Source organism: Schistocerca nitens, chromosome 1, assembly GCF_023898315.1.
Source record: "Schistocerca nitens isolate TAMUIC-IGC-003100 chromosome 1, iqSchNite1.1, whole genome shotgun sequence".
NCBI lineage: Eukaryota > Metazoa > Arthropoda > Insecta > Orthoptera > Acrididae > Schistocerca > Schistocerca nitens.
Window position 1 is genome coordinate 1,098,561,391 of NC_064614.1, and position 72,089 is coordinate 1,098,633,479.

At 40.7% G+C, this 72,089-nt stretch overlaps 1 protein-coding gene across 2 annotated transcripts; it reads left to right on the forward strand.

Moving 5' to 3' along the window:
- Positions 1–10,325: 10,325 nt before the first annotated feature.
- Positions 10,326–14,779, forward strand: LOC126198734 (calmodulin). Of its 2 annotated transcripts, none has more exons than XM_049935264.1 (3): positions 10,326–11,429; positions 11,847–11,932; positions 14,554–14,779. In XM_049935264.1, the coding sequence occupies exon 1, from the start codon at positions 10,401–10,403 to the stop codon at positions 10,848–10,850; it is 450 nt and encodes a 149-aa protein (XP_049791221.1). In that variant the 5' UTR covers positions 10,326–10,400; the 3' UTR covers positions 10,851–11,429; positions 11,847–11,932; positions 14,554–14,779. The 2 variants fall into 2 exon arrangements, with proteins under 2 accessions (XP_049791221.1, XP_049791230.1); XM_049935273.1 differs by having other exon boundaries at positions 14,559–14,779.
- The last annotated feature ends 57,310 nt before the right edge of the window (positions 14,780–72,089 follow it).

Here is a 72,089-nt window from a genome sequence, read left to right on the forward strand (position 1 = left end):
AAATGTTTTAATAGTTCTTCAGTTCTTCTTCATTAGATGAAATTAAACTACGTTATTCAGATTTGTTAACAAATGAAGACAATTTTTCATATCCTCTTAATACACCTAAAGTGGCTGAATTACAGTATCCTAAAATATTATCATCTTATATATTTTTTTATCGACTGCTGAACTAGTGATCAGATGTTCTAAAAACTAAAAAGTGTAAAATATGTGAAACTGAGTATTCAATTGATAATTTTAATTAAAAAAATATACAACAATGATTATAGGACAATATGTAGACAATATTTTAATGAGTCTATTAAAAAACTGCATAATAGAAAACCAATTTATCTGTATGTGGTATGTATACTTGCAAATATTATTACTAAGTACATTTAAAAATGATTTCCAGTATTGAACATTGAAAGGTATTATTATCGATGGGAAATTATTATCAAACTGACTGTGATAAAGAAACAAAAAAAATGTTTAATTCCTGAGAAATTGAAAATATTAATTCTTTTTTGTTAAATCGATTATCTAAAGACAAATATTCATTGAATGAAAATGAGTTATCTAGAATACATCAAATATAAGGAATCTGCCGATAAAAACCAGTTTGGTGCCGATTAAACCTAATATAAATCACTATTTAAAAATCTGATATCAATACATAGTATTTTATATTACCAGAATTTAATTCTTAATAATTCTTTAAAAAATCCTAAATCTCATTTTTTATTTATCTAAAAAACTTTTTCTCTTATAAATACTAAAGAAATCAGGTGATAAATGAAGTGAGCTTCAACTAAAAGTAATTTTAAAATATTATCGCTACATTTATCTTCATCTCGATTGCAATTATTTTTTATTTATTAAATATTTAATTACTTATTATAATTTTTCATTCTTTTATGATTATTGTTGTTTTTGATTGATTTTAGCAATTATAATATCTGTTCCTTATTTTTATGATAAAATTGTTTCTGTTATAAATTGTGAGAAAACTGAGAGAGCTCTCGATTCCAGAACATTTTGATTATTTTAAAAGAAATAAATTAACTTGAGACAGCGATTTAAGAATACATATTTTAATGGATTTGATAATTAAACATCAAAATGTGAAGATAAATATTTGGAAAAGGGACTCTCTATTCAAAATGAAATTGACAACATTTTTGAAAATGATGAATTTAAACAACTGAAAGAAATATTTCCATTTGCTAGTAATATATTTGAAAAACAATTAATCACTATCTGGTTAACAAAGCATTTCAAATTCTATTACCAACCGTAAGTTCAGAGTACAATCAAACTTTTTGAATGTATCAACTTAAAAAATTATGGAAATAGTGAAAGGAAATTTAAAATTACATAATACATTTCTATGATTGTAAGATGAAAACATATGGTCCCACAAAAACAATGAAATTTAAATTTCAAACCTATAATTATTCAGTCATGAATGAAAGAGATCAAAATAAATCTTATAAAAAACAGAATAAATGTAAAAATTACTATCTCAAGGAACTGGTAGGAGTTCAGATCGAGTTAGTGTATTACTGTTAGCAATTATTAAAGAGATTCCATTAACAAGATAACCTTACATCAAACCTTACAGATAAAATAAATGACAAAAAGCTTGTATTATAATAAAAACAATCATTAAAAATATTTTTTTAGTCAATATGTCCTCTAAAAAAGTTTTTATGTCCTCTAAAAAAATCAAAAAGGGAGTACTAAGCATACATATATTGGCGTGGTTAGTGATCCAGAATTTGAAATTGATAATATTTCAAGAACAAAGGCTAAAATTAAGGTATCCCTTAATATTTATACATTTGATGAAATTTATCTGGTACATCCATTAAAAGTATGAAGTGCAAGAATGAAAATCAAGTAATCGTATTATATTTTTGATTAGGAAAAGTCACACTATTTTTGGATAAAAGATTTACCTGGACTTGTTTCAAGTCACTTTACAGAAAATGAGCATTCAGAATTTATGTCTGTAATGTGTTTACCACATTTTAATAACAAGAAGAAATTATGCTGTCACATTCCGAATTGCTTAGTAAATAAGCCGCCAAAAGCAGAATTATCAGACAAATATTCATATAAAAGTTTTAAAAATTATCAACAAACAATGAAAGTTCCATTTGAGTTGTTCTAATTTTAAAAGTTCACTATTAATAATGGATACCTGTCATTGTAATCCAGAAAAATCAATAATGAAATATCAGAAATATAAACAAAGCGAATACTGTTATTGCATTCTATATATGAATGGAAATTAATAAAATACAGTTTTATTCAGAGCAAATAATTGTCATAAAAAATTTACCGAATGTATGAAATAGGTTTTTATGAAGTTATGAAGAAAATACTTGTTAAATTTGATACAAACGACAATCCAAAAGTTAATAATTACAGCATTCTTCAAATAAAGAAAAAGTGTTAGGTACAATAAAAGATGAATGAAATGGAAAGATAATGGAAGCGTTTTGTTACTTCAGATCAAAAATATATGCTTGGTGATGTTGTTGAGAACAAATCAAAAGGTGTTAAGAGATATATGATGTAAAAAATAAAGTAAGCTCAAAAGACTGTAAAGATTGTTTGTTTAGTAATACTGAAAAATACAGTACTATGAATTTCATTTGAAATAATAAATATGTACTGCATTCTGTTGAGGTTAATAAGAAAATTGTTGGTCTTCATTATGATAAAAGATGTGTTTTGGAAAGAAAATAATTATGTTAGCAAATGGTCGTTACCTAATTAAATAGTTCATATATAATTTTAAGATTAAATCTATTTGTATTTTTTATAAAAGTCAGTTTTATAAAATATTGTTCTCCATTAAAATTGATCAATTAAATGTTGTTTGATTCCTAAACTATATTCCCAACCATCATAATGATGTTTTCAACTCATGACAACAATAAATTTTGAAACAATTCCATAATACAATTATCAATATAGAAAGTGTGTGTGATAATTGATATTTCTACAGATTTATCAAATATCGTTTTTGATGTTTTTATAAAATACAGTTCATGTTAAAATTTGGTAATCTTCCAAAACTTTGAAAAGACGCACTTATATTGAAAAATATTTTTAATGCATAAATTTTAAGGAATGAGAGAGAGCAAAGAAAAAATTATTTCTTATTTTACTGAGTATTTCCATCTTCTTACTTTCAACTTCTTTATTCTTGAATATGTGGGTATTTCGTTGAAATTTTGAAATATATTTGAAAAGTGTTTGGACAAATTTTTCAAATTAATAGTTAAAATGTTCGAAAACTAGTGTAAATACTGAAAAATGATGAAAATATTATTAAAATGAGTGCAAATATTCGAAAAAGGGTTAAATTGATTTAAAAAGTTACAACAGTTTTTGTTCTTACCGATTTGACCTTTTTTGTTATTAATACATGAACTTCAGAATAAACCATGTCTTTCGATACCTTTAGCTCGAAAGTTTTCGTTTTTTGTGGTTTTTCTTGATTTTCAAAAAAATTTCTAAATTGCTCTAGAAATGGTAATAAATATCTATTTCTCCCTATTTTCAACGTCAATGTGTAACAATCACTGACTGGCAGCAGGTGGCAGAACTAGTAGCAGAGGGTATGTAAACCACTTCAGGAGAAAGCAAAAACACTGCATTCACCGTTGTTATGTAAAAACACTATGAGACCTGGACACCCCCCAAAAACATACATTTTTCATATTAGGTGCGTTGTGCTGCCACCTACTGCCAGGTAGTCCATATCAGCAACCTCAGGATCCATAAATCATGAGAGAGCAGAATGTGGCACTCTGCAGAACTCACAGACTTCGAATATAGTCAGGTGATTGGGTGTCATTTGTGTCATATGTCTGTATGTGAGATTTCCACACTCCTAAACACCCACAGGTCCACTGTTTACGATGTGATAGTGAAGTGGAAATGTGAAAGGAGATGTACAGCACAAAAACGTACGGGCTGACTTCATTTCTTGACTGACAGAGACCACCGACAGTTGTGAGGGTTGTAATGTGTAATAGGCAAACATCTATCCAGACCATCACACAGGAATTCCAGACTGTTTCAGGATCCACTGCAGGTACTATGATAGTTAGATGGGAGGTAAGAAAATTTGGATTTCATCGTCAAGCGGCTGCTCATAAGCCACACATCATGCCGGTAAATGACAAATGTCGTCTCACTTGGTGTAAGGAGCGCAAACATTGGACGACTGAACAGTGGAAAAACGTAGTGTGGAGCGACGAATCGTGGTACAAAATTTGACTATCCGATGGTAGGGTGTGGGTTTGGTGAATTCCCAGTGAATGTCATCTGCCAATGTGTGTAGTACCAACAGTAAAATTCGGAGGTGGTGTTGTTGTGGTGTAGTAATGTTTTTCATGGAGGGGGCTTGCACCCCTTGTTGTTCTGCGTGGAACTACACAGCACAGTCCTACATTGATGTTTTAAGCACCTTCTTGCTTCCCATTGTTGGAAAGCAATTCGAGGATGGCGACTGCACCTTTCAACACAATTGAGCACCTGTTCACAATGCACGACCTGTGTAGGGGTGTTTCAGAATGGTTCAAATGGCTCTGAGCACTATGGGACTTGACTTCTGAGGTCATCAGTCCCCTAGAACTTAGAACTACTTAAACCTAACTAACCTAAGGACAGCACACACATCCATGCCCGAGGGAGGATTCGAACCTGCCACTGTAGCGGTCGTGCAGTTCCAGACAGTAGCGCATAGAACTGCTCGGCCACTCTGGCCGGCGAAGGGGTGGTTACATGACAATAACATCCCTGTATTGGACTGGTCTGCACAGAGTCCTGATCTGAATCCTATAAACACTTTTGGGATGTTTTGGAACGCCGACTTCATGCCAGGCCTCAGCCACCAACACCGATCCCTCTCCTCAGTGCAGCACTCCATGAAGAATGGACTGCCAGTCCCCAAGAAACCTTCCAGCACGTGATTGAATGTATGCCAGTGACAATGGAGGTTGTCATCAAGGCTAAGGGTGGGCCATCGCCATACTGAATTCCAGCATTACTGATGGAGGGCGCCACGAACTTGTAAGTAATTTTCAGCCGGGTGTCCGGATACTTTTGATAACATAGTGTATATCTGACATCCAGTAGGGGTCGCAGATGGAAGCATTTCTGAAAAATCTAAGTTTGCAGACTTTTGCACTTTGCTGTGGTTAAAATATACAATGCACGGCAAAATGCGATTAACCAAAATTAGGGCCAAAGCAACTGTGGTGCAGCTTGAGTCATAGATGACTGGGGTGAAGAACTGCTGCAGATATGTGTACGGGTGCATAGGCTTGCAACTGATTGTCCAAATGAACCAAAGGGCCCCAAACACTTTCTGCTCAATGAGCATTCTGTGAATGTTGTTATGTATTCACAGCAGATGCCTGCTTCATGCTCCCATGCTGAATACTATTCATTGGCAGCAAAGGCTGGAATTTGCATGCCAATAACGTAACTGGATGTACACTGAATGGCGACAGATGAGCTTTTCAGACGAATCACATTGCACACTTCATCAGACAGGCGGCCATTGGCATTCATGGCATGAAAAGTCTGAAATCAAACATTTTGCGACAGTATCAGGAGGGTTCAGGCCAGAGGAGGGAGAGCTACGTTTTTGTGGCATTCCCTGGGTGATCTCGTCATTCTGGAAGGCACAATGGATCAACACAAGTGCGCATTGATCACTGGTAGCTGCATCCATCCCCACATGCAGTTTATTATTCCTCAGGACGATGGTGTCTATCAGCAAGATATTGTGACTTGAAATGTAGCTTGCAGTGTATATGTGTGGTTCGAAGAGTACCAGTACGAGTTTATCATACTCCCTTGACCATGAAAGTCCCCAGATTTAAAACCAATTGAGAATCTGTGGGAGCACCTCTACTGGGCTGTTTGCACCATGGATCCTCAGCCGAGAAACCTAACGCAGTTTGCCACAAGACTGTGGGCATGGCTTGGCATCCTGACAGTACCTTCCGGAACCTCACTGACTCGATTTCTGCATGTCTTGCTGTAGTCTGCAGTGCAAAAAGTGATATTTTGGTTTTTAACAATTTGTCACTTTAATGTGGTGGGACGGTGTATTAACTGAATTGTTAACAGTTTATATAGCATGACCAACTTGCATAGTTGTGATACATCTACAATATCTAAACTACAAAGAAGCCAAAAAGAATTCATGAACAAGCAACAACTTACTGTATACAATGATGAGCCAAAATAATATGACCATCTACTTAATTGTGTGTTGGTTCATCACTGGAATGGAATATGGTAATGATTCTACATGGCCCTGATTTTACAGTTTCTTTGTAGATTTATCAAGATATGTGGCACCAGATGCCTATGTACGGGGCTCATAATTAATGTGAATCGCGAGTTGGTGGTTTGTGGGTCTGGAACTGGCATCTGATAGCATCCTAGATGAGTTCCATTGGATTCTGATGAAGCGAATTTGGTGGCCAAGACATCGACATATGTTCACAGTCATGTTCCTCACGCCATTGTAGGACAATTTGAGTTTTGTGAGGATGGCAGTTATCCTGTTGGAAGATACCATGGCCGATGGGAAAAATATCAAGCATGAAAGGATGCAGGTTATCTGCAACCATGTTCTTGTAGACAGCTGTCATAGTACCTTCGATTACCAGTAGGTGAATGTCCCTCATATCAGAACTGCCCCCACTGGCCTGCATCTGTGATGTGGAGCATTGTTCAAGGAGCCATTTGCTACATGACGGAGTACCCAACATGACTGTCGACCTGGTGCACCAAGAAACGTTATTCATCTGACCAGTCGATAACCCTATACCTCAGCAGCCATAATTGTCTCTTCTGCATAGTGTGCTGAAAGGTGTGTGGGGAAACACTTGTTGCTCCACTTACATTGTGCTGTCATCTGATCTGTCATAAATTTCCGTCTATGCAGCCTTGCAGAGCGGAGTGAGGCATGTAGTCATAGATGCCCATGACAGTAGTACACAAGCAGTCGACCAGCTTCGACATTTGTGAGACGCTCGTTCCGAGTGCTGGGCTACAACAGTCTGCCCTTTGTCCAAGTTTGATATGACGCTTGATTTGCCCTTCAGCAGCTCGCGTCACCATTAGAATGGCTTCTCATTAGCCTCCGCTCCCCTGTGTACGTTTTCACAGCATTGCTTGTGTACAATGCCACCAGGCAGCATATAATCTTGCGGTGGGTGCCGGACGTAATATTTTGGCTCATCAGTGCTTTTAAATTTCTTTGGTAGTACACTGTAGTACAGGAACACCCAAATGTTGGTTAACATCTGAGAATGCACTGATTGCACAGAGATGTAAAACGTGACACACATGCCTGATATGACATGGGGTTTTATTCAGACCTAAAACGAATGCAAAAACCAACCAACTGATGGCGCTGATGACGAAGCCCATTTCACGTACCAAGGGTCTGCCAACACCCACAACTATAGAACCGTCGTGAAAACACCATTGCATGACGAGAAGATCACAGTGTGTGTGGATTTTCCACATCAGTCAAGATCGGACCCTTTTTCTTCGAGAAAATGCGGGGTGCTTTTCAAATTGTCAGTGGGACGGATGCGAGTTACGCCGATATGTGACAGAATGGCATCATCCCTAACCTGACTGATTAACACCTGCTGGAAAGTACGACTTTGATGCAAGATGATGCTCCCCCTCATATTGCTACAAGAGAGACAGATCTCTTGTGCACATGGTTTGCTGAGAATCGCGTGCTGAGCCACCATTTCCGTCATGCCTGACGTCCCAGATCCCCAGACCTCAATTCATGTGATTATTGGTTGGGGGGCTTACCTGAAGTCGCAAGCCTACCGCCATCGTCCGACCTCATTAGGGATGCTAAAAGACAACATGCAACGCAAATTCTCACAGTACCCACTGTTTTGCTGTTCTCAACATTGTCCCTCAACTACAGGTACTGTTGATGGAAAACGGCCGACATGTTGAGCATTTGTTATAAAGAACATCGTCTTTACTAAAAATCATTTATTTTGCTAATAACTGCTTTTGTACCATGTGAAGAGACGTATGTCGGCCATTTTGTGCATCCTTTTTCGTTTCAATAAAACCCCATGTCATTTCAAGCATGTGTGTCAGTTTTTACCTATTTATATACGTTATTCCGTGAAGTATTGAATTCTTAAATGTTAACGGACTTTTGCGTCATCTTTTACATAGGTAAATGAATTTCAAAAACCGGACATGATTGTCAAATGCATTTATATTTACAAAATATCAGTAGTATAATATCTGTGTATAAGTACCAATATTATTTCCACAGATTACCTATAGTTCTGATATATCGTTGACATAGCTATCGGGCACTGCTATACTAAGGATTAATACATATTTCGGAGCCGGAGCTGTAGTTAAGTTGCTGTACAAAGCTTCCTTACAATTGCTGTGGACTGGGCGCAGCAGCTTCGCGCGCCTACCACAACCAATCACGTTACACGATTTTGTAAACGTCTCTATGGTAACGCCCCGGTGTTGCCGGAGCTGTAGAGACCGCCACTGTTTTCGCCTGCAGCCATTTGAGCTTCGTAGCAACAGCAATCTGACAACAGCACTGCCAACTGTCAGCAGCTTACGCCGCCGATCTGACTACAGTAACTCTCTTCAGGACGCTGATTGCGTTCCTTTTCAGTCCTCGCACAAAGGAAACATCGTTACCAGTGCTGGGAATCAAATCTGACCTGTCTACACTCGTCAGACACTGTAGCCACTTACTTACCGCTCAAGAAGACTTATCTATTCGTATTTTCGTAGTGCACGTAAATCGAGTCAGACTGATGTTAGGTTGATTCCTTAGGAGGGTCACGTCTACTCCAGCTCTGTTTCTAACGACTTAGAAGAGACAATCTGCACATTCTTTCTCCTCTCATACATGTTCTGCAAGAGTTTTATCTTGAAGTGCTATTTATAATGGTGGTGATTCTTGGAGCAACACGTGAATAAATTTACACATGTCACCTGATCCAGCGATTCGCTTCTCATTTATGAGGCGGAATGTGGGTCAAACATTAAATGATATCGTGTTTCAAAGAAAATGCTGTATTAAAGATAGATGTGTCCGTTAACATAATATGACAGTCCCTGAAAAGACATGGAGACTTCGTCGAAATTAAGAATTTCCGGTTACTGTGGAAAAATGTTTAACTTGGTTTGGAAAATTACAAGGAGATGCGAGAGCCTATGAGAAACTTAATGTTGTTAGAGGAGTCTTCGTCTTATTCTACAATTAAAAACGTCATCTTGCAGTTCCCCATGTGAGACATTTTAATTAGTAACCATGACATGCATGTTTATACTGCGGCAACACATTTTCTCTTTTCATGAAATAAATGTGAGCTCTTCAATCATTTGCTATAAAAATTAATAGTCTGATACGATAATTGCTGCGAACGTTGCACGATTTGAGCTGAACTTCCTACTGTGTGTAGTGTTGGTTTCCTTTAAAATAAAATTCGAGCACATACTTCCCGAATTATGTTTATGTTACCTGGTACTATGTGCAAACACGGATTCCCTTTCATTAAGTATTAAAAACAGCGACACTTCCACTTGAACACGTGTCGAAAATTTACCGGTTAGGAACGGTCCTCATTTGAAACATTGCGGTAATCACATAAGTTTAACGTAAATTTTATTTACGGAGAATGAACACACTTGTAAGGCTTGCGACCTACAACATGTCAGATCAGTAACTGCATGTAGCGAGTTGTTTTTGCTTGTGTGACGAAACTAAATGTACAGGTACTTTCCCAAGTCCCGGCGACAGTTTTACATCAATCACAGTTGCCTGCGTTTCATAAAGTTCATTTTTTTGCAACGAGATTCCTACTGCCCTCATTAACACTTGGACATTCTGTGAAAATTCATTAGCTTGTTTTTATTTCTCTGTTACTATCACTGTATTGGATTTAATTTCTAAATCGTTCGACAACTGTCTTACCGAGGCTGGCGCTTGTGTGTCAGCGCCAATAATACTGGGCAGTTTTTGCGTAAGGCGAAAGAAGAACGGCTGAACATAATTTCATTAGGCATATTAGGGTAAAAGTACGTTAGGCAAGGATCCGCGTCACGAAGAGTTAAGACGTCGCCATGCGGCACTGCAGACACCACGGTCGATAAGAACAGCAGACAGTCGCGTAGCTGAGCCACCGGATGCGCGCGCTCGCGGCTCTGCGCTTGTCGCATTGCAGGTGGGCGCCAGCCAATAGGAGCGCACCACTGCCTCTAGCCGCTGTTGCCGTTATAAAGGGGCGCGCCATTCGCTCGCGCGCATCCGGGCAGTGTAGACGTGTGTTAGCGAGAGCAGCGACGACTCAACCATGGCGGATCAGCTTACCGAGGAGCAGATCGCAGAGTTCAAAGAAGCCTTCTCTCTGTTCGACAAGGATGGTGACGGCACTATTACAACCAAGGAATTGGGAACTGTGATGCGTTCCCTCGGGCAGAATCCAACAGAAGCAGAACTCCAAGATATGATAAACGAAGTGGACGCTGATGGCAACGGTACAATCGACTTTCCAGAATTTCTCACCATGATGGCGCGCAAAATGAAGGATACGGACAGCGAGGAAGAAATCAGAGAAGCATTCCGCGTGTTCGACAAGGACGGAAACGGCTTCATCAGTGCCGCTGAATTGCGACACGTGATGACCAACCTGGGTGAGAAGCTCACCGATGAAGAAGTCGACGAGATGATCAGAGAAGCGGACATCGACGGTGACGGGCAGGTCAACTACGAGGAGTTCGTCACAATGATGACATCCAAGTGAAGTGCCGGCTTTGTGGTGCGGGAGAGGCGGGTTTTTCGGGACGCTTTACAGAGATAAAAACACTGCATTTCTGCTTTCCATTATGAACAAACGATACACTATGAAACAATGAACTGAGTAGAAAAACTCGTGTATTTAAATCGTCGTGTGATGAAGTGATAAACCAACGGATGAAACTAAATTTTTGTAAAAAAAATTGCCCTCGACCTTTACCCCCCTTATCACATCACCTACTTAACTATGAGGTTTGTTAATCATAATGTGTAATGTTACACTTAGGAGTGCATATTTGTGTTGTATAGTTTAAAGACTATTTCCTGCGTTGTGGACCTATTTTCCGGTCAAAAAGACAGTCTTCGTTTGTCAGTTTCGGCCCGGCCCGTCCGGGCCCAACTAGTTCTTATCGATTAGGTCTCCTACATTTTCCTGTGCGGCCTTCCTTCCACAGCATGTACAGAGTAGTAGTTATTCTAGGCAGATTTCAGACTTGGTTCGTTTTCCATATTTAGTGTCTGCAAAGTACCAAATCAGCAGCGACCTGTGGAGCATTTGGTGCGGCCTGCGGTGCTACTTGTGGAGGTGAGTCGCAGCTGATGTTTGTAACAATTTTATAGTGGAAGTACGTGTTGCTCACTACGTCTTGCCACGTTAAAAGTTTGCCAGACATACATATGTCTTTGTGGATTCTGATAAGATGTTAATGGTGCTGATAGCCAAGACTGCGTTCATTAAATGTTAAATGTAATAACGTAGTACAGTAGCTCAGCCTGTACACACTTTAATAGCCAACGCTATTGTGGGAAAGTTATTTTTAGTAGCGGTCGGCGTGGGCACTTGGATTCGGTTGCTGACGACAGTTTTTAGAAAGTTATATGGTGTTAAAGTAGTGAACGCTTTCGCTCTTTAATTACGTATTTTATTGAATACCTGTTGCTACTAACCTTTGCAGATCAAATTTAATCGCATTGTTTTTATTGTAATGTTCGTGTTTTCCAGGGTCTTCGAAATTGCAAGAAATACAGGGCTCTTCCAGAAGACCTTTTTGGGGTAGATGCGTACTACGTCTTCAAGATTTTACGATGGTAGAGTATATATTTTTTTCTATAGTCTCATTAATAAATTGACGATGCTTTTATTAACCTTATTCATGAACAGTGGACATCAGTTTTGCACTATTCTTTCAATGTTTGTGTGGTGTAGTATTGTGAATGCCCCCGATTATCATCTTCGGTTTGCTTTGCGAATTGTTTACTAATACATTGGAGAGCAGAATGAGTTTCGTAAGATGGTTAAGCGAAACTGCTTAGTTTCGTAACTTAAAATTATGAAGGAACTTTGTTAGGAGTTCGGCATGTTTTGACATATGTCATTACACTTCATAATTGAGCTATATTTATTGTACACTAACATGGGTCGATTTTGAGGACTACGCGAATAGAGCTTTTGCAGTAGTAATAGTGGCGTTCAAAATGATTGACCTTGCTTGCTGTGCAGCTAAATTAGAATTTAACAAATCTGTTGACGGGCTGTCGTGCTGAAATAGTTGGATATTTCTTGACTTCAATATTTGGCTTTAATTTCATAATAATTAGGTTGATGTGTTGTTACAAACTAATGGTTTGTCTAAAGGCTTGGTTTTAGCCTCTGATGTGGTGGTGGCTGTTGCTGACACTCCTCTTGCACCATTCCCACTTTCAGCTTTGAAATATCAAGATTTGCTATTTTCTCAGTCTGCAAATGCAATGAAATTGGGGTTCATAGCGAAACTGAAGATACCTATTGTCATTTATCCAAAGAATCTTGTTGAAGGGAAGAATAAAATAAATAAACATAGGTCATTTTAATTTTATAACCATTGTGAACATGTGACCATAATGTAAAATTTGTTTGCAAGCATTATTTCAGGGATCTTGATTTCAAAACATAGCATGCATTGGTGAAATGCTGATTGTGCAGATGTGAATCTTAAGAGTAGCAGTTAGATTCCTCATCATGTGTTACTGCTCCTACACTTGTCTTTAGAATAACCTATCTGAACATATTGTGAAAGTGAGTTACCATAATAAACAGCTGTGAAACCAGTAAAATTTGTAATTTACGAGAAATATTGTTGGTCCTGTCATGGAATCAGTTCCAAATAGTAAAAAGACGGGCTTGTTTGCTAATGTGATTTGTGTGTGTGTGTGTGTGTGTGTGTGTGTGTGTGTGTGTGTGTGTGTGTGTGTGTGTTAGCTGCTTTGTGAGCTATTATAGTATAGTCTTACAAAAATTTCTTCTTCAGTAATAGGAATAAGGTGTTTGATAAGCATAAATGTTGAAACCTTTGAGCTGTTCTTATTATGCATTTAAATTCCTTCTACACTTTCAATTTTAAAGGTACTTGAAAACCAAATTCAATTTCATAGAATTGCCTGTATTACAATTTATCATGTTACACAGTTTGCATATGTATTAGGCTGCTATGTGTTGTTGATGGATAACTGAAATCTTTCTGTATTTGTTCATACTTGGGAGTGGAGGAAGTTACCACACATTTCTAGAGAAGCTTAAAGATTTGTTATATACAGATTACTGTGATGAAATAGCAGCTTTGAAACTCTAGGTTGGAATATCAACAACACGAGGAAAAAGATATTTTTGCTCGCTGTAAACATGACCTGTTGGGTTGCAGACAGGCCCAATGAAAAGACACAGCTTTAGGCCAAAGTCTCTCTCTCTCTCTCTCTCTCTCTCTCTCTCTCTCTCTCTCTCTCTCTCTCCCTCCCTCTCTCTCTCACACACACACACACACACACAGAGAAAACTTCCAATTAAAGATGATTTGTGTAAAAGCTATAATGAGTACAGTCTGTCTGTTGTACCTGTCTGCAACGTGACAGAATCTTTATGGTCAGTAAGCAATCTATCACTTTCCTTACATTGTTGAAATATCACTTTGGTTGGTTTTAATGTCATAGTAGGAAATGAGGCTTGCCTCTGTATTATATTGCTGGTGCTTTGCTTATGACTTCTCATATTCAGGAACCTGAGATTATGGAACTAATGGGTATTTCTCTTGTCTAAGTAGAATTGTTCAATCACCTTAAGTATTAATGTCTGATTACTTAAAACTAATAGTGCATCAGTGAAATTAAACAGCATTAAGCAATGACTATTGCAGTGCAATTGCACATAGTATTCATTGCTGGGGTTGGTAGTAAGCGAAAGTACTATCTTCACAAGATCTGTAGCTCTGTTCATCCAGAACTGAGTTGTTAACACTGAGTGAGTGGCATATGAATTGAGATGCAGGTGGGCGTTAATTAGCTTAAAGGTGCGAGTATCTGTAGAGGCAATAAAGCATAAATGAACATCGAGGTCTGAGCTGTAAGATAATTGTGATTGAATTTTTATCCTGCAGAAGATATTGTGGCTAAGTGTGGGAAAACATTTCTCTGCATGTAATTCCGCCTTTCATATGTAAACACTGACCACTGCATGTCTTAGATTTCAACAGATTCATTTTCACTACTTACGGGTGTGGTGTTGATTTAAGAATACAGCTTTTCTATACAGATATGGCTTTGTGCCTTATGTATGAGCAATTTTGTGTTAAATGTTAAGCTTGAATTGAAATTTTTCAGGTATTTTTGCCAGTATTCTTCACTTTGCTGGATTGGATAGCACTTAACATGTTACTGATAAGTTCTTTCCTTCTTTTCAGCACAGCAGTCATCGAAGAATTGTCTCCGCACAAGCTGTTGGTTCAGTCTGTGGTCTCCAAAATTTGCTGTAGCTGGTTTAAAATTGTGATGTTTTGACTTAATCTGTAAACATTCCAAATAATTTTCATTCATTCATTAATTTTAATACTAAATACATGACGTTAGTATGTATATTATACTGTTATTTAATTTTAAAGAAATGTTAATAAATTTAAGTGTTTAAAACTGCTGGGGTTCAATAATTAATCCCCATACCCAAAAATGCTGTTTCTGGTGAAAATCTTAAGTGGCTTTAATGAAAGTAGTAGGGCAGCTGTGATTTTTCCAGTGTTTACTAAAAATTGGGCAAACTGCTCATTGTAAATCTTGATAGTTGGTTGAAATATTCTATTAGAAAAAATTTAAACGTTTAGTTGCTATCACAAACTTTTGACCACTGTTTTCTTTTAACAGTGATCTAAGTGTTCCTTAATGTTGACATTCTTTATTGATCTGTGAAGTTTAAAAAATAACGAATGGGTTGGGGGTTCCTGAAAACTACAGCTGTGATTAGTAGTGAAATTGAACTGACAAATATTTTTAAGGGAATTACAAGAAATTGTGCCATATAAAAACTTGTGTAAGGATTTCAATAGTTTGTCTTCTGAGTTTGATTTGTGCTAATTTGTTGTTGGGGATACTGTATGTTGAAATGTTTGAATAGTTTGTTCAGGTTTTAGTTTCTACACCTTAGCAATGCAGAAAATTTTGATGGTTATTTATGGCTAAATTATTGAGGATGATATTCCAAATTGTTTTACCACAAGGAATATTTGTTGCAGGCAACAGTAAAATTACACACAAATGGCTCATAAGTGCTTAACCCCAAAGTGGCAGAATTACTCCAAATTAACATTTAGAAATGAAGGTTCTTTTAAATATGTTTTTGGCAGTACTAAAATTTTACCCTAGAAGAAAAGTAGATGTCCTTTCCCTGCAGTTTTACAGTGTTAAGTGTGGCTTGTGCATTATGAATGAAAATCATTTAAATGAATAGGAATGAGACAATCTTCTGATTGGAAATGGGAATTATATGAATATTTCATTTAGGAAAGTGTCAGTGTTGGTATGATTTTTGTAGTTGCGATTAATGATGAATAACACAATGTGAGAGATGGTGACTGGTTCTCAGTAGTGGGTTTTGCCTTCGTAGGACATTGGAATATATAGTATGAGATAAATTTGTGCAAGCTCTTCCCCCTATTACAGAATCAAATGTCTCCCCTCTTCAGTTTCCATAAACAAGTGATATTGATGGGCAGGTGTTAATGATAGATATAACTGATTACATTATGAATAATATTATTAAAGGGCCCAACATTTTGCGTATATCTTTCTCACATTTGCAGCCTTAATATTCTCAGTTTTTGGGATTAACAGTAGCTTGTCCTTCCTGTGTCCAAAAGTGCATTCATTCATATGTAGTTCAGCTGCTGCAGCATATAGCTTTATAATGACTTGCACTCGGTTGGTTCTGTATTCACCTCTGTTGTGATTACATAATGTAGGCAGGCTTTTAGAATTTATACTAAATTTGTGTTGCTTGCAGTCACATTGACCTGTTCTTACTTGGGTAGAGGTGTGTGAACTAGATACATTTGTAGTCTGCACAACTGGGGATGTGTGACCTGAGGGAGGAGAGGAGGGGGGTGGGGAAGGGGGGGGGTAATATTGTGTATGTCTGGCAGACTGCTGTAGTCATAGTTTCCATGGCATGTTTATATCACTGTAAGATTTGGCTAACTGAAGTCTTGAATTTCACTGAAGCAACTGAATAGTGCAACTGTTGATCCGCAATACTGCACTGCAGATTTTCTGTATAGAGGTTCTCAAAACATGCAGTTTTGTCAGATACCATCTAATCATAAACTGGAACATAATTTGGTATATTATTTGACAGTTTTCCTCATACAAAGTGCAGATTGTGGCCATTGTATTACACATATGTTAATTCGGTCCAACTGGTAATTAATTTAATGGCTGATTATAAAGAAGTTGATGAATCTGGTTGTGGACTGAGTAGTGGGTTAATGCAGAAGGGAGAAAATATACATGAACTTCATTGGTGTGACTTGCAGATGAAACTGTTACAATAGAGCTTACACATTTGTTTCATATCGACTACTGACATGAAAAATGATTAGCATGGATACATAAATGTATTGCTCTCTTAACAGGAGAGGCATGTGATTATTTCATTTGCATTGCTTTCGAGAGGAAATGTTTTAACCATCATTATAAGTAATAGGTTCCCCTTTTGCGTGCAGTTGCACCTCAATTTCAGTGACAAATTTAGCCTTTTTGTTCAGAAATTCGCCGTACATTGTCTGCTTGTTGTGGGTCTTTCGTAAGATCCGGAGGTTGATCTGCAATATCAGTATTTAACAATAATAAGGGTCAAATTTTTATAGTCTTGTTCACTGTCAATAAATTGAAATTATTGTAGGAAAACGAAATAGTCTTCCTGCAATATTGGAGCAGTGTCCTTCAGAAAGCTGGTGAAGTACTAAATGGGTCAAAGGTGTTACATTGCATTAACCAAGTAGTGTTCATTGCCCTGTTAAAATTTGTCTCATCTTGTGTTGTGTGCTATTTCTGGAAGTCTTTCCTAATAATAGGTTATTTTTCAGGAAACTAATACCATAATAGAATTAAATGTCTAAGTTTAGTAATACAAGTGTTAAGTGCACAAGTGATGTTCAGTGTACTCTAACAGTGGTCTTTCATGTAAATTATTCATTATGTAGCTACTTATTAATCTGAAGTAGCCATTGATATGAGTGAAAATTTGCTAGTGCTGGGGTAATTGTCTGGATGATTAATAAATCTGCTGATATGAAGTGTTAGAGGAAGTGCTGGAATGTTATGGAGCCTTCAGAAATTGTGGCCAAACACAACCCAGTTTTGAGGAATGTCTCATTTCTACTTAAGTGACCTTCAGTTTATTTACACTGTTCATTGTTCTGATTGGACGAGATAAATTTACATTTAACCTCTTGTTATAAATGGTTTCCAATTTTTTCAAATGATTAGAAAGGGATAATTGTAACTGGCAGTATGATTATTATAAGCATCTAAACAGTTCTATTTAATGGTGGCTTCATATACGAATCGGTTGATTTCTCAGTAGTTGTAGGAAGATACGTAGTACCAGCATACTCGTAATATTTTCAGAAGTGTCAGTGTTTACATCATAACTCATGTTTGGGGTAAGTGTCCTACCATCCAGTTTCTGGTGCTTTACTTCAGTAACTTCACATATATCCAGGTTGGTTTCTTTGAACAGACTACTGCCAATTTTTACATCATCCTTGAATAACTAGACAGTTCACTTAATGTTGATGGGATACAGAGTTAATGAAAATTCTTAAAATATTACTAGTATGAAGAGGAAGGATGGTATCTTTAGTGGGTTATTTTCATATTCTGTTACAGTAGAGGTAAACACAATACTAGTGAATACATGATTGTCATTTGAAAGAAGGAAATTGCAGATAATTCACTCTTATTGGCTATTGATATAATGCACATACATTATAAATATTTTGAAACTATTGCCTCTGATTATTCATTTGTACTTTGCATAAAAATTTGTTAGGGAAGACTATAGTGTTACTAGTAATGGTAAAAGCTCAAACCACCACCATAATAGAACTTAATTTTCTGTCTTCAATTCAAAAAATTTTTTAATATAAAAAAATCAATGGTAAGGATGTGCAGAAACATTTGGACAAGAAAATCAATCCTGTTTTATTCTTGTGGTATTACAATTGTATTTTAAGACTTCAGATAGCATCAGGTAAACAACATAACAGGAATGACGTCATGCAATGACAGTAATCTCAAACTGCTGGACATCATACATAGTTAAAACAAAGGTGTGGGATTTATTTCCTAATGAAAACTTTTAAAGAATGTTAATGGTGGTGTGAGTGAGAGTTCTATAAACAATTGCTTGAAATGTTACATTTTCAAAGATAGTTGCATGTAGTACATGTATTTTGTGCTTTACACGTGGAGGAGTTGGTTTCTTCAGAAGGAAATTGTATGTTGTTGCATACATAAAATATATTGTAAAGAAAACATTTGCTAGGGAAAAGATATATTCACACAGCCAGTACTTGGTCATATGTTTTGCCAAATAATCCCTCACTGATGACGCTTTTGACTGTTGGTTGCAATTGTTGCACTGTATTGTCTTGAGTGAGTGACTTGTACTTCATTTGTATGTGGATGGTTGGTAAAGCAAACATATCTTTGTATTTTAAAATTGTTTTTCAGTTTTGGCTGAGCTGGTGTACTTCTGTTGTTGCTCACCAATCTTTAAGATGATGTGACTTACCAAATGAAAGCGCTGGCACGTCGATAGACACACAAACATACACATTTGTGTGTATGTTTGTGTGTCTATCGACGTGCCAGTGCTTTCGTTTGGTAAGTCACATCTTTGTTTTTAGATATATTTTTCCCACGTGGAATGTTTCCCTCTATTAATATATATATATAATCTCAGACAAGTTAAATTTTTAAAGTTCAGAGCATCACTGCATTGGGCACAAAGTGGCTGAGCATTTAGTTTTGTGAGTGACAACAGTGTTAAGCTGTATTTATGAGTGTAATGGCAAGCCTTTGGTTAGTTTTTCCTATTGAATAAGGAGATATGTAGTGAGCGCATGTCTTGGATGTGGTAAAAAATTAGTGGTTCATCTTACTACATGTCTACAATGCTGTTGGTTCTTAGGACAAAGAGTTGTCATAAGGTAAATGAATCAGTCTGTGTCCATATGGGTTAAAGATGCATTGAATTGTGCCGAGATTAAAGTTGTTGGTGATGTAACACATTACTATAGAAACTGTCCTTTCCTTGAGATTGTAGACATATAGTAAGATAAACCACAATCTCTGTTATATGCTTCTCATATATGAAATGTACAATAAGCAATAACTTCTCGGCTGTTAAGTCTCCAGCCCTGATACAGTCTCCACTTTACCATTACCATGTGCACTAGCATCAGCGTAAGTGTAAAATTCAGTACATATCCACAAAACACTGAAGGACCATGAAGACCAGTGGGCAATGCATAGTACCTAGAATGCTGCAAATAGTACACTAGCGTATCGAAGATATGTATCATAGCAACTGGCAGTAAATGAATGTTTATATATCTTTAATCAAAGATGGGAGCATAGCTCCCTCCATTGCCATGGTTCCCCCCTCTGAGATGTCAGTGTCTGTTGGTGAATCAGCATCTGGATGACTTGGCATGGGTCATTTACCATGACCCCATAGGTTTCTTTTTTGCTGTCATGTTATATTTATTATTATATTTCTTATTTCCCCAAGGAAAGGAAGGCTTTTAACAGCCTTAACCGATGATATCGACAAATACTCGTACGAAATTCTCGTTGTGGCATATTAAGACTTTTGCGTTTCCAAGGCCTTCAGTTGGATAATTTGTCATGAGACAGACATCCCACCTCTTCTTTAACTTGATCATAGGAAAGACCCATAGTTTCAAGTTCCAAATACTTGCCACATTTTGGTGTCCTGAAGAATTATCTCGAAACTGCATTCTTCTTCTGAAGCAGGCCATTGTCACACATTAGGTTCATCCAGCCCATACTTTCCTTTGCTCTCCCTGCTGGCTGTGGTTTGGCATAATGCACAACAGTAGGTTTGAAGCTTGCATCATAACTGTGCTGAATTCCTCAGCTTGATGATGCTTTTTGCTCTAAATGGTCATTCATATCATCTTAAGTTGTGCTTTCTGACCAGTACCCAACTGGAACTGAATTGTAAGCTCGTGAAGCAGTACTGGTAGAGCCACAAAATCTTAACACCAATTAAACACTAGTAAAAGTTTACATTGATGTATAATAAAATATCTTGTTGCCAGTTTTGGCTACAGGTGATAGTTCTATTATCGCAAATGAGCTTAATTTTTGTACACCAATACTGCAGGAGATATAAGCCCCTCCCTTACTTTTTGAGGATGGAATTTGAATAAAAAGTGTGACTTATTTTGAGGCAATACGGTAATTTTCATAGGCCCTTTGCTACTTGAATTCCAGTAGTTTGAAATGTAGGCTGGAATTTGTTTCTCCTGCTTAATCATACAGCTATTTAGCAATAACAGAATTTTTTAGATTCTTAATGATATGTTGGGCAATGTTGGAAAACATTTCAGACCGTCCAATTTGGCTACTGCCACATTTCCATGAAATACTGTCAGTACCTGGGATTCCAAGGCCATTGGCTATCCTTCACAGTGTATATATCTGATTTTTTAGGCAGGCGAAAAATGCTGTTAATCATATGTAAGATATGCCCAATTTGACTTGATGTTGGTCCACAAATGAAAAGGAGGATTTGTGTTCGTCCATATTGGGTTTTGTGTTTTCTGGATACAGCTTACTTATATGCACCTGATGGACATTTAAAAGGAACGCAGAAATTAGATGGTTTCATTAGGTGCCAAGGTGGTTTTCATCCAATATGCTTACAGTTCTTTGTATCAAGATGTTCAGCATTGTTATTATTGGCAGGATAATGGAAACTATACCTGTTGAGATGTCTGTCCCTGTGGGTCAGCTTACGACATACCAAGTGGCAAAGCCAACGCTTTAAATTGCATTCGCTAGAACTTCTAAGTATGGTATCTTTCCTTGCTTCTTAGTTTCTTTGCATCTTTTAAACGTATATGCTTTTAAATGTGGTCAAGGATTGCCAAGGTATCATCAACCTTAACAATAAAAAGAGTGCTGGAGAGGTAGAGAAATCTTCTTCAAAATTTTCCATGAAGAAATTGGTCTCAGCTGATGACAAAGGAAAAGCAATGGCTATTCTATTGGTTATTTCATATTTTATACTATACAAAAAGTGAATGGTTGCGCTAATGATTGGTTGTAGCATAAGCCTTTTTTTTTTATTTTATAAAAACCAACAATCTTATTGGCATTGGTGCCGGTGGTTGCAAATTTTACACAACATTGTCAGAAAGGCCCTGATATCTTTAGTAATTCTGCAGTCTTTCTACTGAGAGTTACTGTTTGATCACGTTTCAGAAGTTTGTATGTAATGTTGTCCAACTAAGCAGAAATTTTCTTGTGATGATCTGTGGCATTAAGAACAATTGTTGTAATCGCGTTATTGGCCAGCAACTCAGTTAAATTCTGGTCATTCTGTCTCCTTCGAATGTGCTAGTATTGACCTTTGAGAATCAAGTCACTAATCTGACAAACACAATAATGGATATTGTCAAAATGCTCATATTTTTGCAGAGAATTAACATGACAAGAGAAACAAGAACATTTACAACGCCTGAAATGACTTGGTTACAATGTTCTTGATGTATGAGTAATAGGCAACATGAAAGCATGGGCTTTTCTCCATTTCAATAAAACCATGTACCGATGAAGGTTACCTGCAACTGTTTTCAACAGTGGGAATTCCAGTGGTCTCCTATGGCATTTCTTTGAGATGAATTTATCTACAGCCTCTTCAAGGTCGATGTACAGTATGAGAAAGAACAACTCCGTTGAATTTAATTTCAAGTGCAATGCACTAAAATTGAGTAACAATAGGAATGTCTCTGAGCATATTTAAATTGTCAGGACAAAAGCTGCAAATTAATTCTTGGTGGGGATATGAAATCTACACACCTTAACAAAAGTTTGGAATGTCATGACTTCTAATAGTAAACACATTGAGGTTTGTACAATACCTTATTAACAACACAAACTTAATTCCTTATGAAAACAAGAGTGATTTTGGTTGGTTGGTTAGCTGCAAAAAATCACTACAAAACAAAGCAGGCTCCCTCCTAACTGTACATCTTGAAAACAAAATCTGTATATGATGATGATGATGATGATGATGATGATGATGATGATGATGATGATGATGAATATCCTCGCTGCACATGGATAAGTTCTTCCAACCTGCGAGGCATGCTCTGGATAAGACCGTCAAGTTTATTTTAGGGTGTGAGGTCCTACTCTTCAGTGGCAATTTCAGTGACGTCCTGAAGATTGTCAGGGGGATTCGAACACTGTGCAATGGCCACCTTCAACAGAACCCATGCATGCTCAGTTGCATTCATGTCTGGGGACTGTGGTGGCATATGCGTTCAGTTGATGTTGCGTCTCTGAAGATACCGGGACACTGCTAGAGTGAGGTGTGGTCTTGCATTGTCATCGACTAGGATGAAGTTGTTACTAACTTCATGCCTGTAGAATACCTTGTAGGTATCAGGGACCAGTCAAATTGCCGTAGATGGGAATTAGAGGGATCCACAGAACATTACACTTCCACCTGAAAATGGACTGACTTCCTGAACGTATCAAAGTGCCTGGTGTCATCTAGCACTTCTGCAAACCCTAACACATTCAGTGCCCGGTCACAAAACAATCCGGGTCTTGTCAGCAATTGTGACATTACTCCATTCTGTAATGGTGCAATGTTGCTGTGCAAGAGCTTGGGTCCTCCAACTGCATCAGTTCCATTGTTTCAGTGTAAAACTTCTCATTTGTCATCTGGAGTGAAGACCACCCTGATGCAATCTTCTATGTACAGTTTGGTATGATATATGAATTCCTGTTGCCCAGGAGAAGTCATATCCAATATTTCTGGCAGTTGATGTTGGGCAATTGCGAGCTGATAGTTGGAGGAAACGGTCCTGCATTGGTGTTGTCATATGACGACGACCACTGCGAGGTCTACTGTTAACGTTTCTTGTCTCTCTGTACTTTTGCCACATCTCAGACACACCACTTTGAGTGATATGTATTGGATTGACATCATCTTGATGTGGATGACCTGCTGAAAGTAAAGCCACTATTCTGACTCCATCAAAGTGTTTTATACCTCTAAGTAGCATGTTACTGCAGTGCTGAACACAGACTGAAAGAAGCTGTTGTTGATCCTGGACTGCCTGCGGTGTGCCATTGCGGCAGTAGTATGTTTAATAATTGGGAAATGGCCACAATGCATGCCAGTAGTAAACACCGTCCAGCATATGGGCCATAACTGGATAATGCATGAAGTGCCAAGGTCAATGAGACCTCTAGTATCACAGACTACATTTTACTATAGTACAAGTATTCCAAACATTTGTTGTACAGTGTATGTAAATTACTTCACAGAAGGTGTAAAAGTTGTAGACACCTGTATTGCTTATGTAGGAAAGCACATAAGAACCAACAAAACCACAGAGCTAGAAATGTTAGCTAGTAATCACAGGAATTTTCATCTGCTTGAGCTCAACTGTCAAATGTAAGTTATTGCAGATATATGTTGAATAGATATTTTATTATGGCTGTAAGAGCATAAGGTGACAGAACTGACCCTTGAATCAAATGCTCTGTTACAAGATGACCCGTCACTGTTTTTGGTTCTGAATGAGTGTTGTTTCTGCTAAATGGTGTACATGGTTAATAGCATGGATTGCACCTATGAGGGTCAAGCAAACATCATGGTCATTAGAAACTACAGTGCTACTTAAAACCAGTTTCTGTCTTAAAATTGTAAAAAGTCACAATCACCTTACTAACATATTGGAGTTTGACTGAGGATATCTTGGCAATTAAAATGTAATTCGTGAGTGAAGAATAAACAGATTTAAATGTAACTTTAGTGTATGTCAAGAATGTGTGACAGGGCAATTTTTTTTTTTTTTCCTAGTGATTCTGAAGGTATTAACAGTTCTCTTTGTCGGTGGAGTGATGAAGACTGCCCATGAGCTGTTTTATGTATCGGCTAGTGTCCACACAACATGTTTTCTTGTAACAAATACTATGTTATTTAAAACAATGTTTTATGTGTACAACTAGTAGTGGTCTGAAATTAGTGAAGCACATCTAGTTCAATAACATTTATTGACAGTTGCAGCAAAATATGTTGAATAGTTAATTATTTCAGCAATAATTAAGTATGTCTACTGTGTGATGATACTGTGGAGACAGCATGTTATGTCACAATAGCCATACAACATTTTGCCAATAATGAGGAAGCACCTTTTACCATTGAACTTAATGAACAGTAAGTGAGCTGATAATGCACACACAATACAAAAAAGAAATATCACCAGACAATTCCAAGCAAAGACATTCAGTATGTTGATTGTATCAGTTGCAGTCTCAGTTTTTAAGTTACAGCAGTTATGTATGATACGTGTTATCTTAAGAAAATTGGAAAAAAAGGAACTATTTAGAAATTTCATGTTGCAGTAGGAACATTAATACTGTAAGTTCTACATTACAATGTTGGAGCCTTCATCTGCAGGATTAATGTCGCAAATGATATCAGTTGCAACTTTTGAGTGATAATGTAGAACAGAATGGTCATTTTATTTGAGTAGTGGAAAAATAGGTAACTTTAGTAGGATACTGCAGTTTGTTTTAAAGCAAATGTGCTGTAAAATATGTGTAGGATGTATCCTACCCCATTTGTATAGTGTGTTTTAAGTTGAATTGACAGGGGATATTGTTCTTTGTCTGGAAGTGGGCAGCTCATAGATGTCCAGTTAGCAGGTGAATGCCAGAAATGGTCAGAAATCTGTATTGACAAAGGATTTAAACAGAACAAATTTTTTGTTTGTTATTGTTGAAATTTGTTGTTGTTGTTATGGTGATTTGATGCAGTCTCCACCTTTGTCTATTTTGAGCAACTCTCTCGATCTCTATATTACTACTGCATGCGATACCTATTCGTGCCTGCTTAATGTACTTACGTCTTGGTTGCCCGCTACAATTTTTACACTTCAATTTTCTTCTTTTCTCAACTGTTTATCATTTGTATTTCAATGAAAAAGTTATTTTGTATTTCACTTCTATACATTACTACCATCAAGACAAACACATTCAGAAAAGGACAGATGCTGAAGCAGTGAATCAAAATTTGTGCCACAGCTAGGACTGGAACCCGGATCTCCTACTTACTAGGAAAATGTGCTGACCACTACACCACCATGGAAATGAGACTACCATATTTGCATGGACTACCCTAGTCAAATGCCCTCCCTAACATAAACTTCAATTCACACCTTCAGTCCACTTTCCTCCTCTTAAATCGTCAGTATTGCTGCAACATTGGTATAGCACACCAGCTTTATCTGTAAGGGGGAAATCGTGCCTGTACTTCAGGTGTTTGTGATGTTTTGATTTGATGGAATTAGATTTTCCTGGAGATATAAGAGTCTCAACTTAATCTTTGATAAGGATAAAAGCAGAAGCGATGGATCAAAATTTGTGCTGGTACAGATGGGATTTTCCAATTACTTGCAAAGCTGGAGTGCTATTCGAGTGTCGCAGAGCCTCAGCTATACTGATGATTTAGGAAGGAGAAAGTGGGCTGAAGGTATGAATTACAGTGCATGTTAGGGAGGGTGTTGGATTAGAGTAATCTATGCAGCTGTGGAGTCCTACGGCTACAGTGGTGTAGTGATTAGCACATCTACCTAGTAAGCACGAGATGTGGGTTCAAGTCCTGGCCATGGCTCAGATTTTGATTCAGTTTCTGTCCTTAATTAAGATAAAGTTGAGACCCTTATGTATCCAGGAAAATGTAATTCCATCACTTTCAGGAAAGAATTCTTAATTTTTAAATTTGTTTTCATTGTTAACAGATTTATCATTTTCATAAACACTTTACTTGCTATTGCAGTTTGCATTTTATATCCCCTCTAATTACGTCATTGTTGTTGTTGTGGTCTTCAGTCCTGAGACTGGTTTGATGCAGCTCTCCATGCTACTCTGTCCTGTGCAAGCTTCTTCATCTCCCAGTACCTACTGCAACCTACATCCTTCTGAATCTGTTTAGTGTATTCATCTCTTGGTCTCCCTCTACGATTTTTACCCTCCACGCTTCCCTCCAATACTAAATTGGTGATCCCTTGATGCCTCAGAACATGTCCTACCAACCGATCCCTTCTTCTAGTCAAGTTGTGCCACAAACGTCTCTTCTCCCCAATACTATTCAATACCTCCTCATTAGTTACATGATCTACCCACCTTATCTTCAGCATTCTTCTGTAGCACCACATTTCGAAAGCTTCTATTCTCTTCTTGTCCAAACTAGTTATCGTCCATGTTTCACTTCCATACATGGCTACGCTCCATGCAAATACTTTCAGTAACGACTTCCTGACACTTAAACCTATACTCGATTTTAACAAATTTCTCTTCTTCAGAAAGGCTTTCCTTGCCATTGCCAGTCTCCATTTTAAACGCTCTCTACTTCGACCATCATCAGTTATTTTGCTCCACAAGTAGCAAAACTCCTTTACTACTTTAAGTGTCTCATTTCCTAATCTAATTCCCTCAGCATCACCCGACTTAATTCCACTACATTCCATTATCCTTGTTTTGTTTTTTTTGATGTTCATCTTATATCCTCCTTTCAAGACACTGTCCATTCCGTTCAACTGCTCTTCCAAGTCCTTTGCTGTCTCTGACGGAATTACAATGTCATCGGCGAACCTCAAAGTTTTTATTTCTTCTCCATGGATTTTAATACCTACTCTGAATTTTTCTTTTGTTTCCTTCACTGCTAGCTCAATATACAGATTGAATAACATTGGGGATAGGCTACAACCCTGTCTCACTCACTTTCCAACCACTGCTTCCTTTTCATGTCCCTCGACTCTTATAACTGCCATCTGGTTTCTGTACAAATTGTAAATAGCCTTTCGCTCCCTGTATTTTACCCCTGCCACCTACAGAATTTGAAAGAGAGTATTCCAGTCAACACTGTCGAAAGCTTTCTCTGAGTCTACAAATGCTAGAAACGTAGGTTTGCCTTTCCTTACTCTAGCTTCTAAGATAAGTCGTAGGGTCAGTATTGCCTCACGTGTTCCGATATTTCTACGGAATTTAAACTGATCTTCCCCGAGGTCGGCTTCTACCACTTTTTCCATTTGTCTGTAAAGAATTTGCGTTAGTATTTTGCGTCCGTGACTTATTAAACTGATAGTTTGGTAATATTCACTTCTGTCAACACCTGCTTTCTTTGGGATTGGAATTATTATATTCTTTTTGAAGTCTGAGGGTATTTCGCCTGTCTCATACATCTTGCTCACCAGATGGTAGAGTTTTGTCAGGACTGGCTCTCCCAAGGCCGTCAGTAGTTCTAATGGAATGTTGTCTACCCCCGGGGCCTTGTTTCGACTCAGGTCTTTCTGTGCTCTGTCAAACTCTTCACGCAGTATCGTATCTCCCATTTCATCTTCATCTACATCCTCTTCCATTTCCATAATATTGTCCTCAACCACAAAGCCCTTGTATAGACCCTCTATATACTCCTTCCACCTTTCTGCTTTCCCTTTGTTGCTTAGAACTGGGTTTCCATCTGAGCTCTTGATATTCATACAAGTGGTTCTCTTTTCTCCAAAGGTCTCTTTAATTTTCCTGTAGGCAGTATCTACCTCACTCCTAGTGAGATAAGCCTCTACATCTTTACATTTGTCCTCTAGCCATCCCTGCTTAGCCATTTTGCACTTCCTGTCTATCTCATTTTTGAGACGTTTGTACTACTTTTTGCCTGCTTCATTTACTGCATTTTTATATTTTCTCCTTTTATCAATTAAATTCAATATTTCTTCTGCTATCCAAGGATTTCTACTAGCCCTTGTCTTTTTACCTACTTGATCCTCTGCTGCCTTCACTACTTCATCTCTCAAAGCTTCCCATTCTTCTTCTACTGTATTTCTTTCCCCCATTCCTGTCAGTTGTTCCCTTATGCTTTCCCTGAAACTGTGTACAACCTCTGGTTTAGTCAGTTTATCCAGGTCCCATCTTAAATTCCCACCTTTTTGCAGTTTCTTCAGTTTTAATCTATAGTTCATAACCAATAGATTGTGGTCAGAGTCCACATCTGCCCCTGGAAATTTCTTACAATTTAACACCTGGTTCCCAAATCTCTGTCTTAACATTATATAATCTATCTGAAACCTGTCAGTATCTCCGGGCTTCTTCCATGTATACAACCTTCTTTTAGGATTCTTGAACCAAGTGTTAGCTATGATTAAGTTGTGCTCTGTGCAAAATTCTACCAGGCAGCTTCCTCTTTCATTTCTTAGCCGCAATCCATATTCACCTACTACGTTTCCTTCTCTCCCTTTTCCTACTACTGAATTCCAGTCACCCATGACATGAATGTCTCCCTTCACTATCTGAATAATTTCTTTTATTTCATCATACATTTCTTCAAATTCTTGGTCATCACAGTTATTTTACTGCATAAATAACAATGCTCATCTACTACTTGTACATCACAAATCCTAATCTAATTGCCTCAGCACTGGCAGATTTAATTTGACTGCATTTGTTATCCTCATCATAGTTTTGTCAGTGTTCATCATATAACCTCATTTGAAATCATTATCCACTCCGTTTAACTGCTCTTTCAAGTCATTCACTGTCTCTGATAGAATTACAAAGCCATTGACATATGTCAGTGTTTGTATTTCTTCTGCTTGAACTTCAGTTCCCTTTCCAAATTTCTCCTTTCCTTTACTTATTTGCTCATTTTACAGATGAATAATAGGGGACAGGCCTCCCTTCTCAACTACTGCTTCCCTTCCATGTCCTTTGGCTATTATAATTGTAGTTTATAATTTTCAAGAAGAAAAATAGTAATTACTGAAACCAAATCTGCACGTATTGGTAGGATAAGATTATAATATGTATTATAGTAGGATAGATCATTACTCACCAAATTCAAGAAACATTGAGCAGCGGACAGGCACTGGGGAGGAAGAAAACTTGTCTGTTGCTCAGTGCATCTCTTATTTTGTGAGTAATGATCCATCCCCAAACACACACTATATTCCATCCTGGATTTTCCATCAGATTAGATAACCATAGGCTGCACAGAGACTTATCAAGAGATGTTTTTCTCCATAACTGGAATGGAGCAAATATGTGATATAGAAAGCAATCTCTACATAGAAGTATTTAGTAGCATGCTGTAGATACACTGAAGCATGAAAGAAACTGGTATAGGCATATATATTGACATACAGAGATATGTAAACAGGCAGAATATGGCACTGCAGTCGACAATGCCTATATAACACAAGTGTCTGGCACATTTGTTAGATTGGTTACTGCTGCTACAATGGCAGGTTATCAAGATTTAAGTGGTGTTATAGTCGGCGCACAAGTGATGGGGCACAGCGTCTCTGAGGTAGCAATGAAGTGGGGATTTTCCTGTACAAACATTTCATGAGAATACTGTGAATATCAGGAATCCAGCAAAACATCAAATCTCCGACATCGATGTGGCCGGAAAAAGATCATGCAAGAATGGGACTAACGATGACTGAAAATAATCGTTCAATGTGATAGCAGATAGCTGTAGAGCTCAATGCTGGGGGATCAACAAGTGTAAGCATGCAAATCATTCAACGAAACATCACTGATATGGCCTTTCGGAGCCGAAGGCCCACTCATGTACCCTTGATGGCTGCACGACACAAATCTTGCCTGGGACCATCATCATCGACACTGGACTTTTGATGATTGGAAGCATGTTGCCTGGTCGAATGAGTCTAGTTTTAAATTGTATCGAGTGGATGGATGTGTATGGGTATGGAGAAAACCTCATGAATCTGTGGACCCTGCATGTCAGCAGGGGACTGTTCAAGCTGGTGGAGGCTCTTTAATGGTGTGGAGCTTGTACAGTTGGAGTGATATGGGACCCCTGATATGTTTAGATATTACTCTGACAGGTGACATGTGCATACTCATTCTGTGTGATCTCCTGCATCCATTCACGTCCATTGTGCATTTCGACGGACTTGGGCAATTCCAGTGACACCACACATGCCCAGAACTGTGTCTCCTGGAATACTCTTCTGAGTTTAAACGCTTCCACTGGCCACCAAACTACCCAGACATGAACATTATTGTGCATACCTGGGATGTCTTGCAACATGCTGTTGAGAAGAGATCTCTACCCTCTCATACTCTTACAGATTTATGGACAGCCCTTCAGGATGCATGGTGTCAATTCCCTCCAGCACTACTTCAGATATTAGTCGAGTTCATACCACATCATGTTGTGGCACTTCTGGATGTTTGCATAAGCCTACACGATATTAGGCAAATGTACCAGTTTCTTTGGCTTTTCAGTGTAGACGTACAGTAGATTACTATTAAATTATTAGAAAATCTATTATTGGTACATATCATTTTTGTGATGCGGTGACACTGACTTCATAACTACAGCAATCACTTGAGAATTTATGCCAGAATTGAGCAGTACATTACACAAATTGTTTTTGCAGTCATATTAAGAATAATAGATTATTTACAAATGTTCCTACATATTAGTGTACAGATGTATTCACAGACCTTTTGAAGAAAACAGAACACATATTACACATGGACAATTTTGAACAAAATTTCTTACTGAAAGGGCCACTGAGTTGTGTAATTAGATACTGGATCAGGTATTTGTACAACGTACTGTGTTTAAGTATTGGTGCCACTAGACATTTAAATACATTGCAACAACTTTTGAATTCTCAGCATAGGAAAATTCAGTTCACAACGGAAATGGGAGAGACTTCTATAAATTTCTTGGTTTGTAGTAAGGACCTTTGAACAAGGAGATATTTATTTAGCATTTACAGAAAAAGCATGTCCACAGATACAGTTAATCACTGCAAGTTCCTAGCACACTGACAGTCACATAGTTGCAGCTTTCCATTCAATGGAACATCGCCTCATATGCTTTTGATTATCTGTATCAGTCTTTCAGACAGAATTATAGACCATTAAATTTATTTCTTCCAGTAATCGCTATAGGTCTGCCCTGACTGACAATATTTTATGCCAAATAGGGAAAACAGGTAAAGTTACACCACTTCTGTATGCTGGCCAACAGGAACAAGTCAGCAGTTAGAATAATTGGTGCATCATCCCATATGCTGGCAAAATTACAGATGATGCCAAAAAAAAGTTGAAGTCTCGCAACTATAGAATTGCATTTTATAATGCCAACAGCATATCAAAATTTTTATTCGGTGATAAAGACAAACTGTAAACCTTGGCATAAAGTTGCGTGCATAATGTCACATGCAAGCACTGTGGAAAAGTATGTTTCAGTCAGTCAGGCAGGGCCATGGCAGTTAGCTTATCTGAACACAAGAGAATATAGAGATTACGATAGAAAGATTCAGTCTTTGCTGAATGCCTTCTAACGGCCACCAATATGATGTACAATGGGCGCTCACAAAGGAACGAGCCACAGTCTCAAATGCGCAAACCAGTGACAGGAGTGTAATATCGCGGCATGTGTAACGAGGTATGGTTCTGACCAGAGCGTGGAAGTTCACAGCATGTCGCTATAGGGCACGTGTGCACATCACGTGACTATACAGAGCTAGCAGCAGCATGCATCAGTCGTCCAACACTGCCAGTCGCATTGCAAACAGTGACATGGAGGCATCAAAAGAAGAGCAAAGAGGAGTTGTTCGTTTTCTGACAGCAGAAGGAGTAGGAGGAATGGACATTCATCGACGAATGTCACAAGTGTACGGAACACTGCATGTCCCTTGCAAGGGTCAAGGCGTGGTGCAAGGGTCAAGGTGTGGCACAAGTGCTTCAGGGAAGGACAGGTGTTGTTAGCTGATGATGCACTGACTGGAGCACCACACTGCATTATCGATGACATTGCCCAGCTGGTGGATTCACTCATTACCCAGGACCGCTGAGTGACAGTGAAAGCCACAGCTGCTGTAATCGGACTGAGTGTCAGAAGTGTTCACACCATCATAAAGGAACGATTGCACATTTGCAAAGTGTGTGCCCAGTGGATGCCCCATAGTCTTCAACCACACCGGGAAGCATGTCAAATGGCACACTGTCTTGATCATCTGCTGCGCTATGCTCGGGAAGGGAATACATTCCTGGCATGAGTGGTGGCTGGAGATGAGTCATGGTGTCATCACTTCGAACCAGAATCAAAACGACATAGTCTCCAGTGGAAGCATCCAGGGTCACCACCACCAAAAAAAGCCAAGGCCATCCACATGAGTGCAGGAAACAGTATGCTGATGTTCTTCTTTGACCAAGATGGCCCCCTTCTAATTCACTTGCTGCAGCACGGGACAACAGTGAATGCCTGGCATTACTCGCAAACCTCGACCATCCTTCGCCAAGCAATCAAATCAAAACAACCAGGCAATCTCACCCATGGGGTCATTCTGCTGCACAACAATGCAAAGCCTCACACGGCCAACACAGTTACGGCACTCCTGCAGAAATTCAAGTGGGAGGTTCTCGGCCACCTTCCATACGGTCCAGACCTATCTCCCTGTGATTGCGCCATTTTTGGTCCCCTTAAAAAGGCTCTGAGGAGCAAACAATTCACCTTGGACCACGACGGCTAGCTGTACGTGTGGAACTGGTTAACATCGCAGCCCCTGGAATTTTATGAGACAGCCATTCACAGCCAGGGTGAGTACTTGTAATATACAGGTACTCGTTTCTGTAATTATGCCTCCGGCTCATTTCTTTTTGAACGCCTCTTATAGATTGCAAAGTCTTACATTCTGTTAAGAAAAGCAGAAGATGATCCTTCTGGAAATTAACAAACATATGGCACAGAATTAAATGACCAAACTCGAGTTTTAGTTATACACATATTACATTAGAATTGTTAATTCAGTTTTATTTTTCATCTGTTGGTAAAGGTACCTCCACACAAAAACTTTGTTCCCCATTTTTTAGTTATGTTTCTACATTGCACAAATGTAATTATTTCCATGTCAACATTCTACATATCATTTTTGTGTCTTTTGTACAAATAATATCTGTTTAAGTTTCCTGTTATTTTATCTCTGTTTGTAAAATTCAGTTGTCACCTGATGATGACCTAACAAGCCAAAAGCCAGTTTGTGTCCAAATAAATACAGTTTTGCAGAATGTAGGAAACGATTCCTATTTAATGTTGTTATCATCTTCTGCCAAGTACCAACAGAAAATTAAGTTAATAATACATTCTTAGCTGAGTAGCCTCTAATCACCAAGAAGAATATGTTATCACAAAGACCTGTGTCAGATGGATTTTGTTGATGACTAGAGGAGTCTAATATTACCAATGAGTCATCAACGCCTTTTCACACAAACTGATTTGTGTACAGTAGAAGCTCCAAGAAATTTATGTGGCAGACTGCCTAATTCATGCTGTTTGGGGGCTGCTATATCATGACATGATACTCAGTTACTCACTATCTCGTTGATCGCTGATTGTGTAACCAAGGATTAAACGTGTCTTTAGATTACAGACTGCATCCTACAGTAAATATCTTGTTCCATAATAAAGTTGGTAATATTCTAGCTCACGCTGTTAGCTCTGCTGAAGCAACTTTTCATAACTGTATATGAATGATCCTCAACAGCTCCCATGAAAATCTTTGGTGGGTATCAACGCAGAGAATCTTGTGCAAATTTTTGCCACTGGTGTCCCATAAAGGACAAAGTGTTACTTGACAAGACACACTGAACAAAATGTTGTATGTCTGTTAGTTATTGTTGAGTTCTGTACTGAGTAACACATTGTGTCACACAGTTTGTGAATTTTGAGATGTTGGAGTTAGGGGAGCAATGTGTCTGCATTAAATTTTGCGTGAAACTCAAGAAAACATTTACAGAGACACATCAAATGATGCAGGAAGTCTACAGTGATGAGTGCTTAAGCCACATTTGGTGCTTGAATGGTTCACATGGTTTAAAAATGGCCAGATGGAAGTTAAAGATGACGCTCATTCAGGATGCCCTATGATGTCTACCAACGATGCACATGTCAGGAACATCAACAAAATTGTGTGTGTCAATCAAAGACTGACTGTCCGAGAGATGCAGAAGAATGTAACATTTCAGTTGGATCGTGTCATCAAATCCTGATACTGCATCTTGTAATGCATCTTTTTGCCGCCAAGTATGTCCCACAGCTCATGAGCCAAGACCAGAAAGACCTTTGCCTTGCAATCTGTAAAGAGCTTTTTGATTGCACAAATGAGATCCAGATGTTCCTTAAGAGAATCATAACTGGTGATGAAATGTGGGTCTGCAGTTATGATGATTAGGCCAAGGTTCAATCTTCACAATGGTCCGGGAAAGGTTCTCAAAGACCAAAAAAAGCTCATCTGGTCAGGTCAAATGTCAAAGGCATGTTTATAGTTTTCTTTGACTTTGAAGGATTAGTTCAACGTGAATTCTTGCCACGGGGACAAACTGTTAACCGACAGCACTACCGGGACATGTTGCAATGCTTGAAAGAAAATGTGAGAAGAAAACAACCTGAAATGTGACAAGACAGTTCATGACTCATGCACCTCGGTAACACAATCGCACATTCATCCCTGTTGACGTGTGACTGTTGCACAAAAAACCGAATTAATGTGCTGCCTCAAACTCCATACTATCCAGACCTGGTCCCTGCAGAATTTTTTTTAATTTCCAAGTTGAAAACCCCATTGAAAGGGTGAATATTTGCAACGATAGAGGAGATAAATTAAAATTCGAAGATAGGGCCTCGTGTGATCCAGCTAGAGGCATACAAAGACTGCTTCTGGAAATGGAAATGGCATTGGGAGTAGGGATGGACAAAGTTGTTCATCCTTGGGAACTAGTTCACTGGTGATTGCTCTTTTTTTGGGAACCATTCATTTTTACTCATTCACCGTTCATTGTGCTTGGTATATGATTCTTGCCTCCCCCCTGGAGTACAGAGTTTTTATTCATAACAGAATTCTCACACACTTGTAATTTTCATAATTCTGCAAAACATCTTGTTTAGCCAACTGTGGCGTTATCTGGCTGATTGCAGGGAAATAATAAGAGGTGGCACACGAGAAACTAGCCCCGAGTACAGACTGCTCGCCAATTATGCATGATTTGTTGACCACTATGAGCAGAATAGATATACGTTTAATAATTAGGCAGTGAAGAAATAACTAATAAGCTAATGCAAACAACTGCGAAACAATAGGTGACGATGGGTAAGCGACAATGAGCAGTCTAGTACTCGGGGCCAATTTTTTGTGCGTCACCCTGTACCACTGAAATAATATTGTAGTAATTATCATATTCTCTTCACAAAATGTGACACCATACACTCGATTACGAAGTGTGGACTTCATTCGGTTGTAAGTCGGTCTGTCTCCCACAACAATGAACATGCTCTTTTACCTGGGATCAAAAAAAGACGGAAAATGGCCACTCGTGTGTGCCGTGCCGACGTCCTTTGCATGTGTAATAACAAAAAATCTTGCCTTTTTACAGGCATTTCTTCTGCTGTTTATTGAAATAGTGAAGTAAGGTGATATGCCATTTTGTTACCTGAAAATATATATGTATTACATACCACATAATGTTTATGTAATTATAAAATACATTTTAATTACCAGCCATGGACTCTGAATAGAATATGAGAAGAACCAGAAGTTCAGAGTTAAAAAAAGGTTTGAAACAGATCTAGAATGGGCATGCGAAGCGAACGAAATGAACAACAACTCGATACTGAACTAGCTATGAGCTGTCGGCAGTGGAACTGCAACGAGTGGCCATGCGAAGGAGGACGAGTCCAGCCGAGCGAGACCGAGACAGATGGGAACGGGATCGAGGCTGGAACGAGACCGGCCAATGTGCAGTTCGGGAACGAGACTGACCGTTTCCTGTTCCCAGGAACTATAAGTAGAAAGCCACAACTGAAGTGAACTACGAAAGACTGTTCCTTAGCATTTGTGTTCCTCCCTCATTCAGTTCATCGTGGTGAACCATTCCTTTGAACCCATTAGTTCGCAAACAACCCATCTCTAATTGAGAGTGATGTACCAATTGTGGAGGAGAATATTTCTAATGAGACCATGCCCAATAAGTAAAAGGTAAGCATAGAAAAATTTTGTGTACAAAGTTCTGGGATTTTCTGAACAGATCTTGTATGCACCTAGTACAGAGTTTGTGATGGGAGGCAACCTTCATGTTGCGCAGTCTTTGTAAAGAACTAATACCTAGTGCACAATAGTGTAAATAATAATAATGATAATAATAATGTTATATGATACAACAGCCTGGTGCAAATCTTCCAATTGCACACTACTTTGGTGATTTCCACATGGCATAGGCAGGTGATGCCCGTCCAAGAACTGGCTCACTGTTTGACTTCAGTGATTTGGCAGAAACCAGTGTATCCAATACTGCATCACTGTTGGCTAATGGGTATAACTCAAAACACACTGCTATGGATAAGAGATACTGAATGAAAATGTTTGGCTGTTAAGAGGGCAAGTATCATGATAGAATCTTATCAAAAGACCTCTTGTAAGAGAAATTGTGTCGAATCATTCATCCATCCACTCATTCATCATGTTCCATAGATCCTATTAAGAAGAAGAAGAACAGTCAGGGATGTGGAATTAGTCGAAGTATACAGTAACATAACACAAGGACATAACTTAATCTGTATGCTGTGTTAACAATAAACTGCATGAGTAAACTGCTAAGGTGTAATCTTTTATATGGGTTGGGTTGTTTGGGGAAGGAGATGAGACAGTGAGGTAATCGGTCTCATTGGATTAGGGAAGGAAGTCAGCCATTCCCTTTCAAAGGAACCATCCCACCATTTGCCTGGAGCGATTTAGGGAAATCACAGAAAACCTAAATCAGGATGGTCGGATGCTTGATTGAACCGTCATTCTGCCGAATGCAAGTCCAGTCTGGTAGCCACTGCACTACCTCGCTCGGTGCTAATATTTATATGTAACTTACCTAACCCTGTCGTTATGTGGTGCTGAGACAGGCCTAGGAAGTCTATTTTTTCAGAGCTGTCTAAATTTTCCAAACAGACAGAAGCTGAAACTTCCTGGCAGATTAAAACTGTGCGCCCAGCCAAGACTCGAACTCGGGACCTTTGCCTTTCGCGGGCAAGTGCTCTACCATCTGAGCTATTGAAGCACGACTCACACCTGGTCCTCACAGCTTTACTTCTGCCAGTATCTCGTCTCCTACCTTCCAAACTTTACAGAAGTTCTCCTGCGAACCTTGCAGAACTGTGAGGGCCGGGCGTGAGTCGTGCTTCGGTAGCTCAGATGGTAGAGTACTTGCCTGTGAAAGGCAAAGGTCCCGAGTTCGAGTCTCGGTCGGGCACACAGTTTTAATCTGCCAGGAAGTTTCATATCAGCGCACACTCCGCTGCAGAGTGAAAATCTCATTCTGGAAACATCCCCCAGGCTGTGGCTAAGCCATGTCTCCGCAGTATCCTTTCTTTCAGGAGTGCTAGTTCTGCAGGTTTGCAGAAGAGCTTCTGTAAAGTTTGGAAGGTAGGAGACGAGATACTGGCAGAAGTAAAGCTGTGAGGACCGGGCATGAGTCGTGCTTCGGTAGCTCAGATGGTAGAGCACTTGCCTGTGAAAGGCAAAGGTCCCGAGTTCGAGTCTCGGTCGGGCACACAATGTTAATCTGCCAGGAAGTTTCATATCAGCACACACTCTGCTGCAGAGTGAAAATCTCATTCTGGAGACAGAAGCTGTTCTACCTTATTACTCAGTTCTCCAATATTTCGATGTAACAAACTGACCATACTTTTCTATCATTCTTAACCATTTTGTGAGGTGCTAATTTGAAAAAAGCTGCTGCTTCCTAATTTTTGTTAAACAGATAGTGTTTTTGCTTAATATTTACTGGATTACAATAAGATTTTTTTAAAAATTAGTTACCTCTCTAAAAACAGACATTGCTTGTCATGCAGCTTAATAATGAACACTGCTTCTTGTTTTGTAGATAACAGAACTTTTCAATCTCTGAATGTAGACGCACACAAATCATTTGTAGAAGGAATGGCTTATGAAGCATGTTCATGATTTTATTTGAATTGGTAGGGAATCCAAAATTTCTTGCTTTAAATTAGATAGGAGTTTGTTGAATATCTTGTATTGGAGTACATATCTCAACTCTGAAGTGCAAACTAGGATATAAAATCTACATGAAAATTATTTGTATGTCTTCCATTGCAATTGTATACTTCACTATTAAACTGAAACTGATTTTAATTGCCAGTTATCAAAGATCATTAAGGAGTAAATATATTTGGAAGTGAGTGTAAGAATTCCAGAAAACGCTTCAGAAACATCCATGATTATTAACTTTACACAGTATATTTACTTCTCACTTCATCTGAATAAATAATTTAAACAGTGGAAAAATCTAGAATGGAATAATGACAATATTATGAAAATGGTAGATTGTTACAAAGCACGGTGGAGATGTTAAGTCGCAGAGTAGCACAACAAAAAGCACACTGAAGAAGTAAGTTTTTGGCTGAAAGGCCTTCTTCTGAAATAGACAAAACACACACACAATCAAACAAACACAACTTGCACACATATGACCATTGCCTCTGGCTGCTGAGGCAGATTGCAGGCAACAGCACATAATGGAAGAAGCAGTCTGGGTAGTGGGGTTAAGGAGGCTGGGGCACAGAGGAGGAGGGATAGCAGATTAGGGGTGGGAGATGGAAAAGTGCTGCCTGTGAGAGCATACAGGGATGAGTTGGGGAGAGGGTAGGGTAGCTAGCTGCAGTTGGGAGGTCAGACAGTGGCTGTGGGTGGGGGTGGGGGGGGGGGGGGGTTGCAATTGAAAACGGGAGAGAAGTAAAAAGACTGTGGGTGCACTGGCGGATTAGAACACTGCGTACTGCTGGAGTGGGAACAGAGAAGGGGATAGATAGGTGACGGACAGTGTCTGTCGAAGGTTGAGACCGGGGGGTGTACCGTAGCAGTAGGAGAGTTCCCACATGCACATTTCATAAAAGGTGGTATTGGTGGGAATGATCCAGATGGCATAGGCTGTGAAGCAGTCTTTCAAGTGGAGAACATTGTTTTGGGCAGTTTGCTCAGCAACTGGATGGTCCAGCTGTTTCTTGACTATAGTTTGTCAGTGGTCATTCATGCAAACAGAGAGCTTGTTGGTTGTCATGTCCATGCAGAACACAGCATAGTTGTTGCAACTTGGCTTGTAGATCACATGACTGATTTCACAAGCAGCCCTGATGGGATAGGAGATATATCCTTTTATAAGGGGGTTGTCTGATGATTACATGAATTTTTTGTCAGGATTTGTAAGCGGTGGGTCCTCGAGGTAAGGCAATACGCGAACACCGAGAAGTAAGTTCAAACAGTTTTATTAACAAAGACAGATTATTAAACACGTATGCTACGCATACCCATCATCACTGTGTCTGACATTCTAACACAAGCTAATTACATTCATATTGAAAGGTTCCATGGTGAGCTAAGAAAAGAGACATATTCACACCTGAGGCCGCACTAGTTAATACCGCGTGTTGTAGACAGCGGCCGGTGGTGTACCTGCAGTGTCACACTCGGCTGGATGCAAGCGTGCTGACCAAGCAAATTGTCAGTATTCCAGATAGGCCATCTGGAGAGTGCGTGTTATGTACCGTACGGCTGCATGCAACCCGTAGACCCTTACACTATGTTCCCATAACCCCAATGCCTCAACTTTTGTCAGTCACTGTCCTTCATTTACCCATCTCCTTCCCTGATCTAACTCGACCAGTGCACCCACAGACTTCCTACTTTTCTGCTAAGCCCTCCCCCCTCCCCTCCCTCTGCATAGCCTCCTTTCTGCTCTACCCTCTCCCCACTATGTCCCTGTATGCTCCCACAAGCAGCACTTTATCTTCCCCCACCCCTAACCTGCTATCCTTCCTGCTCTCCGCCCCAGCCTCCTCCTTACCACCACCACCACCACCACCCAGACTACCTCTCATGCACTGTTGCTTGCAGTCTGGGCTCAGCAACCAGAGACAGCAGTCATGTGTGTATGAGCTGTGTCTGTGAGATTGTGAGTGCCTGTTGTTTATTTCAGAGAAAGGCCTTTTGGTTGAATTCTTATTTGTGTACCAGTCATTTCGATGTGCCTCTCCGTGACACAACATCTCCATTATATGGTGACTAGCAATCTATCCATTTCAAAATATTGAATAAATAATTTATTTAGTTTAGGTACCTCTCCCCCTCATGAACCCTGGACCTTCCCGTTGGTGTGGAGGCTTGCGGGCCTCAGCGATACAGATAGTCGTACCGTAGGTGCTACCACAACAGAGGGGTATCTGTTGAGAAACTAGCCAAACGTGTGGTTCCTGAAGAGGGGCAGCAACCTTTTCAGTAGTTGCAGGGGCAACAGTCTGAGTGATTGACTGATCTGGCCTTATAACACTAACCAAAACGGCCTTGCTGTGCTGGTACTGCGAACGGCTGAAAGCAAGGGGAAACTTCAGCCGTAATTTTTCCCGAGGGCATACAGATTTACTGTATTGCTAAATGATGATGGCGCCCTCTTGGGTAAAATATTCCAGAGGTAAAATAGTCCCCCATTTGGATCTCCGGGTGGGGACTACTCAAGAGTACATCATTATCAGGAGAAAGAAAACTGGCGTTCTACAGATCGGAGCATGGGATGTCAGATCCCTTAATCGGGAAGGTAGGTTGGAGAATTTAAAAAGGGAAATGGATAGGTTAAAGTTAGATGTAGTGGGAATTAGTGAAGTTTGGTGGCAGGAGGAATAAGACTTTTGGTCAGGTGAATAAAGGGTTATAAATACAAAATCAAATAGGGGTAATGCAGGAGTAGGTTTAATAATGAGCAAAAAAGTAGGAGTGCAGGTAAGCTACTACAAACAACATAGTGAACATATTATTGTGGCCAAGATAGATACAAAGCCCACGCCTACTACAGTAGTACAAGTTTATAAGACAACTAGCTCTGCAGATGACGAAGAAATTGATGAAATGTATGATGAAATAAAAGAAATTATTCAGATAGTGAAGGGAGTTGGAAATTTAATAGTCATGGGTGACTGGAATTCAATAGTAGGAAAAGGGAGAGAAGGAAACGTAGTAGGTGATTGTGGGTTGGGGGTAAAAAATGAAAGAGGAAGCCGCCTGGTAGAATTTTGCACAGAGCATAACTTAATCATAGCTAACACTTACAAGAATCATGAAAGAAGGTTGTATACATGGAAGAAGCCTGGAGATACTAGAAGGTATCAGATAGATTATATAATGGTAAGACAGAGATTTAGGAACCAGGTTTTAAATTGTAAGAAATTTCCAGGGGCAGATGTGGACTCTGACCACAATCTATTGGTTGTGAACTGTACATTAAAACTGAAGAAACTGCAAAAAGGTGGGAATTTAAGGAGATGCGACCTGGATAAACCGACTAAACCAGAGGTTGTACACAGTTTCAGGGAGAGCATAAGGGAACAATTGACAGGAATGGGAGAAAGAAATGCAGTAGAAGAAGAATGGGTAGCTTTGAGGGATGAAGTAGTGAAGGCAGCAGAAGATCAAGTAGGTAAAAAGATGAGGGCTAGTAGAAATCCTTGCGTAACAGAAGAAATATTGAATTTTATTGATGAAAGGAGAAAATATAAAAACGCAGTAAATGAGGCAGGCAAAAAGGAATACAAACGTCTCAAAAATGAGATAGACAGGAAGTGCAAAATGGCTAAGCAGGGATGGCTAGAGGACAAATGTAAAGATGTAGAGGCTTATCTCACTAGGAGTGAGGTAGATACTGCCTACAGGAAAATTAAAGAGACCTCTGGAGAAAAGAGAACCACTTGTATGAATATCAAGAGCTCAGATGGAAACCCAGTTCTAAGCAACAAAGGCAAAGCAGAAAGGTGGAAGGAGTATATAGAGGGTCTATACAAGGGCAATGTACTTGAGGACAATAGTATTGAAATGGAAGAGGATGTAGATGAAGATGAAATGGGAGATATGATACTGCGTGAAGAGTTTGACAGAGCACTGAAAGACCTGAGTCGAAACAAGGCCCCTGGAGTAGACAACATTCCATTAGAACTACTGACAGTCTTGGGAGAGCCAGCCCTGACAAAACTCTACCATCTGATGAGCAGGATGTATGAGACAGGCGAAATACCCTCAGACTTCAAGAAGAATATAATAATTCCAATCCCAAAGAAAGCAGGTGTTGACAGATGTGAATATTACCAAACTATCTTTTTAATAAGCCACAGCTGCAAAATACTAACACGAATTCCTTACAGATGAATGGAAAAACTGGTAGAAGCCAACCTCAGGGAAGATCAGTTTGGATTCCATAGAAATATTGGAACACGTGAGGCAATACTGACCATAAGACTTATCTTAGAAAATAGATTAATGAAAGGCAAACCTACATTTCTAGCATTTGTGTACTTAGAGAAAGCTTTTGACAAAGTTGACTGGAATACTCTCTTTCAAATTCTGAAGGTGGAATGGGTAAAATACAGGAAGCAAAAGGCTATTTACAGTTTGTACAGAAACCAGATGGCAGTTACAAGAGTCGAGGAACATGAAAGGGAAGCAGTGGTTGGGAAGTGAGTGAGACAGGGTTGTAGCCTATCCCCAATGTTATTCAATCTGTATATTGAGCAAGCAGTAAAGGAAACAAAAGAAAAATTCAGAGTAGGTATTAAAATCCATGGAGAAGAAATAAAAACTTTAAGGTTCGCCGATGACATTGTAATTCCGTCAGAGACAGCAAAGGACTTGGAAGAGCAGTTGAACGGAATGGACAGTGTCTTGAAAGGAGGGTATAAGATGAACATCAACAAAAGCAAAACGAGGATAATAGAATGTAGTCGTATTAAATCAGCAGACATAGTTTTCTTACTGTCCTTTCAGTCATTGGAAGAACTGTTGTGTGTGTGTCTGGATATACTCGTATATACCACATCATCAACAGTCATGTCATACTTGTCATAATGTACCTTTTGTACATCACCATGTGCATCTCTTCTACAAAAAATGATTCAGAGGACCATCAAAGAAATATACAGAAGAGTGGGCCTAGTACTAATCCTTGTGGAACAATGTATGATATATTTGCCCATTATTGAAGTTATATTTTCATTCCAGTGATCAGTCTGTCAGTATGACACACTGCTTTCTATTATGAAAGTAGGAGTCCATCCATTCAAGAGGGAGGCTCTTAGTGACATAACACTTCTGTTTGCAAGAACAACTTTATGATTCCTACAGACAAAGGCATTGGAAAGGTCACAAACTATACTAATAGAATCGTTTTTTCCTGCTTAGCTCTTCCAGGACTTAATTTGTGAGACTTGTACTTTTTTCTCTTGGAGAATCCTTTACAAAGGTCAAATTGAGAGGCCACTACCTCTCTAATTAGAGGTGGTTTGCTTGTTTGCTGTTTCACAGATGGGTGTTACTACAGCATATTTAAGCATGTCAGGAAATATGCACTGAGTTACTGATTGATTGCAAAGATAATTTAAGAGTAGTCATGCCAAGTCAGCACAAGCTTTTAATATTCTGGTAGAAACATCATAATAGTCAAACTGAGAGCATTTCTTATGTCTAAACCAAATGGGTTGCTAGAAATGGACTGGTCATGTTATTCAAAACATTTTTATATTGACACTTTTCAAGTACAGCCAGTCTTCAGAAAGCCAAATAGAATTGCCTTCACACAAAGTGTGGCATCACTTGAATACACCCTCACCATTAGTGCTAGAATAATGGTGAGCACATACTCATGTAGCACTATGCTTGTATGAAGGCAATTCTATTTCACATTCTGAGAAAACAGTGTCAAAATAAAAAAAAAAAAAAATTGCACAATGTAGCCAGTTCATTACTAGTGACCCATTTAACATAAGAAGTGCTCTCAGTTATAACTCATGGTTGCAGGCCTTCTGCATGACTTTATGTGACATCTTAAATCATCATAGTCATCGAGTTGCTACTTTTTAGTAGTCCAATAAATTTTTAAATCTCTTTCTGCATGTTTTTTCAGCTCATGTCTATTGGTAATGGATGTAGTGTCTGCAGAAGTAAGGCTGGCACTTTGCATTTGTTTTTTTGTTAACAGATGCAGTGATTTCTTCTTGTATGGGGAAGTACTCATCGTATTTCGTAGCAAGTGATGTTAATACTATGCCACCATTCTTGCCAGAGCTATTTTCTGGGAGGAGTGGGGGTCAATTTCATTTTTAGCATTTGTTCATCTATTTAGGCATCTTCCAGATTATTTTGAGTTACTATCATAGTGACAGATGTTTCACTTTTTTTTTATAACACAGTGGGAGATTTTCTATTAGTGGAGATATGCCTAAAGCTTGTCCTCTGAATGATGTAAAGCTCTTTTTTCCTAGCAGTAGATAGTTCAAATCCAGGAACCAGCTGACCCTTATCTCTTCTTTTGTTCAGTTTTACTTCTGTTTATTATAGAGCACAACGATAGTCAAAGTGTGGTACAAATATATTTCAGAAACAATTTATAATAATGTCGTGTGACTAGGGCCTCCCTTCGGGTAGACCATTCGCCTGGTGTAAGTTTTTCGATTTGATGCCACTTCGGCAACTTGCTTGTTGATGGGGATGAAATGATGATGATTAGGACAACACAACACCCAGTCCCTGAGCGGAGAAAATCTCCGACCCAGCTGGGAATCGAACCCGGGCCCTTAGGATCGACATTCTATCGCACTGACCACTCAGCTACTGGAGGCGGACTCAGGAACAATTAATTTTTATGAAAAAGATAGCATACTACTCACTGTAAAGATATAATGTTTAGTTGCAGACAGGCAGAACAAAAAGACTGTTACATACTGAGCTTCCAGTTGAAGCCTTCTTCAGAAAAGAAAAGAAAACACACATATGTTCACACAAGCATGCACACCTTGTGCGCACTTAACCGATATCTCTGGCCATTCTGCATCTGTTGTGTTAAATGAAAACAGCAATTTGGAGAGGTGTAGGTAAGGCGAATGGATAGTGGGGTATGGGTGGTGGGTGGGGAGAGAAGAGTTCTATCTGGCAGAGCATACAGGGACTAGAAGGCAGCAGGACACAGCTGCCAGGCACATCATCGAGAGGCTATGGGGGAGGATGTGGTGTGGGAACAAAGAGCAGAAAAGGAGACAAGCAGACAGGAGAAGAAACTGACGGGTGCTTTGGCAGAGAGCGGTGCACAATGAGGGTGAGGGGATGTGAATTAGGAGGAGGTGATAGATCAGAGGAGCAGGAACTATTGGGTAGAGGATAGTAGATTGTAGGAGTTTGAGGCCAGGATAATTTTGGGCGGAGAATGTGTTGTAAGGAGAACTCCCATCAGTTCAGAAAATCTGGTGGTGGAAGGGAGGATTCAAGTGGCATTAAAATCAAGCAGAGATGTTCAGTTGCAGGTGTGCCACAAGGTGGTTAAGTTTGCTGTTGGCCACAGTTAGGCATTGATTTGTAGTGATAGACATGTGGTTGGTAGTCATACTAATATAAAAAGCTGTGCAATGATTGCAGGTGGAAGGCCTCTGCCAATTGTCTGACTCCTCCAGCTATAAACTCTGCCAGAGTATTGCTCATATCGAAAGTCCAACATAACCTCCACCCCTGCCTAAGACGTAGACCCTTTCCAGAACCTCTTCCTCGAATCCACTTCCCTCCTCACTCCTATGACACCCCACACAACACCCTCTGCATGCTCCCCAGAATCTATAAACCCTTCACCTTTTATGCTCCTTTGTAGCTGGTTATTGTGCCATCACTGAAAGAATTGCGGCCATCACTGATGATTTCAAGGACTGCTTTACACCCCATGCTATTTGGACCCCCCTTCCATTACCAGCTTTTCTCAACTGTGCAGATGGGAGTTATCCCTACAACACTTCAAAAATTATCCCAGCTTCAATCTATATAACCTACAGTCTCCCCACCCTCCACCCAACAGTTTCCTTCCCCTCTAACCTACCACCTCCTCCTAAATCTTGTTTCCTCACTCTCATTGGGTGTTACCCTCTTCCAATGCAACCACCAGTCTTTTCCCCTCTCTACTTCTCTTCTTCTTGCTCCCTGTTCCTACCCTCCCCCCTCCTCCCCCTCCTGTCTCCCACAGCCTCCCAGTACTGTGCGTAGCAGCCATGTCATGCCAGCTTCTGGTTCCTGCATGCTTTGCCAGACAGTGGTCTTCTCTCCCCCATACCCATACCCCAGTACTCTTCCCCCTTCCCTGGACCATTCCAGACTGCTGCTTTCGTTCAAGATAAATGTTTGTGAGAATTTTTGTGTGTGTTTCCCTTTCTTTTCTGCAGAAGGCCTTGGCTGGAAGCTCAGTGAGTAACAATCTTTTCATTGTGCCTATCTGCAACTCATTGTCTCATCTTTATGGTGAGGAGCAGTCTATCCTTTTCATAATTGCTGATTTTCCAATCTGGACTTTCCGTTATTTGCTTAAGAAAGAATTACGTTTTCAATCTATACTGCCTGTTTCATAAATCATTGATCAGTGTTCTGCTTGTAATTTCTCTGTACATGTCATAGTTGCATCACTGTTTAAGATTCTGTGGTACAATGCTTTTCTTCTATAATTTGTACCTGTCTGGTTAGTATATTTGATTCTCAACATTTGATCATCATGGTCAGAGAGACAACTGACAGTTGGTTTTACATCTAAATCATTGCAATTCATTGTGTCTGAAAACAAATTGTCAATAGCTATTGTTCTATGTATTTCAATCTTTACAGACAGTTATACTTTGGCAAATAATTGAAAGCTGGGCGTCAACAAATCTGCTGTTTTCTATTGGTACTATCTGGCAGGAAGCTAGCACCAAAGACTGTACAAACAATGATTCTCCAGCTAAGTCTGCATAACCTTATTAGAGATGCCCTTAGCTGCTATATGAAGCTTAAGATCCTTCCTACTGTGTCTTGTAAACTGTCTATACTACAAGTTTGATGTTTTGTAATCTACTATTCTGGCACAGCATTCAAAGAGAAGATCAGCACAATATTCATTAATATGAATGGCCTAGGAGTTGACTCCACTTTTTAGCACATTTAGACACTCCTCTTTTCTTCTACTTTTTACATCAAAATGATATCAGATAGTATCCATGCAACTGACTCCATCTAGTCTCATTGACTTCTGTGTGATGTTTGACATGCACATCTTCTAACTCCACTGTGGAGGTAAGATTCCACCTATCTAAGAGAAATAATAAGGTACTCCTCGTGCTTGTGCTGATGACAAGTAGTAAACCTTACATCAGCCCAATGTTGAGGACACTAGACTGGTAGCAAGTGGGGCTGTCTGGTTCAATGACCATCATTTCACGGTTTTCAGCAAGTCAGAGTAGCCACCTCACACTGATGTTAATTAATAAGGGATTCCAGGCTGCATTCTTTGCACTCAAGTCACCTTCAGTGAATATACTGCCTTGGAAGTACAGCAAAGATTTGAAGTCTGGACACTACAGATGTCCTAACAGGACAATGAAGAGGGTGCAGCTCAAGTATGAGTCAGTTGTAACTACATTGGCCTCCAGTGTTGTATGAGAGGACAAGGGATAGGGATGATGGTACAACAACCACCTATCCTAGATGGCCAGTCCACCTGCAACTGTGGGACAAATGGCTTCAAATGGGTTTCTGAGACGTCATATGTCCACAGCTTCATCCAAAAGAAGTGCAGAATTTAGGTGCTGATTATGTTTGCCGTTTGTACTCCACATGCAGACCTTGAAGCCATGGAACCTAACAACCAGGGTGGGGTGACATTGTCCACTGTGAGGGCCATATTAACCACTGCAGCTGTAAGCTGCTGGAGGATTATGGCAGTTTGCCTCAGGGAAACAACTGCCTCACTCGTTACTTGCATCATTTCAGTAAACTGGACTGCCTCTGGGCCTACTAGGCGGGAGGGAGATGTTGCTCTCATTCCTTTTATGTTCTGCATGACTTGGTGTGGCCTGGTTTGCGACTTGGACCTTCCAAGGGGTGCACTATGTCGGACCTGATGGTCTCAGGGGTGGAGGTGGGGACTGGGGGGAAGATATGAATCATTGGTTGCCAGTGGCTTGGCAGGTTCTAGTGGTGTACAGAGGCACTTTATTTTACGATTTAGCTACTAACTACAGGGCTATTACAAATGATTGAAGCGATTTCATAAATTCACTGTAGCTCCATTCATTGACATATGGTGATGACACACTACAGATACGTAGAAAAACTCATAAAGTTTTGTTCGGCTGAAGCCGCACTTCCGGTTTCTGCCACCAGAGCGCTCGAGATTGCAGTGAGACAAAATGGCGACAGGAGCCGAGAAAGCCTGTGTCGTGCTTGAAATGCACTCACATCAGTCAGTCATAACAGTGCAACGGCACTTCAGGACGAAGTTCAACAAAGATCCACCAACTGCTAACTCCATTCGGCAACGGTATGCGCAGTTTAATGCTTCTGGATGCCTCTGTAAGGGGAAATCAACGGGTCGGCCTGCAGTGAGCGAAGAAACGGTTGAACGCGTGCGGGCAAGTTTCACGCATAGCCCGCGGAAGTCGACGAATAAAGCAAGCAGGGAGCTAAACGTACCACAGCCGACGGTTTGGAAAATCTTACGGAAAAGGCTAAAGCACTAGCCTTACCGTTTACAATTGCTACAAGCCCTGACACCCGATGACAAAGTGAAACGCTTTGAATTTTCGGTGTGGTTGCAACAGCTCATGGAAGAGGATGCGTTCAGTGCGAAACTTGTTTTCAGTGATGAAGCAACATTTTTTCTTAATGGTGAAGTGAACAGACACAATGTGTGAATCTGGGCGGTAGAGAATCCTCATGCATTCGTGCAGCAAATTTGCAATTCACCAAAAGTTAACGTGTTTTGTGCAATCTCACGGTTTAAAGTTTACGGCCCCTTTTTCTTCTGCAAAAAAAACGTTACAGGACACGTGTATCTGGACATGCTAAAAAATTGGCTCATGCCACAACTGGAGACCGACAGCGCCAACTTCATCTTTCAACAGGATGGTGCTCCACCGCACTTCCATCATGATGTTCGGCATTTCTTAAACAGGAGATTGGAAAACCGATGGATCGGTCGTGGTGGAGATCATGATCAGCAATTCATGTCATGGCCTCCACGCTCTCCCGACTTAACCCCATGCGATTTCTTTCTGTGGGGTTATGTGAAAGATTCAGTGTTTAAACCTCCTCTACCAAGAAACGTGCCAGAACTGCGAGCTCGCATCAACGATGCTTTCGAACTCATTGATGGGGACATGCTGCGCCGAGTGTGGGAGGAACTTGATTATTGGCTTGATGTCTGCCGAATCACTAAAGGGGCACATACCGAACATTTGTGAATGCCTAAAAAAACTTTTTGAGTTTTTGTATGTGTGTGCAAAGCATTGTGAAAATATCTCAAATAATAAAGTTATTGTAGAGCTGTGAAATCGCTTCAATCATTTGTAATAACCCTGTAATTTCTGCGATTCCAGCCAGCTTACATCAACTTCTTGTCACAATATTTTGACTGACAACCATTCTGCCATGTTCAGGTGAGTGTGAAAATATCTCAAATAATAAAGTTATTGTAGAGCTGTGAAATCGCTTCAATCATTTGTAATAACCCTGTAATTTCTGCGATTCCAGCCAGCTTACATCAACTTCTTGTCACAATATTTTGACTGAGAACCATTCTGCCATGTTCAGGTGAGTGTTTTGAATGTTATCTGCTGCAATCCCAAGACTTCATGGAATGCTCTGTATGCCAGTAAAATTTCAAGAATCACTTCTGAGGTAGTTGTGCCCATAACTATGATGATAGTAAGAAACCGTTATGAAGCATACTGGCGGATGTTGCCTCCTCCACACATCTGTGTGGAATATAAGATGCTGTGTAATTACTGTATCATACTGTGATGCAAGTGACAGTGGTACCTTGAAAATGCCAAGAGGACAAAATTAGCTAATAGTTCAATCATAAAGTAAAATGATTATTTAAAAAACAAAAAAAAAAAAAAAAAAAAGCCTGCACACGAGATGACTTCCCTCAAGACCGTCTCTTCTGCTTTGGCAGTCCTCAGATGGTGGCAGCCTGCTGGAGTGGTGACAACAGTATGGCCTCACTTCATGATTGGACTGGAGGCTCATTTCTGTTCTGCCACACAGCTGCAGCAAGTGAGAGGTGAGGACATGCTGCGTGCATCTTGCCAGAAGCACAAGCATACAAGCAGGTATTGTTATCCTCCTAGCTTCCATGAATGATGGGGTGGGCTCCCCACAGTTGAATCAGTGTGCTGCTACTTCTCTAGGCACAGAGGAGGTGCAGCTGGTGTGGTCACCTCCACACCTGATACAGTTTTCCAGGATTTTGCAGTACCTAGTGAAGTGATCAGGTTTCAGGCTGCAAAAGCACTGTGCATTCCTGCCTCTCACTCTTGCCTTCTCAACTATTGCCTCTCCTTTTTTCAGTTGGAGTACAGCCTTGTTTCGTGGCTCCACAATAGAGTTAGAAGATGTTCATGTCAATACATCACACAGAGATGGAGTCAGTTGCATGGATACTATTTAATATTGTGCTGACGTAGAAAGTAGAAGAAAAGAGGAGTGTCTATATGTGCCAAAAGGTGGAGTCAACTCCTAGGCCATTCATATTAATGAATATTTTGTTGAACAGCTGTTTGAATGCCGTGCCAGAATAGTAGATTACGAAACATAAAACTTGTAGTATAGACGGTTTACAAGACACAGTAGGAAGGATCTTAAGCTTCATACAGCAGCTAAGGGCATCTCTAATAAGGTTATGCAGACTTAGCTGGAGAATCATTGTTTGTATTGTCTTTGATGTTAGCTTCCTGCCAGATAGTACCAAAAACAGCACCAGAGTTGTTGAAGCCCAGCATTCAATTATTTGCTAAAGTAAAACTGTCTATAAAGATTGAAATACATAGAACAATAGCTATTGGCAATTTATTTTCAGATACGGTGAATTGCAATGATGTAGTTTAAAACCAACTGTCAGCTGTCTCTCTGACCATGATGAACAAATGTTGAGAATCAAATATACTAACCAGACAGGTACAAATGATAGAAGAAAAGCATTGTACCACAGAATCTTAAACAGTGATGCAACTGTGATGTGTACATAGAAATTACAAGCAGAACACTGATTAATGATTTAACAGGCAGTATAGATTGAAAACATAATTTTTTTAAGCAAATTATGGACAGTCCATGTTGGAAAATCAGCAGTTATGAAAAGGATAGACTGCTCCTCACCATAAAGATGACATGGTGAGTTGCAGATAGGCACAATGAAAAGATTGTTACACACTGATCTTTCAGCCAAGGCCTTCTGCAGAAAAGAAAGGGAAACACACACATATTCACACAATCATCCACACCTAATGCATCCATGACTGCTATCTCCAGCCACTCAGGCCAGACTGCAGCTGTTGCATTGAATGAAAGCAGCAATCTGGAATGGCGGAGAGAAGGGGGAAGGGTACTGGGGTATGGCTGTGGAGAAGAGAAGAGCACTGCCTGGCAAAGCATGCAGGAACTAGAAGCTGTCATGAGAAGGCTGCTAGGCACAGCACTGAGAGGCTATTGGAGCCAGGGAGGGCATGTAGGAAAGGGGAGCAAGAAGAAGTCAAGTAGAGAAGGGAAAAAGACTGGTAGTCAGTTGGAAGAGGGTGACATCCAATGAGAGTGAGGTAACATGACTTGAGAGGAGGTGGTAGGTTAGAGGGGATGGAAACTTTTGGGTGGAGGGTGGGGGGTCTGTAGGTTATATAGGTTGAAGTTAGGATAGTTTTAGGAATGTTGTGTGAGCAAATTAGTTTATATAAGAATAAAGTTAGTAAAGTGATTGAGGAAGGAGGTAGTGGGTTCGAAGGATGTTAGGAGAGGTTCTGTCAAGTAGCAGCAAGTTCATAGGCATGGAGGATGCTGGTGTATAGGGAAGTGGAATCAACAGTGACAATTAGGGATCCTGGAGGTGATGGGATGGGAACGGTGAACAGCTGGTAAAGGAAGTGGTTGTTATCTTTGACACGGGAGGCTAGATTTTGGGCAACTGGTTGGAGTTGTTGATCAGTGAGGGCCGCAGTTCTTTCAATGGGCACACAGTAACCAGCTGCAATAGAGCATCCAGGGTGATGGGTTTGTGGATTTTGGGGTGGTGTGAAATGGATTCAGGGAAGAGGTTATGGGAAGGGTCTAAGGCTTAAGCAGGACTGGAGGTTATGTTGGACTTCTGTTATGAGAAATACTCCAGTCCTGTAACCCAGAAGGTGTACATGATCAAAGGCAGAGCCATGTGTGAAAGCACCCACATGATTTACCAACTGACATGCCTACACTGTGAAGCCATCTATTTGGGAATGACCAGCAACAAACTGTCCATTCGCATGAATGGACACAGGCAGACAGTGTTTGTTGGTAATGAGGATCACCCTGTGGCTAAACATGCCTTGGTGCACGGCCAGCACATCTTGGCACAGTGTTACACCATCCGGGTTATCTGGATACTTCCCACTGACACCACCCTATCAGAACTCCGGAGATGGGAACGCCCTTCAATATATTCTCTCTTCCTGTTACCCACCAGGCCTCAACCTCCACTAATTTCAAGTTGCCGCCCCTCGTACCTCACCTGTCATTCAACAACATCTTTGCCTCTGTACTTCCACCTCAACTGACATCTCTGCCCAACATCTTTGCATTTACATATGTCTGCCTGTGTCTGTATATGTGCGGATGGATATATATATATCTGTGTGTGTGTGTGTGTGTGTGTGTGTCCCTCTCCCTTAAAACCCACATCCTTTCATCTTTCCTTCTCCTTCCCTCTTTCCTGATGAAGCAACCTTGGGTTGCAAAAGCTTGAAATTTGTGTGTGTGTTTTTTATTGGGTCTATCAACATACCAATGAAGAGGGGAGTGTTGGTTTCTTTTGCCTATTTTCAATCTTTGTTGTCTTATGAAATTATCAGTGTGCATACTTAAAGTAAACAAATTATTTATTCAATATTTTGAAAATGATAGACTGCTAGTCACCATATAGTGGATATGTTGAGTTGCAGAGAATTACATTGGAACGACAGGTACACATGTAAGCTTTCGACCAAAAGGCCTTCCTCTGAAATCTCAACCGGCCGAAGTGGCCGTGCGGTTAAAGGCGCTGCAGTCTGGAACCGCAAGACCGCTACGGTCGCAGGTTCGAATCCTGCCTCGGGCATGGATGTTTGTGATGTCATTAGGTTTAACTAGTTCTAAGTTCTAGGGGACTAATGACCTTAGCAGTTGAGTCCCATAGTGCTCAGAGCCATTTGAATCTGAAATCTCACATCCTCTTAAACACACATGACCGCTGTCTCTGGCTGCTGAGCCCAGACTGCAAGCAACAGTGCATAAGAAGTAGTCTGGATGGTGACGGTAAGGAGGAAGCTGGGGTAGGAAGCAGGAGGGATAGCAGATTAGGGGTGGGGGATGATAAAGTGCTGCTTGTGGGAGGATACAGGGACATTGTGGAAAGAGGGTAGGGCAGCTAGGAGCAGAAGGGAGGTTAGGTGGAGGGCAGTGGGTGGGTGGGGGTGGGGGGAGGGGGTGGGGGGGGGGGGGGGTAGTAGAAAAGTAGTAAAACTGTGGGTGTACTGATGGAGTTAGAACAGGAAAGGAGATGGATAGGTGAGAGACAGTCACTGACAAATGATGAGGCACTGGGGTTCTGGGAACATAGGATATATTTCCTATACCACCAAAGGCAGGGCTGCTTGTGAAAGCAATCATGTGATGTACAAGCTAATCTGCAACAGCTATGCTGTGTTCTACATGGACATGCAACCGACAAGCTGTCTGTTTGCATGAATGACCACCGACAAACTATATTTATTTATTTATTGCCAGATTATAGACCTGTTACCCAATGTTTTAAAACAGGTCATACGTCTTACAATTTTCGTTTTTCATCTTTTTGCATTTTCCTTTGATTTTTTTATCTGCAACATTTACAAAGAATATTAATTTTCAAAATAACAATAATTTAAGGCTGAAATAGGAGTAAAATTTTGTTGTTTCTTAAGAAGAACATAAAAAGATGATAGGATAGAGGAGAGATTTGTTAGTACCATCACCAAATATGACTGACTGAATACCTCGGAAAGGTTTCTTCGAGTGGTTGACCATCAGTAATACACACACACACAAATGGTTATTAACAGATAAATAGTATTACTTATCCTATTTATTACTAATCCTAAGTATTAACTTTAGGTGCCCATCTGTGTACATAATTTGGGGATTTCTTGGCTAGATCGCCAGCACCTTATGCTTATTTACTGTCACATCTCGGCTTCCTCCTCCTGTTCCTTCTCATTGTCACTGTTGTCGCTGTCATTGGGGATATCACTGTCCACCATCTGGAGATTGTTGTTACGCTGCACATAGGTATATCTGTTATGTCGTGTCCACATGTACCCTTCATGTGTTGTTTTCGAAATACTGTCTGTCAATACGTGTAACTGTGCCCATTGTTCTTTGTCTCTTTTTGCTGTGTATATGTATCTACATCTGTTTCTGTGTAGTCTAAGTGTAGTGTATGTCTATTGTTCATGTATTGCCCTCAGAAAAAGACAGCGTGTTCTGGGGAGCCTTCTTCCCTGCATGTGCACGTAGGTGTCTGCCTCAGACTCACATGGTCTAAGTGCGTGGGATAACATCAGTGTCCAGTTAAGAAATGTACCATACCATGGCTGGGATCAATGTGTTTCATTCTCAACTGCTCCCATATGTCAGGGAGGAAGTTGTGCAGTCTATGTCCCTTATCACTTACATCCCTCTAGTCTCCCCATCTTTAACCAGTACCTTGCAGCTCTGTATTTGATAGTGATATCTATGGGGCATATTCCAAGCACCACACACAGTGCATCCTCTGAGGTGGTCCGAAGGCTCCAGATAGCCTAAGCTGGACACTTCTCTGCCCTCATCTGACCGATGCTTTGTTAGTGACCAGGTTCAGTCTGTGGGCCCACGTGCTAGCTGCAAAGCTGAGTACTGATTTAAAGAGTGCACAGCGGTACGTCCATATAACTGGAAGAGGTATACTGTACTATTTTGAATTTAGTCTCACCAGTTTGTGTAGTATTTTTTCTGCTTTGTCTGTTGTCAGCATTATGTGTTCATGGAAATTCAATTTTTTATCTATGTGTACCTCAAGATAGCACATAATGTGTGGTCGTTTGATGTTTATGTCCATAATTTTAACAGAATGATTCCTTTGGAGTGGTCTTTTCAGAAACGTGTATATTGTTTTGTTTTCGGCTATCCTGAGTCTCTTGTTGTGACACTGTTGCATTATTGTTTGTAGTATTCCACTGGTCTTCTCTTCTAACTGGGCTCTGTCGTTTGCAGTAACTACAACCAAGCCATGAAACAGCTGGACCATCCAATTGCTGAACATGCTGCCCAGCACAACGTTCTCCACTTCAAAAACTGCTTCACAGCCTATGCCATCTGGATCATTCCTAGCAATACAAGCTTTTCTGAATTGTGCATGTGGGAACTCTCCCTGCAATATATCCTCTGCTACCGTAAACCCCCTGACCTCAACCTTCGTTAGACACTGTCCTCCACCCATCTATCCCCTTCTCTTTTCCCCTCCAGTACTACACAGTGTTCTATTCTGCAAATGTATCCACAGTCTTTTTACTTTTCAACCCGCTCTCTCCCCCCACCCTCTATGTGACCTCCCAACTGCACCTAGCTAACCTCCCCTCCCCCCAACTCATACCTGTATGCTCCCACAGGCAGCACTTTACCATCTCCTACCCCTAACCTGCTATCCCCCCCCCTCTGCCCCAGCCTCCTCCTTACCCCCACCACCCAGCCTACTTCTTCCATTATGCACTGTTGCTACCAATCTGGCCTCAGCATCCAGAGAAAATGGTCATATGTGAATGAGTTGTGTTTGTGTGAATGTATGTGTGTTTTGTCTATTGTCATTATTCCATTCTAGATTTTCCCATTGTTTAAATTATTTATCCAGCTGAAGTGAGAAGCAAGTATACTGTGTAAAGTTTATAATCACGGATGTTTCCAAAGCCTTTTCTGGAATTCTTATACTCACTTCCACATATATTTACTCCTTAATGATCTTTGATAACTGGCAATAAAAATCAGTTTGAGTTGAACAGTGAACTATACAATTACAATACAAGACACACAAATAATTTTCATATAGATTCTATATCCTTGTCTGCAGTTCAAAGTTGAGATGTTGTTGTGGTCTTCAGTCCTGAGGTTGGTTTGATGCAGCTCTCCATGCTACTCTATCCTGTGCAAGCTTCTTCATCTCCCAATACGTACTGCAGCCTACATCCTTCTGAATCTGTTTAGTGTATTCATCTCTTGGTCTCCCTCTACGATTTTTACCCTCCACACTGCCCTCCAATACTAAACTGGTGATCCCTTGATGCCTGAGAACATGTCCTACCAACCGATCCCTTCTTCTTGTCAAGTTGTGCCACAAACTCCTCTTCTGCCCAATCCTATTCAATACTTCCTCATTAGTTACGTGAGCAACCCATCTAATCTTCAGCATTTTTCTGTAGCACCACATTTCAAAAGCTTATATTCTCTTCTTGTCTAAACTATTTATCGTCCATGTTTCACTTCCATACATGGCTACACTCCATACAAATACTTTGAGAAACGACTTCCTGACACTTAAATCTATACTTGATGTTAACAAATTTCTCTTTTTCAGAAACACTTTTCTTACCATTGCCAGTCTACATTTTATATCCTCTCTACTTCGGCCATCATCAGTTACTTTGCTCCCCAAGTAGCAAAACTCCTTTACCACTTTAAGTGTCTCATTTCCTAATCTAATTCCCTCAGCATCGCCCGACTTAATTCGACTACATTCCATTATCCTCGTTTTGCTTTTGTTGATGTTCATCTTATATCCTCCCTTCAAGACACTGTCCATTCCGTTAAACTGCTCTTCCAAATCCTTTGCAGTCTCTGACAGAATTACAATGTCATCGGCGAACCTTAAAGTTTTTATTTCTTCTCCATGGATTTTAATACCTACTCTGAATTTTTGTTTTGTTTCCTTTATTGCTTGCTCAATATACAGATTGAATAGCGTCGGGGAGAGGCTACAACCCTGTCTCACTCCCTTCCCAACCACTGCGTCCCTTTCATGTCCCTCGACTCTTATAACTGCCATCTGGTTTCTGTACAAATTGTAAATAGCCTTTCGCTCCCTGTATTTGACCCCTGCCACCTTCAGAATTTGAAAGAGAGTATTCCAGTCAACATTGTCAAAAGCTAAAGTTGAGATATGTACTCCAATACAAGATATTCAACAAACTCCTACCTATTTTAAAGCAAGAAATTTGGAGTTCGTACCAATTCAAATAAAATTACGAACATGCCTCATAAGCCATTCCTTCTACAAATGATGTGCATGTCTATATTCAAAGATTGGAAAGTTCTGTTATCTACAAAACAAGAAGCATGACAAGCAGAGTGTCTGTTGTTAGAAAGATAACTAATTTTAAAAAAATCTTGATGTGATCAAGCAAATATTAAGCAAAAACACCATCTGTTTAACAGAAATTAGGAAGCAGCAGCTTTTTTCAAAGTAGCACCTCCCTTTGCAATGTAACTGGTTAAATTTAGTTGGCATAATAATGACTAGCTTTAAGTAATGTAGTGATAGTCCACTGTTAATATTGTGTACAGATGTTATGATTTACTTGGGTTTTGGTAATGTGTACCTTTACTGGTTTCAGGAATCAGCTGCCCTGTTTAAAGAAGTCAAAAGAACCAAAGAGCCCCACAAAATGCTTAAGAATGCATAGAAGAGTGAGGTTAGCTTATTTCATCAGAATATTGGAGAAATGAATAATAAGACAGAAGAGCTTTTGTCTGTTTGGAAAATTTAGGGTGCACTGAAAATATAGACTTCCTAGACCTGTCTCAGTACCACATAACTACAGGGTTAGATAAGTTATATGTAAAATATTACTCCCTAGCAGTTTACTCATGCAGAAATAACAAAGAAAAAGGAGGAGTTGTTACATATACTCAGACAGCACAGAAGTTCTGAAACATTGAGACAAGTAGATGTTATAATGAACGGCACACAGAATTGTGTGCTTGTGAATTCACTTTTACTTATAACTGGGAAATTTTGAACTGTTTGTGAGGCATCTGGATTCCTTGCTATGCTATCTGTCAGACAGCAGCAAGTAGTTAATAGTCTGTGGTGACTTAAATGTAAAGTTTCTAGAGGATTCTGATAGAAAAATGATCTGAAAATGTTATTTGTATGCTGCAATTTGATCTCAGTAATTAACTTTCCAATACAGTTACATGAATACAGTAGGAACCTAATTGATAATGTTTTCTTTGGTGAAGCTCTAAGCAAGAAAATAACTGTTTACCGAGTAACAAATGCTCTCTCTGTTCATGGTGGACAGTTAGTAACGACAAATAATGTAGTGCCTAATGGTATGGATACTCCTCAGTAAAACAGTTAGAATAATTAATGACTCTGGACAAATGTTTTCATGAAAAGTTTACAAGAGATGACCTGGGATAAAATTTACAATGAACCAAATGCTATCATAAAATTTAATATATTCCATGGTAAATTTAAATCATTATTTGAAAATACCTTTCTGCATAAGCTGGTCAGAAAGGAATTAAACAGCCAGGTAAAAAACCATGGATTGCTAGTGAGATTAAAGTATCACGTGAAAAGAAAAGGAAAAAGTATCTATTTGCAAGAACAAGTAGAGATCCTACAGCAGTTGTGCACTGCAAAAACTACCCAGAATTACTAAAATCTTATTAAAAATAGCACAATGTTAGAAATCAATCATTTCTACAACAGGCTTAAAAATTTAAAAGAACCCAAAATCCCCAAGATTGGCAAAGTTTTGCAGAAGTTCAAAATACAGTGTGTACTTCAATGCAAGATGCTTTTAATAATTTCCACAATGAAACTCTGTCTCAAAATTTGGCAGATAACCCAAAGAGATTCTGGTCATACATAAAGCACACCAGTGGCAAGATGCAATCAATAACTTCACTCTGTGATAACAATGTGAAGTCACTGATGACATTGTTCCCAAAACTCCTCCACCAAAGAAGACATAGTAATTATTCCTGAATTGAAATCAAGAACAACTGCCAAGATGAGAAACATAGAAGTAGATATTATCAGTGTAGCAAAGCAACTTAAATCACTTAATAAAGGCAAAGCCTCCAGTCCAGACTGTGTACCAGTCAGGTTCCTTTCAGAGTATGCTGGTACAATAGCTCCATATTTAGCAATTATATACCACCACTCGCCCACCGAAGGTACCATACCTAAAGAAAATTGCTCACGTCACACCAATATACAAAAAGGGAAATAGGAGTAATCTGCTGAATTACAGGCCCATGTCACTAACATCAATTTGCAGTAGGGTTTTGGAACATATACTGTGTTAGAACATTATAAATGACCTCAAAGAAAATGATTTATTGACACATAATCAGCACAGATTCAGAAAACATCGTTCTTATGAAACACAACTAGCTCTTTATACTCATCAAGTAAATACACTCCTGGAAATGGAAAAAAGAACACATTGACACTGGTGTGTCAGACCCACCATACTTGCTCCGGACACTGCGAGAGGGCTGTACAAGCAATGATCACATGCACGGCACAGCAGACACACCAGGAACCCCGGTGTTGGCCGTCGAATGGCGCTAGCTGCGCAGCATTTGTGCACCGCCGCCGTCAGTGTCAGCCAGTTTGCCGTGGAATACAGAGCTCCATCGCAGTCTTTAACACTGGTAGCATGCCGCGACAGCGTGGACGTGAACTGTATGTGCAGTTGACAGACTTTGAGCGAGGGCATATAGTGGGCATGCGGGAGGCAGGGTGGACGTACTGCCGAATTGCTCAACACGTGGGGCGTGAGGTCTCCACAGTACCTCGATGTTGTCGCCAGTGGTCGGCGGAAGGTGCACGTGCCCGTCGACCTGGGACCGGACCGCAGCGACGCACGGATGCACGCCAAGACCGTAGGATCCTACGCAGTGCCGTAGGGGACCGCACCGCCACTTCCCAGCAAATTAGGGACACTGTTGCTCCTGGGGTATCGGCGAGGACCATTCGCAACCGTCTCAATGAAGCTGGGCTACGGTCCCGCACACCGTTAGGCCGTCTTCCGCTCACGCCCCAACATCGTGCAGCCCGCCTCCAGTGGTGTCGCGACAGGCGTGAATGGAGGGACGAATGGAGACATGTCGTCTTCAGCGATGAGAGTCGCTTCTGCCTTGGTGCCAATGATGGTCGTATGCGTGTTTGGCGCCACAATCAGGACTGCATACGACCGAGGCACACAGGGCCAACACCCGGCATCATGGTGTGGGGAGCGATCTCCTACACAGGCCGTACACCACTGGTGATCGTCGAGGGGACACTGAATAGTGCACGGTACATCCAAACCGTCATCGAACCCATCGTTCTACCATTCCTAGACCGGCAAGGGAACTTGCTGTTCCAACAGGACAATGCACGTCCGCATGTATCCCGTGCGACCCAACGTGCTCTAGAAGGTGTAAGTCAACTACCCTGGCCAGCAAGATCTCCGGATCTGTCCCCCATTGAGCATGTTTGGGACTGGATGAAGCGTCGTCTCACGCGGTCTGCACGTCCAGCACGAACGCTGGTCCAACTGAGGCGCCAGGTGGAAATGGCATGGCAAGCCGTTCCACAGGACTACATCCAGCATCTCTACGATCGTCTCCATGGGAGAATAGCAGCCTGCATTGCTGCGAAAGGTGGATATACACTGTACTAGTGCCGACATTGTGCATGCTCTGTTGCCTGTGTCTATGTGCCTGTGGTTCTGTCACTGTGATCATGTGATGTATCTGACCCCAGGAATGTGTCAATAAAGTTTCCCCTTCCTGGGACAATGAATTCACGGTGTTCTTATTTCAATTTCCAGGAGTGTAGTACTATTGACACAGGATGTCAAAGTGATTCAATATTTTTAGATTTCCAGATGGCTTCTGACACTTTTCCTCACGAGCATCTTCTAACCAAACTGCTTGCTTATGGAATATAACCTCAGTTGTATGACTGGATTCATGATTTCCTGTTGAAAAGGTCCAGTTCGTAGTAACAGCCGGGTAGTCATCGAGTAAAACAGAAGTAATATCTGGCATTCCCTAAGGAAGTGTTAAGGCCCTCTATTGTTCCTGATATATATTAACAACATAGGAGACAATCTGAGTAGCCCTATTAGATTGTTTGCAGATGATGCTATCATTTACTGTCTTGTAAAGTCATCAGATGACCAAAACAAATTGCAAAATGATTTAGACAAGATATCCGTATGGTGCGAAAAGTGGGAATTGACCCTGAAAATAGAAAAATGTGAAGTTATTCACATGAGTACTAAATGAAATCCACTAAATTATGATTTCACAATATGTCACACAAATCTGAAGGCTGTAAATTCAACCAAATACTTAGGGATTACAATTACAAGTAACCTAAATTGGAACGCTCACATAGATAATGTTGTGGGTAAAGCAAACCAAAGACTATGATTCATTGGCAGAAGGCTTATAAGGTCAACAGGTCTACTAAAGAGACTGCTTGCACCAAGCTTGTCCCATCTCAAGGGTTGGATCCCCTCACTTCCAAATCAGAGGATTATGCAGCCTGGGCTACACTCAGGGTGCAATTGAAGCTTTTGGAAGAGCCCCCTGCCATTACCATCTGTCTGCCAGCCGCCACTGTCAGTCCGTCTGTCAGTCCATCTGCCCACCATCGCTGTTGCCAACCGTCCGTTCGTCAACCACTGCCACCCGGTGCTCACTGCCACCTGGTGCTTGCTACTGCTGCCTCCCGCTGTTCGCCACCACCACCATCTGATGCTTACCACTGCTGCTGCCCAGTGCTCGCCAATGCTGCTGCCCGGTGCTCGCCGCCGCCACTGTTGCCCCCCCCATTTTAGTTGTCTTCCCACTTCAGCGACTTCTGTCACCAGTGGACACTGCCTTCCATCATGGACACTCCCACTACCGCCATCATTTACACCTGCCGTACCCCTGCACCCACTGTTATCTCGTGGAGTGCCTCCTCTGGGTTTAACCTGTCTACTTCACCTCTCCTACTCACAGTCTCCTCCCCTTCTATCTCCTCCTCATCCTGTATCCCCACCTGTATGTTACCCTGCCCCAGCTCCTTCCCTTGTTCCTTTCCCTGCTCCTGCTCCTTCCCCTGCTCCTGCTCCTGTCCCTCCTCCCATTACTGTCGTCTGCCGAGAAGACTTTCCCCCACTCCCCACCCACCCTGCTATAACTACTCCTGCTTCCTCTGCCAGAGCCACCGCCCGTCACGCCACAGTCGCCATCACAGAGCGCCCCACCTCCATTCCTGGTGCAGCAGTCTCTGCCTCTCACCACCTCCCAATCCATCAAGTCCCTATCCCCCTCCTCCCAGGCCACAACCACAAAAAAGCGCCCAAGTGGCGACCTCACCTCCACCCTCTCCTCCAAAAAACCACCACCCACCCCTCTTCCTTCTGATCCCCCCATGGGCACCACCCCACCTCCCGCCTGCTCATCCTCTCCCCTGTATACCTTCATCCTTGCCAAACCTGATCGGAACTGAGATGCCCGCACCCTCACCCTCGAAACCTGCAAGTACATCCCCAGTGGCCCAGTTACCCAACTTATCCCCCACAGAGACTCTGTCCTCATCAAATCCCCCTCTCCCTCTTTCCATACTGATCTCCTCTGGTGCCTTCCCCACATCACCTTTGGCCCCCTTGCATCCGTCACCCTTTTCCTTACATCCTCCTCTCCTCATCAGCCCCAACCTTCTCTTCATCTCCCAGTTCTCACCACTGTGATCACAAATCTCAGCCCTGTGATCACGGAGGCAGAGGTGTTGGTGGAACTGAATGCCCACCCCACCCTGGAAATCCACTCAGCCCTCTGTATTTACAACTCCTCTGGCCCTACCTTCCTCATGCCGTCTTTACTGAATCTGCATCCTCCATAGATCACCTCCTCACTTAGGGAGCCCTGATTTTCAACCACCTCCACCCTGCTGACCTGTCCCATTCCCCTCCTCAATCCTACCACTGCCAGTGCTGTCTCTTGTACAATGGCTACCTCACCCAAAACTGCAAGAATCCCCCCCCCCCCCAATCTGCCCCCTTTTTAAAGCCTCCCACTTCCTTAAACAATGTCCTAACCTCATCTCTCCTCCTTCCTGAAACACCTGCAATGAACCACACCCCACCTACCCCTCCTAATGCGAAGCCAAACCCCCTCCCACTGACCCTGAGCTCACTGTCCCCATTCACCCCATCGATCAGCCCATCCGCTCCAACAATTTCCTCTGCCCTCCCCCTACAGCTGAAGACATCATCTGGTTCCTGACTATTGTCCTACAGAACATTCACCCCTTCCAATGCCCCCAAACCCTCCAGCAGATTTCCCTTACTGCCCGCTCTGTTTTCCATTTGAATACCTATGCCACCTACTCCCACAACCAGGTCCACTTTACCTTCACCCTCCTAGACACCCTCATTTAAGCCCCTCTCTCCTCCCCCCCCCCCCAATTCCTCCCCCACTCCCACGTCCTGGAGTGTCTACAAGGTCGTCTCCTCTACCTAAGCATTCGTTCCCTCCCTGCCAGCAAATACCTCTTTGTGCATACCCTATCCTAGCACCAGGTCAACTCCTTCATCCTTAATGAAACCTTCCTCCAACCTTGCCGTGTTGTCTGCACCTCTCCCTATCTCCTTCACCACACCGACAATCCCCTTCTCCTCGCCTGAGGTATGTTCACTATTGGCCATCTGAAGTATCTCCCTGTCCAGCCACAACTCAATGACCCGACTGAACACCTTCCCCTCAACATCTTTACTCCCTCCCTCACCATCACCTGTGTCACTATCTATATCCATCCCGCAGCTCCTCTCCTCTATGATTTCATTTCCCATGTTGACTATACCTTCTCCACCTATGTGATTAACACTGACCTCAAAATCCACAACCATGACCCTGCCACCTTTCGGCGGTGGCATCAGTTCCTTGCCACCCTCCATGGTAACCTTGTTCCTCTGCCACAACACACCAATCCTGAAAGTAACTCCACCCCAGATGTTATCCTCACTTCTCCCACCCTCTTGGTTGTATCACTGTGGACATCCTCGATCCCATTGGTAGTGACCACCTCCCTGTTCTTCTCACCCTCGACCTGTGGCCCCCCCTCCAGCCCCCCACCCTGCTGCCCCTTCAAAGTCCATTCGCAACTACTGCTGTGCCGACTGGGATGCCCACTGGGAATCCACTGCCTCGCTGGTGGAAAGCCATCCCCTTACCTTTCATCATCCTGCTGACATCACCCATGTCTCTTCCTTCCTCCAGAAGACCATCACTGATGCTGTGGAGGCCCACATTCCCACCAAACTCATCCAACCTCACTGCCCTGCGCTTCCTCCATTCGCCGTATGTCTTCTTCATGAATCCCACAGGCTCTACCACTCCTTCCTCTGCACCCGTGACCAGGATACACTCCTCCGCCACTGGCAATTACAGCAACACCTCCAGAACATCCTTACAGCAAAAAAATGCCAGGACTGGTGTCAGACATGTACACGCCTCAACTCCGCCCTCCCTGTTAACTCCTTCAAGTACTGGTCAGCCTTCCACCACCTTACTGGTAGCCATCCCACCCTGCATTACCCTAAGCTCCACAAAAATCACCCATTCCCTGACAACCTCAGTAAGGCTAACCATTTTGCTTACCACCTATCCAACATCTTCTCCCTTTCTGATGATCCCCATTTTGATTACTGTTTCTTCCCCACCATCCTTGAATGCCGGATACCTCTGTCCCACTGCTTGCTCCTAGTTTCCAATACTTGGGTCAGTTACCCCCCTCAGACATATACACTCCCATCACTGCTCACACTCGTCCTCTGCTCCAAATGCAACACTGCTCCTGGTCACGACGGTGTCACCTCCTGCCACCTCAAGGAATTCCCCCTGTCCTTTCTGGTTGCCCTTGCTACACTATATGACTTCCTCCTCTCTACTGGCTTTTACCCTAACCTGTGGAAGACTTCCCATGTCCTGCTGTTCCCTAAACCCAACACCCCCCCCCCCTTCTAACACATCTTCCCCACCCTTCTAAAACATCTTCCTATTGTCCCATCTGCCTCACTTCCATACTCAGTAAGGTCTTTGAGTCCATCCTTTCCCACCGTATTCATTGCCACATTAACCAGCACCATCTTCTTCTCCTTACCCAGTGTTGCTTCCGGCCCTCCCGTGTTGCTTCCGGCCCTCCTTTTCAGCTGATGACCAACTCCTTAACCTCACCAATTTTCTTTCCCTGCAACTCAATTCCTGTCGGTCTGCTATCTTTGTTTCCCTTGACCTCCAAAATGCCTATGACCATGTCTGGCATCTCGGGCTCCTCTTCAAACTCCAGACCTATGCTCTCCCTCTCAATTTCGTCCATCTCATTGCTTCCTTCCTCTCCTGTCATCCCTCCTATGTCACTATCCACAATTCCAACTCCAGTACTTTCTATCCCACTGCTGGCATGCCCCATGGCTCAGTCCTCTCCCCTTTCCTCTATACTGCTGATATGCCCAAACCTCTCCCACCTGTCATCTCCTCCAATATGCTGATGACACCTCCTTCCTGGCCCTTTATCCTACCCTTCAACAGTCCAAACGTACCCTACAAGCCCACCTTGACCAGTTTACAAGTTGGTGCAACCAGTGGTTCCTTCGCATCAACCCCTCCAAGACCCAGGCAATCATCATAGGCTGCACCACCTGCTCCTTCCACCTCCACGATTTCTACCTAACCATTTATGATCGTCCTATCCACCTTACTCCCACCCTAAAACACCTTGGCCTTGCCCTTGACTGTCACCTCACCTGGACTTCCCATCTCCTTACAATCCAATGCGAAGCCCACAACAGACTCTGCCTCCTGAAACTCCTGTCCCATCGGACATGGGGACTGCATCTTTCCACCATCCTTCACACTTACAAATTGTTGATCCATCCCATCCTTTGTTATGCCAGTGTTGCTTGGATTTCCACCCCTCCCAGATTCTATAAAGCCCTCCAAATCCTAGAATGCCATGCACTCTGCCTCGCCTTCCGTATCTGCCTTCTGTCTCCCACACGCACCCTCTACAACCTCATCCCCTTCCCCCACCTTCTTCTTTTCCTCAACTACATCTGCACCCTGTACATTGGCTGCCAACTCGATCCACCACACCCCCTGGTGTCCCTCTTCCTTTCCACCCCCAGCCCGTTACTGCGCCTTTACTGTTGTGTCCCGCCCTCTCTCCATCTCCACACCCTCCATCTCCTTTCCCAAAGCACCTTCCAGCACTACCCCTTCTGGATGATGAGCTTCGCCCTGACATCTACCCCTCCTACCAACTCTAACCCTACCTTCCCCCCTCCCACTCCTCAGGGCTCCCTCTCCCTTCCTCTTCCCTTCCCCTGAGCAGTTTTCCTCCCTCCTCCACTACCCTCCCTTTCCAGAGCACCTCTTCTGTGTGTCTGCACTGCCTCCTGACTTGCTTTCCCTCTCCATCTCCATCTCCACCCATCTCCTGCCCCTTGGTGCACCCCCTACCCCCTTTTCATCCCACCCCCTCCCCCTGCATCTTGCTCTCCCCTCTTTTTCCCTCCTCTCATGTTTCTCCCTCGGCAGGCCCCTCCCAGCAGGTTTTATTCTTCTTCATTGTGTGTGCTTCGTCTCTTACAATGGTTTTAAAGTGTTTAAAGTGTGTACAGTGTTTTAGTACTGTGGCCAACTTTTAACCTGTGTGTGTGACTTCAGTGTATTTTATGTGCTCCACAAATCGCCAAATGTGTTTTTTAACTTTATGCCAACTTTCTTAACTGTCCCACAATGGATGTCTCCATGCCAGTGCATATTTTAACTCCCATTATCTCCACTTATTCTGTTTTATGTTCCCTTTTTTTATCATCTTTATATGTATAGTTTTCTCTTTCTATTAATTGTCATGTCACTCGGCTGACGAGCGGTGCTTTGTGCTGCTGCCAGCCCTCCCCATATGGGGCAGGAGAATGAAATCACAATGAAGAAAAAAATTAAAAAATAAAAAATATGCTTGTCCGTCCTATTCTGGAGTATTGCTGTGTGGTGTGGGATCCACATCAGGTGGGACTGACGGATGATATCGAAAAAGTTCAAAGAAGGGTGGCTTGCTTTGTACTATTGCGAAACAGGGGAGACAGTGCCACAGACATGATACCCAAACTGGAGTGGCAATCATTAAAGCAAAGATGTTTTTCATTGCAACAGGATCTCATGAAATTTCAATCAATAGTTTTCTCCTCTGATTGTGAAAACATTCTGTTGGCATCCACCTACATAGGGAGAAATGATCAACATGATAAAATAAGAGAAATCAGCAGTCCCATGGAAAAATTTAAGTTCTCGTTTTTCCCACGCGCCATTCTAGAGTGGAACGGTAGCTTGAAGGTGGTTCACTGAACCCTCTGCTAGGCACTTTATTGTGAAGAGTAGATTAATCATGTAGCTGTAGATTTAGACGTAGACTTAAGGCAATATGTAATGTAGTGAAATGAGAGGCAGGACAACTAGCTGCAGAACAGAATAACATCACCAATGAGCTGAAAGGAAGAGCTATAAGGTATTAAATCTATGTAATAATGATTTTTACGTATAGTAGTACTTATAAAGACAAACAGTTCAAGAGAAAAATCACAGCAGTATGTTGAAAATGTAACTCTGAAAAAATTCAGTTATATGTCTGTATCACCAACATCTCCTTCCAAAATTAAGAAAATTATACATTCTCTCAAAAATAAAATTTCATCTGACTTTGATGATCCTTATAATGAAGCACTAGAGATTTGTTCCCATATAATAAGCCCAGTCTTATCTGAAATATGTAACACAGCATTAACACGAGACATTTTTTTAGAGAGACTTAAATATGCCATTATCAAAGCTCTATTTAAGAAAGGTGATAGGAGGGATGTTAGTAACTACATGTCTATTTCACTGCTGACATCATTTTCCAAAATTTTTGAGTAGTAGATTCACCCTCAATTTAAAAAAAAAAAAGCACAGCATATTCAGTTCTGCGCATCTAGGGGTACTACACCACTGATTAGAGCCACACATGGTGATGAAATAACAAATAGGGTGGAAACTTCAAAATTCTCAAGTGTCCATATTGATGAAAATTTAAACTGGAAAAAGCTCATTTTTGAACTCCTAAATCAACTTAGTTCAGCCAATTTAAACTGTCAAAATCTTCATTTTGGAACTCCTAAATCAACTTAGTTCAGCCACATTTCCACTTACACTCATTGCAAATCTTTTGGAGAGGCAAATCAGTAAGTTAACATATTTTGTATACTTTCATTCAGCAATGTCATATGGAATAATGTTCTAGGGTAACTCATCTTTAAGAAAGAGAGTCTTCATTGCTCAAAAACATGCTGTAAGAATAATATATGGTGTTTGCCCATGACATCTTGTACACATCTGTTTAAGGAGTTGGTCATTTTCACTACTGCTTCACAGTATATTGATTCCCTCATGAAGTTTGTTGTAAATAATGCACTGCACTTCAAAAGGAACAATGATGTACATAATTGCAATACTATATGGAAAAATGATGTTCATCACTCCACATTGAGGTTGTCTGAAGTGCAAAAATAAGTACAGAATGCTGCAGCTAAAATTTTTGATCATTTATCCAGTGTAAAATGTCTGACAGAGAGCACAATAAAAATTTCAAAGTAAACTGAAAAAGTTCGTCCTTGACAACTCCTTCTATTCTGTAAAAGGTGATGGGTAGGCATTACTAACTCACATCTGTATATACTAAAAAATTTTTTTAAAAACTCAAAAATATTCAGCATGTAGCCATTTTACAAACTGGTGAATGTAAAATGACTCATTCCACATCATTACAATTTATCATGCAAAATAATCCATGGAACATGAAACTAACTAACTACCTAACAGCCTGCTGTTCTCCTGCTTCATGAGACTGGTGAAATACAATGAATGACTGAATGAATAATGAAGTGGAGTGTGTGAGAGATATTTTACCACTATAGTGATATGATGTTTAATGTATTCCACATTAAAGAATGACTAATGAAACTAAGGCAGACATTACACTGAGCATGATTATGTGTACATTCCTGTACCCACATACAGAATGACTTTGATTTTGCAAGAATTAAGTTGAGAGCATTATATTGAGATTCCTCCATTATTACCATGGTATGGTTGTTCAAAATTTATTTGATAATAAGGCAAGATACTACACAGCTGTTAATCACAAAGTTTCAGTACCTTACAACAACAATATACTGTACAGTACCTGGTGACAAAATGCTGTACTTCACATGGGCATTTAAAAGTAAAATTGAATGTTAGTGCACCATTTGAGCAATGCTGAATCATATTGACCTCAGTTTACAACGGGTTTTAATATTCATTCATTTGTTGACACATCACATTCTATCAATCCCATCATGGAGAGTACTCAGGAATATTGGATGAATGAAGTTATACATTAAAAGGCAGAAGAACTGCTAGCTACTCCTGCAAAACATATTAACAACAAATTATGACTATCACTAATCTACTCAAACTTATTCATAAAATGCTTTATATTTTAGAATAAAAACAGCTACTTTCAAAAGAGCCACTGCTCTTCTTATACCACTTAGCTGCTGTTATTGTCTAGCACTTCAAAGAAAGCATTGTAACTTTACACAGACCACCATTAGCAGTGTATATGCTGGCAAAATAAGGATGATTCAGACATTAGATTTAGGCAGAGTATACATTCATGAGCCCAAGTATCCATGTATATTGTAGAAGAAGTGACGAATGGGGTATTCTTTCACTTGATGTTGAAATATTTGGGGCTTTCCAATTTCCTCCATAATGCCCACTGGCATGCTTTTATAGACTTTTGTCTCAGTATATAAAACTCCATTCTGAACCCTACAGAGGGACATGTACTCTAAATGGAAATTATTTTTTCTTCTTGTATTGTGGCTGTGAATTGCTGAATTTTTTCTAATTCACTCTTGTTATTAACCACAAATTCCATTATGGAGTACATGTATTCAGACATAAGTGTAAGAACCCTAGGTCCTTGAAGAGGCTTCTGTAAGATGTTTGGTTATCAACTTTACACAGTATTCTTATTGCATGCTTCTGTACAATAAACACTTTTTTTTTAGCTGCAGTTCCCCAGAAGATAATGCCATAGGAGTGAATTGAGTGAGAGTGCTAGAATCTCATTGGTACCTCGACTCTGTGAGAGATATTTTTGAGTGCAAAGCAAACAGAACTGAGCTTTTTGGTTAACTTATACACATACTGGTGCCACCTCAGTTTGTTATCCATTTGGATACCCAGGGACTTCACTCATGGAGCCTCATCCAGTGCATTCCCATTGATCTCTACTTCTGGTACCTATAACACATTTTTATTTGTTTGAAACTGCATAATAGGAGTTTTTGTAAGACAAAAGGGTTAAGGTGTTGGCTGTGAACCAGTTGTAAGCCTTCTCCATTATTCCCCTCACTTTGCATGGGATGGAAGTGTTTGGACTTTTCTATCAATGTACCGGTAGTTGTGTCACCAGTAAACATTACAGTTTTTGAAAAGTCCCCCACTGTCCACAATAAACCCTTTATGTAGACCAAAAGCAGGAGTGGGTCAAGTTCCAAAACTTATGACCCAACATATTTAATGTTTCCACACTCTGAATTTAATCTTATTCCTGTTGTGTCAATAGCTAATGTGACTCTCTGTTTTCTATTATTAAGATATGGCTCCATCCACACAGTTTCCATTGCAAAATTTTATGACCTACGTAGTCAAAGACCTTGGCGAGATCACAGAAAACGCCAACAGGGTAATTTTTGTTGTTTAGTTCTAGTAAAATTGAGATTGTGAGTTCATAAATTGCCAGGCAGAGATATTCGCTATCAGAGTGTGCATGGAGGAGAATCACTGGGGTGCTACAAGGATCACAGAATTACATTCATTCAAACAGGCAAGTAACTCTGGAATCTCTATCAGCCCCTGCAATGAGATGAAAGATCATTGCAGAATGCCGTGAGCGAAGCAACTGGGTAGACCTGTTGTGGATTCCTGTTTGCTTAGAAATTGATAGTAATGAACAAGCCGATAGGCTGGCTAAGGCAGGAGTGATGACTGCATTTCTTGGACCAAATCCTGTCTTAATAGTCACTAAGGCAGTGATAAAATCTAATCTACGTTGCAGTATCAGGATGTAACATGTTAATAACTGACCGTAGGAACTTCAGGAAACACCAGCACATGAAGAGTACAGTGAAGGAGGGCCCTTAGCACAGTCCGTGTGGTATGAGGGTTGAAACATCATCACATTTAATCTTCCAGTGCAAAGCACTGTATGCCAAAAGACATAAAATATTTGTGTCACTAATTCCTGAAGTGATCGTGTCTAATAAAGACACAGTAAAGGGTATCGTCTACTTCTCTCCAAGGGTACTGTCTAGCTT

Coding starts and splice junctions, on each gene's coding strand:
- LOC126198734 (XM_049935264.1), top strand. CDS start 10,401: ATGGCGGATCAGCTTACCGAGGAGCAGATCGCAGAGTTCAAAGAAGCC.